A 72,089-nucleotide genomic window follows, 5' to 3' on the forward strand; every position below is an offset into this window, starting at 1 on the left:
TGCAGCCAGGCTCTCCTTTGACAATTGCCAGACCGGGAGATGATTCCAAAGTACTACTGTTGTATCCAAGAAAAAACACTAGGGAGAAAGTAGCGCAAATAGTGTCTTACCCAACAAACATTTAAGAGTATTTGTATCAGATTGTGCTAACCTGATCTGTATTCTTTTCTTTGGCGTTTTAAGTTTGATGTTCAGCGGCTACGGATCCATGGGTTTGTCAAAACCGATTAAGATCAGGATCTGGAGAAATTTGTGGATAATTCCCATGCTGCTGGTTTATTGAAGACGTCAATTCAGAAAGGTTTATTAAATATAATAATTGAATATGGAAAGTGCAGATCTCTCACATGTTTTTTGATATTTTGGACCCATTGATTGTTACATCTGGGTGATCCCTTGGCTGTTGCAGGATAATATATCTGTCCCGGTAGTGTAAAACTTTAGCCAGCACTGGTCTTTGTGGAAGTCCAGGAGGAAGATGAGCACCCTATGAGCTCGTTCTACAGCTTATAGGAAGGTTAAGGTTTTAAGCCTGATAATTAATTTCAAGCCAGTTTTCAAAGAATTCAGTAGGAAAGGAGCCTTCTATTATTTCAGGCACACCAATAAGTGGTATATCATTGAGCGTTGACCTATTTTCAAGATCATCTGTTTCTGCCAGCAGTGCTGATATTTGCTGTTCTGCAAGCCAGTTCTCATTGCTTGTATCGGCTATCTGGTCCTCAACGGCGCTGACTCTGCCTTCCACTGCTCTATTTTCTGCAGTTTGTGTCGTATACCTGCTATCTCATCTTTAAGACCACAAAAATGTACATTGAAAGCAGATGGAGAGAATTTACAATGTACCACTGCAATGAAAACATCTTTTAAAGTAGGTTCCCCAGGTACTTGTATGTCCCATTGGTACAGATTAGGCTGTGGGGCAGTGAGTATTGTGCCACATGCCATTTTGTGGTCTTTTCATCCCCTTCAACGCGGCTGCCTCTCCCATCTCCTGCACACCCAACTCCTCCACTTGGAGCCCGTGCACAGGTGTGGAGTAGCTGCTATAAGAAGGCCACTGGCACCTGCTGAGACCTGTGTTTCTGTGCAGGCAAATTGCTACAGCCTGGCCACCACTTCCCTCCTCCTCGTCTCCCCTGCTCAATCTGTCTCCAGCATGACGACCGTGGTGTCATCCTGGAGCTGACAGCTTGCTTCTCCCGCAGTCTTCATGTGGCTTTTCCTAGTCATTTTTTCCCCCTGGAGCAAAGTACCTACACACTCAGAAGGTTAACTGGTAGATGTATGACGATTTTCAGGATGGTCGTCAGGTCCTATATTGGATAAATAGCTAGATGCTCGGCAGGAGCTCCTACATCTGCTTGTTCACATATGTTGTCAGGGTTGTTGCACAAAAGTACTGCTGTTGTCTGTGTGAGTGGGATAGTCGTGCAAGAGAATATTGCTACAAAAAAAAGGGACTGGCCTCTCCAACATTCACTTCAGCAAGGGAGTAAACTGTCCTGCATCCAGAAGTTGAGGACCCACCTAGGCAATGGTGGTAACAAAATCTTATCAAGTTGGGCCTCATGAAGAACTTTGTAAATGCTATGGATAAAAATGTAAAAGCATTCATGCATCTGATTGATAACTTTCCAAGGTTAAGTGAAAAAAATATAATAGAGGGAGTCTTTATTGGAATACAGATTCGTAAGCTTCTTCAAGATGAGGAGTTTCTTCATTTGTTGCAGGGCAAGGAAAAGGCTGTATGATTTATATTTGCATTTGTGGTAACTAACTTTTTGGGAAACTTGAGCAGATACAGTAACTATGAAGAGTTGGTGTTATTTCTCCTCAAAACATATAAGGATCTTGGCTGTAACATGTCCTTAATGATTAATTTCTTACATTCTAGACTTTTCTTACACCAAACTGTGGCATTGTGAGAGATGAGGATGGTGACAGATGTAACCAAGATATTGCAGCTATGGAGAAAAGATATCAAGGAAAATGAAATCCATCAATGCTTGCAGATTACTGTTGTATAATTTTAAGAGATGATCCGATACAGGAGTACAAGAAACAAGCAAAAAACAGTCGTCACTGAATGAGGACTAACTTCGTAATGCAATTTCTGTAGCTGTTTAAAATTCGCAATAGGGTTTAGACAGGTTTTAGTTATTCGAATTGTTGCTAAGTTTTCTCTAAATAAATATCAGAAAATTGGCATAACAATATTCTGCATCTGTATATTTACAAAAATAATAATGTTTCAAAGTACTGAAACTTTTATTATTAATTATACAATTATATGAAAAAGTTTGGGCACCCCTATTAATCTTAAGCTGAATGTTTTATAAAAATTGGTGTTTTAGCAACAGCTATTTCAGTTTGATATATGTAATAACTGTTGGACACAGTAATGTTTCTGCCTTGAAATGAGGTTTATTATACTAACAGAAAATGTGCAATCTGCATTCAAACAAAATTTGACAGGTGCATAAGTATGGGCACCTCACCAGAAAAGTGACATTAATATTTAGTAGATACTCATTTTGCAAAAATAACAGCCTCTAGTTGCTTCCTGTAGCTTTTAAGGAGATCCTGGATGAAGGTATTTTTGACCATTCCTCTTTACAAAACAATTCCAGTTCAGTAAAGTTTGATGGTCGCCGAGCATGGACAGCCCTCTTCAAATGATCCCACAGATATTCAATGATATTCAGGTCTGGGGACTGGGATGGCCATTCCAGAACATAGTAATTGTTCCTCTGCATGAATGCCTGAGTAGATTTGGAACGGTGTTTTGGATCATTGGCTTGCTGAAAGATCCATCCCCTGCGTAACTTCAACTTTATCACTGATTCTTGAACATTATTGTCAAGAATCTGCTGATACTGAGTGGAATCCATGCGTCCCTCAACTTCAACAAGATTCCCAGTGCCGGCATTGGTCACACAGCCCCAAAGCATGACGAAACCTCCACCAAATTTTACTGTGGGTAGCAAGTGTTTTTTCTTGGACTGCTGTGTTTTTTTTGCCGCCATGCATAACGCCTTTTTGTATGACCAAACAACTCAATCTTGGTTTCATCAGTCCACAGGACCTTCTTCCAAAAAGAAATTGGCCTCTCCAAATGTGCTTTTGCATACCTCAGCAGACTCTGTTTGTGGCGTGCTTGCAGAAACGTCTTCTTTCGCATCACTCTCCCATACGGCTTCTCCTTGTGCAAAGTGCGTTGTATAGTTGACCGATGCACAGTGACACCATCTGCAGCAAGTTGATGCTGCAGCTCTCTGGAGGTGGTCTGAGGATTGTCCTTGACTGATCTCACCATTCTTCTCTGCCTTTCTGATATTTTTCTTGGCCTGCCACTTCTGGCCTTAACAAGAACTGTCCCTGTGTTCTTCCATTTCCTTACTATGTTCCTCACAGTGGAAACTGACAGGTTAAATCTCTGAGACAGCTTTTTGTATCCTTCCCCTGAACAACTATGTTGAATAATCTTTGTTTTCAGATCATTTGACAGTTGTTTTGAGGAGCCTATGATGCCACTCTTCAGAGGAGATTCAAACAGGAGAACAACTTGCAAGTGGCCACTTTAAGTAGCTTTTCTCATGATTGCATATACCTGGCTATGAAGTTCAAAGCTCAATGAGGTTACAAAACCAAACAAAGTGCTTTAGTACGTCAGTAAAAAGTAGGTAGGAGTATTTAAAACAAGAAAATGATAAGGGTGCCCATACTTATGCACCTGTCAAATTTTGTTTGAATGCAGATTGCACATTTTCTGTTAGTACAATAAACCTCATTTCAAGGCAGAAACATTACTCTGTCCAACAGTTATTACATATATCAAACTGAAATAGCTGTTGCAAAAACACCAATTTTTATAAAACATTAAGCTTAAGATTAATAGGGGTGCCCAAACTTTTTCATATAACTATATGTAGCAGTAAAAGGAAAACTCATTGTCCAATTTGAATTCAGGAGGTCAAACTCATTAAGAAATTACTCAGTTCATAACGGAACCTGACTTTTAAAAATATGTAAAACAGTGTTATATGATCTGAAAGGTCCATGAGCTAGGTTCTTCAGCTACTCAGTCAGTATGTGCAGCCTCTGTACAGGTCCCGGTACATTCCTCTCCTCCCCTGCACCAGTTAGATAAGTGTGGGGCTTGAGGAGATAGCAGTTCTTTCACTGATCAGAAAGGACACTGTGTCATTGTTCTCGGTCATAGGAAGTTACCTCCAGTCTATGGGACGCACTCATTTTTTAGCAAGATTTTTTCTTGCTAAAAGTGTGTCTTTTCAAATAAAACATTTTCCACATTGATGATATAAAAAAGGCGTCTCCCCTCTGTGACTTCTCTGATGTCTATCAAGATGCGCTTTCCAGTTAAAAAATTTCCACATTCTGAACATGATTAAGGCTTCTCCCCTGTGTGAGTTCGCTGGTGACTACGAAGATTTGATTTCTGGTTAAAACATTTCCAACATTCTGTACATGAAGAAGGCTTTTCCCCTGTGTGAGTTATCTGATGTCTAGCAAGAGCTGATTTGTTGTTAAAATATTTCCCACATTCTGAACATGAAAAAGGCTTCTCCCCTGTGTGAGTTCTCTGATGTTTGATAAGACTTGATTTATCGGAAAAATATTTCCCACATTCAGAACATGAAAAAGGCTTCTCCCCTGTGTGAGTTCTCGTGTGTCTAACAAGATCTGATTTCTGGTTAAAACATTTCCAACATTCTGAACATGAAAAAGGCATCTTCCCTGTGTGAGTTCTCTGATGTTTGATAAGACTTGATTTATCGGAAAAATATTTCCCACATTCAGAACATGAAAAAGGCTTCTCCCCTGTGTGAGTTCTCTTGTGTCTAACAAGATCTGATTTCTGGTTAAAACATTTCCCACATTCAGAACATGAAAAACGCTTCTCCCCTGTATGAGTTCTCTGATGTGCGACAAGATCTGATTTCTGGATAAAACATTTCCCACATTCTGAACATGAAAAAGGCTTCTCCCCTGTGTGAGTTCTCTGATGTGTAGCAAGATGCGATTTCCGGAAAAAACATTTCCCACATTCTGAACATGAAAAAGGCTTCTCCCCTGTGTGAGTTCTGTGATGTGTAACAAGATCTGATTTCCGGTTAAAACATTTCCCACATTCTGAACAGAAAAAAGGCTTCTCCCCTGTGTGAATTCTCTGATGTGTAACAAGATGAGCTTTCCGGAAAAAACATTTCCCACATTCTGAACATGAAAAAGGCTTCTCCCCAGTGTGAGTTCTCTGATGTGTAACAAGATCGGATTTCTGGTTAAAGCACTTCCCACATTCTGAACAGGAAAAAGGCTTCTCCCCTGTGTGAGTTCTTTGGTGTCTAAGAAGATTTGCTTTCTCGCTAAAACATTTCATACACTTGAAACAAGAAAATCTATTCTTTGCTGTGTGAATTTTTTGATGTTTAAGAAAAAACTTTTTGAGGGGAAAACTATTTCCATATTCTGACTGTGCAATTGGCTTCTTAGCTCTAGGAGCAGTTCGTTTTCTAATGCTTATTTTGTGACTTTGATTTTCCTTAGTAGCCGGTAATGAATCAGAAGATAGGACCTGTTTCAAAGGATCAGATGACCCATCTTTGCTGTGAAGGGATGATGGTATATCTGGAGTAATGGCATTATCTTCAATTGTATCCTGTGAGATCTCAAGATCATCTGATTTGAAAATTGAAGATGTAAGCTGTCCCTCTGATCTCCTAGTACAGTCATCTAAGTAAAAAAAGATATTACCTTTGAATAAAATATTCTTGAAATTTATATTTTTGAACATTTCTACTTAAACTGTTGGTACAAATGGCAAGTTATGTAAAAATATTGAATCATTCACCAAGACAATGACAGTCTAATAGAAAACCTCATAACATGAACCAGTAGAGCGAGGTGTTCAACTGTTTGTTCATTCTGCTTCCCAAATATGAAATATGCGAAAATAATACCAATAAAAATTTCTACTTATCTCACAAAAAACAAGCCCCCACTCAGGTCCATCATCTATCAATGGAAAAACAGAGATTTTCACATCATTAGTGGCTCAAAAACTCTTGAAAAGCAACATGGCTTCCATAAACCAATCCAGCAAAATCCGCTCTTCCAAAGTCAAATCTGCTCCCTACTTAACTCAAATGGAAAACACTACACCTTACTAAAGCTGGAAGCATATTGCCGGAAGCTGCCTGATACAGCCTTGTTCTCTGCTGGTTCAGTCCACTGTGTTCAGCTCCCGTGTTGTGCATTTTTTTTTTAGTTTCTTCTTGTGATCCCAGCCCGTTTACTGACTACTGTCTTCTGATTTTGTATTTTCTCTGCCCTCCTGGTTCTGATCAGGCTACCTGACTATTCTTCTTGTCATCTCACACCACAGAACAGCAGGCAACACCAAGTGCAAGCCTAGGGGTCTTTGTGTAAGTACAGATCCATGTACAGGGGTTAAAGGATGATGGGCAAAACTTTGACTATAAACAATAACACATCTAATGAAAAGATTGAAAAAAAAAGAATAACTAATGGTGAAACCTCTCTGGGATAATTAGAGTATGCTTCTTGGTAGCTCCTGGCAATTTAAACTATAGTAAGGGCCAATATTTTCTGTCAGATGAGTATCAAGAAGAAATATACATTTAATGAGAACTTTTTATAATAGTGCAGAGCTGAGGTGTCTTAAATTTAGAACTCGGGCATTTGGAAGAGACAATGGAGACCTTTTTTGAAAGACTACCAGGGAGTTACAGACTCACATAAGTGAGGCAGGCCGATCCCACAATCCCACCACAATCAAACTATCATTCAGAATGAACCTGTAAAAAAAAAAAGACAATAAAAAAACACGTTACATCCCCAACAAGAATGTATGTTTGGGGGGGGAAAGCCAACACTAAACCAGAGTTGCACTTATTTATGGTAGACTGTTGGAGCTACTATAAGTCCTGACCAGAAGAGTAGAGAAAGTATTAGTGCCCCCCATTTCAGGATAAATTGCATCTAAATTCTTTAGGATCGATGATATAATTTATGACGTGGAGTGAATTCATGAAACCAGGGCTCGAGTCATGCCAACATATCTCCTGCAGGCATGAATAAAAATTTTTACAGCCATTAGCCACTCACAGATCAGAGATATATCATGGCACAGGTGTAATGTTTTTTGTATACTTTATCTATTTTAAGAAATTTGGTTTAAAAAGAAATTGGAAAGTAAGGGTAAAGGGAAACTCTGTTATTATACAGCAATCTATACTTGGCCCTCACTGCACGTTTAATGTTGCCGATCATAAAAGTGAGGTTTGGTCATAAAGACTGGACCTGGTCTTGTAGGGACCATATCAGCACATTCAGCGACACAGAAGGGAGAGAAGGTAGATTCATCTAATAAAATATCAGGGTTCTAGGAAGCCAACAGCATCATTACCCTCCACTTTCTCTCACAGGCACATCATAATATTTTTCTTCAAGTGATTTTCTAACTTGTCAGCACTTTCTACATATGCTGTCCTTTGGATTGGTAGTTTACAGATCTGGGCAGGTAAGAGTCAGGATCTTCTAATTTCAGTTGGTAGTTGGATCTTCCAGGTTGTAAGTTCGATAGAAAAGGAGTTTCAATGTCCAAAGTCATTTGAACAGTTTTTGGTGGAGGAGATTGTTTAGTATAGATGCAAAATAGTGATCACACTATTGTGATACAGCTGGACTACATGACCGGTAAACCAGCCACAGCCTGTGAGTGAGAAGAATCAGTGACTTCTCTGCATTTAGTGGTCAGTACTCACCTGGGTAGTCATATGTAGGAATCTCCTCTTTACACCGCTCATCACCCCTCACATATGTCTCTGTAGTATTAATATGGGTCAGATCTTCACCCTGAAAGAAATATTGTATAAATCCCAGACAGATGGAGAAGTCACATCTATGATCAGTAGTGATGAGCGAGCACCGGAATTTTCGTAATCGCTATACTCGTAACGAGTACTTTGTGATAATCGCGTATTCGTTCCGAAGAGCGAGTACAATGTAAGTCAATGGGAAATGCGAGTAATTTTCTGCTAGACCCTACACAAAGGGGACTGGGGGCCTGAGGAAAAGGCTGAAATGGATGGGAAAGTGAAGAAACAGAATTAGAAGAGCCTGGAGAATGTGCCTGCATGCATTTCTGACTCACATATGGTTTCTGGGAATAAGTTTGTCGCAGTTTTAACCCACTTTTACAGACACACAAGAACAACTACCAAACCTAACCTAAATTGCATTTAACAGGCCAAAAAGGTTAAGAAACAGTTTTTCCTGCACAATCACTTGTATATAAGGCTAAATAAACTAGAGAAGCCAAAAAAAATATTCCTTTTAGCCTTTGTTCACACATACTGCTGTCGCTTTTTTTCGCTTTTTAAAATTGGGAGGGCCCTGACTTATACATTTTGTAGGTCCCTCTGTCATACATCATTTTTCAGTTCGCTATTCCCCAGCATTTCACAAGCACAGCTAGAACGCATCAGTAAGGGTATGTACACACGATGCAGAAATGCTCAGGATTTTTTCCTGAGCGTTTCTGCATCTCTCTGGCAGGAAAAAACGCATGCGGATTGTACATGCGGTTTCCTGCCAGGGACATGCGGAAATGAAGCGGTCTTCACTTTCATTTCCGCATGCGGGTTGACAAGCGCTTCCCAAGCGATTTTAGCATCACTTGGAAAGTGCTTGTCAACTTTACACTATATAAATCCATGCAAACAGCATGGATTTATATAGTGTGTGAATGTCAAAAAATAAAAAATAAATATATACTTTACCCTCTGATGGCCCCCGGTGTCCGGCTTCATCGGTCCCGGCTGCCGGCAGTGAAGACTTTAGGACCTTCCGACGTCAGCGTCACGTGACCCGTCACATGACTCTGACGTCAGCGAAGGTCCTTCATTCAACCGCGAAGTGCGCGGGAAGCCGGCAGGACGCAGCGCGGGCCGTCAGAAGGTGAGTATATATTTTTTATTTTATTCTTTTTTTTTTAATGGTACCTGGGTCTGGATGAGAGTCCTCTCATCCACACCCGGGTACCATCCGCACATTAGACCGCATGAAAAGCGCATCAACATATACAGTGATGCGGATTCCATGCGGTCTAATGCAAGTCAATGGCGGCAAAAGAGCAGCGTTTCCGCAAAATTAATTGATATGCTGCGGATTTTTGACCGCAGCGTTTACGCTGCGGAAAAATCCGCATCATGGGCACAGCACATGCGGATTTCCATTGGGGAACATTGCTGCCCTTCTACCATGCGTTTTTCATGCGTTTCCGCGGCGTTTACGCAACTGCAAAAACGCCGCGGAAACGCATGAAAAACGCATCGTGTGAACTCAGCCTAAGTATGTAGATCTTTGATCTGAGGGGCCTCAGGTGGCTCTGTAACATGCGATTTGGAGGGACAGCTGTTACTTAGACATTTGGGCGGTCCCTCCATCATTGACACTCAGATAGTGGAATACATATTCCATAGTAGTTTACAATGTGCCCATTGTAGCGTTGGGTTTGACCCTCCTCCTCCTCCACCATGTGATACTGCGGCCCTAAATTCAAATGTTCAGAGGCATTGCAGTAGGCAGGAAAGCTGAGTTTTGTGAGAGCCGTCGTGTGGCCATGTAACATACATTTGAAGTGCACTCCTCTAGAGATTTTGGAGGTCCCTCTTGTGTACATTTGAGAGTGTCCTCACTTATTCATATTGTAGGGCCCGCACTCTATTATTTAACTCATTTAAGGGCAGAGACTACAAAGAAAAAGGCCTAGAGACATGGAGAACTAGAAGGTATCAGTGAGTGCGGCCTGCGATCCTCAGGTATGGCTGAACTCAGTGAACCGGAAAAATAAAGCTGCACTAGTCAACTGGATGACGAGCTCAAATATAACACTTGTGCAAGTCAATGGACAAAGGATATATCCCTCCAGGATGGGTTGGAGAAGCTTCTCCAAATGGCTCAGAGATTTTGATTATCAATATTCCCCAGATTATATAGGAAGAGAAGACTTCTTGATACTGTACTACTTGGTCCAGTGCAGTATATGCATCGTATTTCCAAAAATTACTCCTGGGGGCTGTGTCATAGGAGCAGGGAGATTCCTTGACAAGGGCCTACCTTGTCAAACATTATCTACGATGGAGTACTGTAGTAGTTGTGGCTCTCAATTCAAGTTTTCTGAGGGCCATCAGTCAGTCATCAACAGTCAGTGTAAATTTCTATTGAATATGTATCCACTCTCTCTGTCACAATGTGGCACAACCTGTGACAAGGGCCTTCAATGACAAATATTAGTTTGGTAGGACCACTGTACATTTCAGATTTGTCCATTGCACAATGTGCATAGGGTTTGTAAAAATTAGCCCTATGGGCTGAGTCATGGTTGATGCAGGAAGCCATCATCACAAGGGCCTCCAATCACAAATAGTAATTAGGCTGGAGTAGGAATACTGTCCTGGTTTGTCCACTGCACAATCTGCATAGGGTTTGTAAAAATTAGCCCTATGGGCTGAGTCATGGTTGACGGAGGAAGGAATCTGGTTTTTATGGGAAGGGGGTGACGTTAACAGCAGTTGCATTAATCTGCATTTTTGGTGAATTTAGGTTGTCTTGCTGTCATCTGTAGGGATTACAAACTGTGGAGATATCCAGTCCTTGTTGAATTTAATCAGAGTAAGTCTGTCTGCATTTTCCGTGAAGAGGCGTGTGCGCCTGTCAGTGATGATTTCCCCAGCGGAACTGAAAACACGCTCAGACACCACACTAGCAGCTGGGCAGGCCAGCACCTCAAAAGCAAATAAGGAGTGTTCGGGCCAAGTGTTCAGTTTAGACACCCAATTATTAAAGGGAACTGAAGAGTCAGAAAGGACACACGTTAGGTCACTTAAGTAACCCTTGACCATGTTCTGCAACTTATCCCTCCTTGGCATTGTTACAGGCACATATACCCTTGCTGTTGTGTTGGTTTATTGAAAATTGCCAAATTTGTGCACATTTTCCCCCCACCTCCGTTTGAGCTGGTGTTCGTGTATCTCCCCATTATCCCTTGGTGTTGAAATGAGCTGGTACCTCTGCCACCAGCATTGTCTGAGGGTGATGTTTTCAGCAACTGATCTACAATGGCCCTCTTAAACAATTCCATTGTAAAACTCTTTGGTGACTCCAAAAGGAGAGAAGGAAATTTCTCCTTGTACCGTGTATCGAGAAAGGTGGCCAAGCAGTATAGGTTGTTGGATAAAAAGTGTATCACGCGAGGGTCTTGCCACAGACACTTACACATGAACTGTGCCATCTGGGCCAAGCTGCAAAAAGGCAAATGTTCTGTGTCCTCAACAGTAGAAAAAGTACCCATCCTCTCCTCACGCTGACTCAACTCCTCCTCCAGCAGATCCAGCCTGGACAGACATGAAGCTTGGGTTGGGTGTCCCCTCTGTAGCATTACGAGTCCCCTCGGTAGCACAGAAAAACAAGTCCTCTCCCTCCTCATCTTCCTCTTCATCACCCATTCTTGCCTCAGAATATTGGCTGGGCAGGGTAGTAACACCCATTGGGAAATCTGGCTCCATACCAACATGCTGGGCACTCAAAGCTTCCTCTTTGAGATTATGCAGTGATTGTTCCAAGAGACACAGTAGTGGGATGGCTATGCTGATAACAGCCTGATCACCACTCACGAGGTTGGTGCAGTACTCAAAGCTGAAGAGGAAGTGAGACTGTTGATCGATGGGCTTAGACCCAAAAAGTCGCCAGGTCCGGATGGCTTAACATCCGAGTTCTGTAGGACCTTTAGGGACTATTTAGTCCCTCTCTTGACTCAGGTGTTTAATGAGTCTGTCCTTGGGCACTCTGCCGAGATCATTAAGGAGGTCAGCTTTGATCATTTTGTCGAAGGCTAAGGATCCGTCACGCATTGAGAATTGGCATCTTATAGCACTTCTCAATGTGGACATGAAGATTTTGGCTAAGATACTTTTCAACAGGCTGGTGAAGTTTGCACCTCGGCTCCTTTCAGAGGCTCAGCACTGTTGCGTTCCTGGCCGTGGCTCTTTTAGTGCTGTTCCTGTTGTCCGAGAGGCCGTGGAGCAAGGCAGGGCAGGCCTTTAGAAGGAGTTCTTGCTGACCCTGGATCAGGCAAAAGCCTTTGATTGGGTTAACCATGAGTAGCTCTGGTCCACTCTTTTGAGGTATGGTCTGCCTGGAGGGTTTATGGACTGGCTTAAGACCTTGTATGCAGGGGTTGAGACTTTCCCTCTGGTAAATGGGTGGATTGGACAACCTCTCAGGGTAGAATCTGGTGTCCATCAGGGCTGTCCTCTTAGCCCTTTCCTTTATGCTTTTGCAATTGATCCCTTCCTCAGAAGGATCAATTGTGGATTGTTGGCAGGGGTGCGGATGGGCAGGGTGGTGCCGGAGGCTATCCTGAGGGTAGTGGCCTGCCTACGTGGATGATGTCACCGTCTTTATTTATTCGCAAGAGGAGGCAATGGTGGTGATGTCAGAAGTGGAGCACTACTCGGAGGCATCCGAGTCCAAGGTCAACCAGGATAAGTGTGAAAGTCTCTTGCTGGGAGGCGGAGATCCCGGGTTTGATCTTCCGGACACCCTCCCCGAACCCCAAGAACACTCCAAAGTCCTGGGCACTGTTTTCGGCCAGGGTGCTTACCCCATGAAAAACTGGGAAGGCAGAATCAAAGATGTCGCCCAAAGAGTGGACCAATGGAAGGGTTGGTCTTTGACTCTGAGGAAGAGGGTTGGCCTGTGCAAAGCTTTCCTACTCCCCTTGCTAATCTACCTGGGCAGCATTTGTTTCTTGCCAGAGCCTAGTCAAACGGGAGGAGACTAAGGTAGTTGTATATGGTGAACCTCGTGGTGTTCCTAGTGAACACCTTCTTGAAAGTTAACATGGCAAACCTCTGGAAGTAGAGGGCTCCCCTGTGGGTATTATCTTACAAGGGATGGTTTCAGCCTTTCTTCCAGGAATGGGAGACAGGAAGGATCTTTGCACACCGCATGGGCATCTCCCGGCTTGTGTTACCCCGGGGTCTGGGAATGTGGGAGGTGAGGTCCCTCCCGAGGAAACTCTTTGATAGGAGGGTCTTGCTTTCTCATTTTCAGAGTCCATTGGTCCTCAAGGACTGCCCAAGTCGGGAGGATGGGTTGAGTTTGTTAAATTCTAGCAGGATCCCAAGGAAGTACTGGGACTTGACTTGGAGCTGCTTCCAAGGTAAGCTGTGTGTAAGGGAAAATTTGAAGTACAGGAGCTCCGAGGACAGGAATTGCCCCCGTGAGGCTTGAGCTAACATGCTGGAAAGCATGGAGCACTTCCTGCTTCATTGTCCCTTTAATACAGAGGTGTATAACAGGGTCAGAGCTTCCATTGGTTGGCTACTCTGTCTTATGCCGGGTGGGCCTATGGAGCGTTCGGAGAACTTGGGAGAAGGGACCGAACCACTTTATTCATAGTAAATGTAGTGGTCAGGTATTTCACGTGGAATGCACGAGTTTTAATTTCGACGCAGTGTAAAATCCTCCCTGTAGATGAAGCTTGTAGGAACATCCTAGGTGACCTGGTGAAGGTACCTGGCACTCCAAGATATGGTGAAAAGATTTTTTAGGAATTTATTTACATGATTCTTCAAAATTAATATAACGTTTCAGCCTCATACGGCCTTCATCAGAACTGTAAATTAATCAGCAAAATATAATGTGAATATATAATGCATTCTCAAAATATACAACATAATCAATAGGGGACGAACGGGGAAAAGAATACCTTTTATACATACATTTCACAGATTTAGGTACAAGATACACAAGAGCATATGTAAGTTCTGGCACATACTACAGGATAGTTACCCTACAATTGAAGAATTTAAATCACCCTTTCTACCATGTTTTCGGCGACCTAATAACCTTCGAGATAGACTGGTACAGGCAGACATTGGCACTAGAAAGATACTCTCTAGACAAACATTTCTGAATACCCTCAATAAGGGAAGGTTCCCTTGCTTGCATTGTCCGAAGTGTAGCAATGTTCAGAAGGGTGACAAATTCTTTCACCCCCATACGGGGGAAGCTATCAACTTGAAAGGCTTCTTCACGTGCGACTCATCCTTTGTTGTCTATGCTATAAAGTGTCCGTGCGGTCTAATCTATGTTGGAGAAACCACCCAGCATTTACGAGACCCCATATCAGAGCACAAATCGAGTATTCAATGCGTTAAAACTTATTTGCTTATTCCACGTCACTTTGAGCAGAAGAAACACAATATAGCTCAATTAAAATTTCAGGTCCTTGAGCATATACCAGCTCCAAGGGAGGCGGAAACAGAATTAAAATCCTTCTGGATACACAAATTAGATACTCTGGAACCTAGGGGATTGAATAGGGATTATTAAATTCAGCGTTTTATCTAATGACCTTTTTTTTTCTTTAATTTTTCTAACAGAGCCGCTTAAACTGAGTTCCATCCTCCACGTCAAATTGACTGGTATGATAATATTCTGGTAACAATAAAAATGTTTCCATTTTTCTTTTTTGTTATTTTTAGTCTTATTTTTTTATATTTTATTTTTATTTTCATTTTTATTTATTTTGTTATATTTTTTCTATTATAATTTATTTTTTCATTTTTACTATTTTTTTTCTCATTTTTCTCATTATTATTTTTCTTATTTCATCTTTTTTACTTTCCTTTTGTTTTATCTTTTATTTTTTCTTATTTTTTCCTACAAACTTCCTTTTTGCTAAATTCTGTTTATATCTGAATTCCTTCCCTTATTCTATTATTTCTTTATTCAAGCAGTGTTTGTTTTGGTAGTTTAATTATATTCCAGTTCCTGATTAGCGTATGAAAGATACCCCTTATCATGCTGTCAAGCACATCACTCTGAACTTCCCATCCACCAATAAGGCGCCTTATAGTGATAATTCTTATCTGGTGCGTCATTTCCGGTGACATGTCACATTATACACCAATTGACCCTACCGTTAGCCCACCAACATGGCGCCTAGTGGCGACATACCTCGCTCAGGGTCCTAGTCCCACAGCGCATCTCTCACAGCACTATCGTGCTCCTCTCCATTTAGCGCCACTACATTTATGCCCTTTTCTTCAGTGACTTTGGTGAGTAATATTCAGCTGTTGAGGTCCTGCACATACGTTCTAGTGTGGTAGTGTGCATAGTTATAGGGATTTGCGCTATTCCCCTCTCTCTTACAGAAGTTGATTGATCCTCTATACATCCACTGGGCAGCATCCTTATAACGATGACATGTATTCCAATTTCTTGTTGATACCTCCAATGTATAGTTATATGTCTGTAAATCACTCTAAATGTATTTACCCATTGTCCTCCATATCATGAATTGCTCTCATCTATTATATATTTCTTTTTGTATAGGTAATATGCACTTACTATAGAAACTGGATACAAATTGATTGTTATGTTGTATATTTTGAGAATGTGTTTTATATTCACATTGCTGATTAATTTACAGTTCTGAGGAAGGCTGTATGAGACCAAAACGTCAAATTAATTTTGAAGAATCATGTAAATAAATTCCTAAAAAAATCTTTTTACCATATCTTGGAGTGCCAGGCTCATTTTTTTTTCTTACGTACGGAGTGGAATCCTATCTGGGCACCCAAAACAAGAAAGGAGTGCCACATAGCCTTTTTGCCACTGGTGAAGGTATGTTCTCTGGAAAATGAAAGACTGGGTGCCCAGAGGGCGGCCCGTCTCTGGAGGGGCTTTTCCTTCAGGGTGCCTTAGTCCGGTAGCACTCCTATATCCTGGGGGTGGGCTGATGTCTTTCCACCCTAGATTTTTGTTTTGTATTTATGTCTCCTGAATAGAAGGTTTGCAAGCATCGAACTTGAGCCTTGGATGGTGAGCATGTAGAGTCATGGCCAAAAGTATTGAGAATGAGACAAATAGTAATTTTTCCAAAGTTTACTGCTTCATTTTTTGTAATGGCAATTTGCATATACTTCTGAATGTCAAAGAGTGATCAGCTTAACAGCAATTACTGTACTTGCAAAGTCAATATTTGCCCAGAAAATGAACTTTAACCCCCAAAACACATTTCAACATCATTGCAGTCCTGCCTTAAAAGGAGCAGCTAACATCGTTTTAGTGATTGATCCATTAACACAGGTGTGGGTGTTGATGAGGACAGGGCTGGCGATCAATCAGTCATGATTAAGTAAGAATGACATCACTGGACACTTTAAAAGGAGGCTGGTTCTTGGTATCATTGTTTCTCTTCAGTTAACCATGGTTATCTCTAAAGAAACATGTGCAGCCATCATTGCACTGCACAAAAATGGCCTAACAGGGAAGAGTATCGCAGCTACAAAGATTGCACCTCAGTCAACAATCTATTGCATCATCAAGAACGTCAAGGAGAGAGCTTCCATTGTTGTCAAAAAGGCTCCAGGGCGCCAAAGAAAGACCAGCAAGCGCCAGGACCGTATCTTAAAACTGTTTCAGCTGCGGGATCGGACTACCAGCAGTGCCGAACTTGCTCAGGAATGGCAGCAGGCTGGTGTGAGTGCTTCTGCACGCACTGTGAGGCGGAGACTCTTTGAGCAAGGGCTGGTTTCAAGGAAGGAAGCAAAGAAGCCACTTCTCCAGAAAAAACATCAGGGACCGACTGATATTCTGCAAAAGGTACAGGGAGTGGACTGCTGAGGACTGGGGCAAAGTCATTTTCTCTGATGAATCCCCTTTTCGATTGTTTGGGACATCTGGAAAACAGCTTATTCGGAGAAGAAGAGGTGAGCGCTACCACCAGTCTTGTCTCATGCCAACTGTAAAGCATCCTGAAACCATTCATGTGTGGGGTTGCTTCTCAGCCAAGAGAATCGGCTCACTCACAGTCTTGCCTAAAAACACAGCCATGAATAAAGAATGGTACCAGAATGTCCTCCAAGAGCAACTTCCCCCAACCGTCCAAGAGCAGTTTGGCGCCCAACAATGCCTTTTCCAGCATGATGGAGCACCTTGCCATAAAGCAAAGGTGATAACTAAATGGCTCATGGAACAAAACAGAGATTTTGGGTCCATGGCCTGGAAACTCCCCAGATCTTAATCCCATTGAGAACTTGTGGTCAATCATCAAGAGACGGGTGGACAAACAAAAACCAACAAATTCTGGCAAAATGCAAGCATTGATTATGCAAGAATGGACTGCTATCAGTCAGGTTTTGGTCCAAAAGTTGATTGAGAGCATGCCAGGGAGAATTACAGAGGTCTTGAAGAAGAAGGGGCAACACTGCAAATATTGACTTGCTGCATTAACTCATTCTAACTGTCCACATAACCTATTGGTACTCATAATACGATTGCAATTATATTTCTGTATGTGATATAAACATCAGACAAACACTAGTGTTGAGCCACCCCCGTAGTGTTCGAGTTCGGTTCGGTTCGTCGAACACCCGTGTGTTCGCCAAACTGTTCGTCGAACACCTTCGAACACCGTTAAAACCAATGGCAGGCAAACAAAAACACATAGAAACACATAGAAAACACCTTCAAAGGTGTCCAAAAGCTGACAAACTGCTCAGAAGACACAACTAACACATGGAAAAGTGACAAGTACATATAGTCATGCGAAAAGAAAAGAGGTGGAGGAGTAAAAGGAGGGGGAGACACAGATATAGGCATGTCATGCCCTTCTAAAATCCAAAAAGTGAGAAGCCGACACGTTCAGTCCGCTCCTGCCCGTGCCACCTCCGTGTCGCCGGGTTTGTGCCAGAGCCGCGGTGAACCCTGACGGCCAGCCCCCCTCTCCCAATACTGGTGCCTGTCCGCTGGTGGGTCGAGCGAGCCCCCCTGTGGTGGAGGCAGCTCTAAGCTTTTTAATTTAAATTGTCTCTCTAATTTGAATGAATACACTTTAAATCCATTTACAAGGATCTATTGGAGGGCAAGTCTCATGCCAGCAGCCGCGTAATTCCAGCTCCAGTAGCGTCCACTAAAGCTGCTGCAGTTAAAAAGCTTTTATAAGGATCGAGCTCGGCTGTCCACCGCAAGGCATCCTACTGCCAGTCCCAGCCCCTATGCCTTGGGGTGCCTCCTGATGCTCTTCACTGAGTATCCCGTGGTCCCGAAGCATTTCCTTTGAAAAAATGAAGTGTCCAAACTACAGGTGGTGTAGCTTGCTTAACAGCCGGGAAAATCCGCTGACTAGCAGACACTGCTACTAGGCACAAAGTATTTCCTGGGCTAGATGCAGTTAAAAATTTGTAATTAGATACTCTCGTTGGATGCTGAGAAAGCATTCCATAGAGTCTCCTGGCACGCCATATATGATTCTCTTAAAAAGCTTGGGGTAGGGGTCTAGGGGACCCTTTTATAGCCAAAATCACGGCCCTGTATCACAATACGTCACCTAGGCTGAAGATAAATGGAACTGTAGCACCCTGAGGGCTCGGTTGCTACAGAGGTATTGCACCTCACCCAGAGGTGTGATATCTCACTCTCAGGTAAGGATGGAGTGTGGATCAGGACCCGACACCTGCATGCATTACAGCACATTGCCGTGGGGCAGGGCGACCAATATGCCTCTGAGATGGGCACGACAGTCCCTGTCCCTGGCTGGAGTGGGGGGAGGGAACACTGAGGAAGGGGAACCCTGTAGTGCAGGAGCAGGGAGGAAGCAGTTCCTGGGTGCATTGAGAAGGGAGTATAAAAGGTGGGCACCATCTTAGTTCAGTGCAGAGAAGTCTGAGCAGAAGTGGCAGGGAGCAGGGGCTCTGCAAGAGCTCTGCTCCGGAGGCGGGCCTAGTAACAGAGGCCCAGGCCTGGAAGAGGGAGAAGGAAGGAAGAGGAGCGGAGAAGGCTCCAGGAACGAGGAATGAAGGGATCCCAGGGGTGCGGACGGGCGAGTCGCCACCGCACGCCCGAATCCACCTGCGTGGAGGGGTCAGGCCAAAGGGGGAGACCGGTCCCCGAAACTAGTGGAGGCAGGAAACGACCCTCAGCTAGAAACCGGAGGCTCTGACATTTTATGTGGCGCAGCCCCTCGCTACACCCGCTAGGAAGGCACCACATAGGGTCAGGGAAACTGGCGCCAAGTTTACCAAGAGGAGGCCCGAGGCAGCCGGACAGAAGGGTTGGTAAGAAAGGCCAGACAAAGGACACACAAAGGGGGTCCTGTGAAGCGCTCCAAAGTTATCTGGGAGTTGTCTGAGCCCCTCACCTGGTGAGCACAGTACGACGTGGGCAGCTGTTACCTGCAGACGTGGTCTGGATAATAAGAACTGTGAGTAAAGGCCCTGGACTGCATCACTGACTCCGTGTCGTTACTGCTGCTGCCCTGCACCATCACCCCCATCCTCCGCATACACTGCCCTGAGGCTATACTCCTCCCGTGGGAAGTTATGCTACGCTCTGCTGCACCCACAACACCAGCCTCAGCGGTCTGCCCTGCAGCGGCGGTTCACTCTGACCGCAATCCACGGGTGGCGTAGTCGGACATTTAAACATCAAAACCACATAAATAGTTCCGCCACTGGTTTGACCACCCTGAGCCACGGAACAGGGTCGCCGCCACGAAGACTACAACCACCAGCATCCACCAAAAAGGGTCCGGCTCCGGGTGTCCCAAGGCCCAGGGGGTGCATCAGAACATTTTCATCACCTTTCACAATCACCAATGGGACAAGGCAGGGATGTCCTCTGTCCCCTCTCTTATACATCCTAGTGACGGAGCACCTGCTCTCATCAATTCGCCATAACCCCAATATTAGGTGGATTGAGGTGGGAGGCACCAAGTACAAGTGCTCTCTATTTGCTGATGATGTCCTAGTATATATCACTCAATCACATATATCCATCCATGCTGTTATGGCTGAAATAGATCACTTTGTTACATGGTCAAATTTTAAAATCAATGCAGCGAAGTCTGAGGCCCTCGATGTCTCCCTCCCCAAATCCATATAGGATTCCATCCAGTCCAACTTTCCCTTTGCATGGCCCTCACAGGGTATCAAATACTTAGGAATTCCTATTCATAGAGACCTCTCCCATCTATGTTATCTTAATTTTGGGCCCTTTATTGAACAACTCCATACAGACCACGGTTGGCAAGTTAGAACTGTAAGATTCACTACGTGAACCACTGGTGTTTTGTGGAAAAGCACATGTACACTGTGTTCCAAATTATTATGCAAAAAGTGTTTAGGAGTGATAAGGGAAGAATTTGTTTGTTTGTCAGTTAAACTCATTGATGGTGATGTGTGTCAGGGCTCTTTATATCACTGTAAGCAATGGCAGACACCTGTGCTAATTAGTTTGGCAGGTGTGTCCAATGAAAGGCAAGACTACTTAAGAAGGCTGTCTCACATTATTAAGCAGCCTACATTTTCTGCCAAAATGGGAAAGAAAAAGGATGTGTCGGCTGCTGAGAAGCAACAAATTGTGGAGTGTTTAGGTCAAGGCATGACTACAATCAACATTGTGCGATGATCAGGATGAAGTGTCTTGGCAATCAAGAAGTATGTAGCTGATTCACAGTACACACGTGTGCGTGCTGATAAGGGCAAATTGAGGACTCTTTCCTACAGGCAATTACGTCAGGTTGAAAGAGCAGCGGCAAAAAAGCCTTGTCATAGCAGCAGACAAGTTTTTGAAGCTGCTGGTGCCTCCAACGTCCCCCGAACAACAAGATGCAGGGTCCTTCAGAGGTTTGCAGCTGTGCATACGCCATCCTGTCGACCTCCTCTATCCACTTCACACAAGCAGAAACGGCTCCAGTGGGCTAAACATTACATGAAGACTGATTTCAAAACTGTTTTGTTCACGGATGAGTGCCGTGCAGCGCTCGATGGTCCAGATGGATGGAGTGGAGGATGGCTGGTTGATGGACACCCCACGCAAACACGGCTACAGCGCCAACAAGGAGGAGGTGGAGTAATGTTTTGGGCTGGAATCATGGGGAGAGAGATTGTCGGCCCCTTTAGGATCCCTGAAGGCGCTAAAGATGAACTCCATAATGTATGTGGATTTTCTCAAACAGCACTTCCTGCCATGGTTCAAGAAGAAGAACCGTGTATTTCACAGCAAGATCATTTTTTTGCATGATAATGCACCATCTCATGCTGCACATAAAACATCTGCATCTCTGGCTGATATGGGCATAAAAGGGGACAAACTTATGGTGTGACCCCCATGCTCCCCTGACCTCTACCCCATTCAGAACCTCTGGAGCATCATCAAAAGGAGTGTCTATGATGGCGGGAGGCAGTTCACATCTAAGCAACACCTCTGGGAGGGTATTCTGTCCTCATGCAAAACAATTGAAGCAGAAACCATCCAAAACCTGACAAATTCAATGGACGAGAGAGTTCAGAAGCTCCTTTCGAACAAGGGGTCCTATGTGAAAATGTAACATCACCTAGAATAAAGTTCTGAGTTGAAAACGGTTTGATTTCAGTTTCTAATAACCTGCTAATGCTTATAATTTCAAAAATGACCATTTTTTTGGTCTTTATTAAAATGAAAAGGTTGATCGAAAAGTTTGGGGGATCTAAGAGTGTGGCAACCCAGTAGTCATGATTACTTCGAATTCTGACAATATGAGGGTCATGTTGCAGGTAGTGCAGCAAGAAGGCACTTATGAGGTCTTGCGCATCTCGGAGCCCCAAAATTATTTTCCGGGCTAGATGCAGCTAAAAATTATTATTAATTTTAAATCTGGTGGAGCTTAGTATAGATGGCCTAATAGGATCAGTGCTGCACACTGCTACAAAGCCCAAATTATTTTCCAGCACAGATACAGATAAACATGATTAGTAATTTTAAATCTGGTGGAGCTTATTATAGATGGCCTAATAGAATCAGTGCTGCACACTGCTACAAAGCCCAAATTATTTTCCAGCCAAGATTCAGATAAACATGATTAGTAATTTGAAAGCTTAAAACGGTTGGTAGGGTGATTTTAACCAATCATCAAGCTTTTACTCTCCCCAGGATGACACAGGGGTAGAAAAGTCGTTTCGGATCCATGATTTGTTCATCTTTATGATTGTGAGTCTGTCTACATTATCAGTGGACAGCCGCGTGCGCTTATCTGTCAGCACACCACCAGCAGCGCTGAACACACGTTCAGACAGAACGCTGGCTGCGGGGCATGACAAGATCTCCAAGGCGTAAGTGGCTAGCTCCGGCCATTTATCCAGATTGGAAGCCCAAAAAGAGCAAGGGTCCAGTGACACAGTCGTGGCTTCAATGTTTACTTGGAGATACTCCTGTACCATCATCTCTAGGCGTTGACTATGTGTCAGACTTCTTGTCTCCTGTGGCCTTGCAAAGGATGGGCTAAAAAAGTGGTGAAATGATTCCGCAAAATTGATGTTACCAGCAGATACTGTGGTTCTGTTACGGTTTGAGTGCTGAACACTTGACGGTCCCACGGTTCGCAAGTTGGAACTGTGAGATTCACTACGTGCACCACTGGTGTTTTGTGGAAAAGCACATGTAAGATTCTGCAACAGTCTCTGCTGATACTCCTGCATGCGTGCATCCCTTTCTATGGCAGGAATAATTTCGGCAAATTTACTTTTGTACCGGGGATCTAACAGTGTGGCAACCCAGTAGTCAGGATTATTTCTAATTCTCACAATTCGAGGGTCATGTTGCAGGTAGTGCAGCAAGAAGGCACTCATGTGTGTTGCGCATCCAGGAGCACCAAGTCCCTGTTGTGTTGGTGGCGAGGTAACAATCATGCTTCCTTCCTCTGTCCTCTCCCCCCAACCTCGCACAACAGAAATGTGATCAAGGTCTCCCTCATCTGATGAGTCTTCCATCAGTTCGTCCTCCACTTCTTCCTGGGCTCCTGCACCTTCCTCACTAGTTTGGCTGCTACTATGTGCCCTGGTAAAACCATCTCCCCCACCCTCACATGCCTGCCGCCTTGGTGCTGCCGACCGTCTGGACCTTGCAGATGTTAGCCCTTCCGCATACAACTCCTCCTCCTCTACTTCCTCCACCTCCTCTTGTGCCACCACCTGACTCCGAATTCTGTTTAACATGTGCTCCAGCATGTAAATCACCGGAATAGTCATGCTGATAATGGCATCATCAGCACTAAACATCTTCGTCGCCATTTCAAAACTGTGCAGAAGGGTGCATAGGTCCCTGATCGGAGACCACTCCTCCAGCGTGATTTTCCCCACCTCTGGATCTCGTTGGCCCAGGCTATACGTCAGAACGTATTGCACCAGGGCTTGTCGGTGCTGCCACAGTCGCTGCAACATGTGCAGAGTTGAATTCCACCGGGTAGGCACATCGCATTTTAGCCGGTGAAGTGGCAGGCCCAACGACTTCTGTAGAGATGTAAGTCGCTGAGCTGCGGGATGCGAACGGCGGAAGTGAGCACACAGCGACCGTGCCCTCTGCAGAAGGCCATCTAGTCTGGGATAGTGGGCTAAAAATTGCTGGACAACCAGGTTCAACACGTGAGCCATACAAGGCACGTGTGTGACATTGCCCCGGCGAAGGGCCGCACCCAGGTTTGCAGCATTGTCGCACACGGCCTTCCCTGGTTTCAGGTCCAGTGGAGACAACCATTCATGAAATTGGTTCTCCAGAGCTGACCACAACTCCTCAGCTGTGTGACTCACATTTCCCAGACATTTCAAAGTAAAAACCGCCTGATGACGTTGAGCCCTACTGCCAGCATAGTAAGGAGGTGTGCAGGATCCCTTCTGCGCAGTTAGAAAGCTTGTGGCATGACCAGACAGGCTTTGGGTGCAGGTGGAAGACCGAGAGGAGGTTGAGGAGGCAGAAGCAGTGGAGGAACTTTGACATAAAGAGGATTGACGCACAACTCGTGGGGACGACAAGACTTGGACAGCAGCCCCTTGTCCTGCTGTCACCATAGTTACCCAGTGCCCAGTCAGCGACATGTAACGCCCCTGTCCATGCCTACTCGTCCAAGTGTCTGTGGTGAAATGCACCCTGTCACACACAGAGTTTCTCAAAGAAGCGGTGATGTTGTGTGCGACATGCTGGTGGAGCGCAGGCACACCTTTCTTTGAGAAGTAGTGCCGACTGGGCATCTGGTACTGGGGCACTGCGACGGACATAAGGTCTCGAAAATCCTCTGTGTCCACCAGGCGGAAAGGCAGCATTTCTGTAGCCAAGAGCTTGCAGATGGTGAAATTCAACCTCTTAGCTTTCTCATGGCTAGGAGGAAATGGTCTTTTACTTGTCCACATCTGAGGGACCGAGGGCTGGCTATTGTGCTTAGACGGGGTTGATAAGGGTGTCCCCGGCAAACTGCCGGTCTGTGAGGAAGATGCAGGCGGACAGGTTGCCTTGATCCAAAGGTGGTGCTATCGATGTCGGACAGCGCTCAACACCAGCTGGTGTTACCACCTCCAAAGAAAATGATGACCTGCCAATCACGCTGGCTGTTGCGGGTAAAGAGGTGGCAGGTCTGCGCCCCAAAACAGGCGTGACTGCTGTCCCCCCAGTCACAGAGGATGAAGAGGCCGCGGATGAACAAGATATGGCAGACGGTGGTTGGCCCGGCCGGCTAGCACACTGAGCTTCCCACTGCAACTTATGCTTCATGTCCATGTGCCGGTTCATGCATGAAGTACTCAAACTATGTATTTTTTGGCCTCTACTTAGCTTTTGCTGACAAATGTTACAGATAACACGAGTTGGGTCATCTTTATCGATCTGAAAAAATGCCCAGGCTATGCAAGGCTTAGCACCCATGCGACCTGAAGAGCCACCACGACTTGTGGTGAGAGGCAGAGTTGTGTTTGAGGATGCAGTTGTTGACGTGCTTCCAGTACTACGTCTCTGTCCAGGAAGGCGCAACCTGACCTCGTCGTCACTAGCATCTTCCTCCACCTCCTCTGCTGACGTCATCTCTTGGCTGACTGTGGGTTGACATTAAGTGGGATCTCCAACCTCATCATCATCACCCTGTGCATTATCACACCCGTCGTCCTCAGAGCCAACCTGTTCCTGCCCTGACAAAAAACTAAAGTTGTCGCTCCAATCAGGTATTTGAGTCTCATCATCGTCTTCCTCATTGTCTCCACCAACAGGAGTTACAGTTTGGGAATGAGGGTCTACATTATGGTCAGAACCTTCTGCGTCTGGTCCTGGATCCGACTCATAAAGATTCTGGGCATCAGTGCAGATCATTTCCTCGTCTGGATTCACAGAAGCGCTGGAGTCGACCTCTGATTCCCAGGCTATAGTATGAGTAAACAGCTCTGCAGACTCAACCATCTGTTCTACCTCATACTCAGACGGGCAGCTGGAGATTTGGGAGCTGTGAGGAAGCAAGTGCGATTGGGGTGACACCTTTGAGGACTGGAGTATTTGTGATGTTGAAGTTGATGTGGAGGAGAACCCACTTAAAGGAGCACTTGATATCCGTTGAAGCACCTGCTGTTTTTGTGCCTCATCTGGAATTTGTAGCGATTGGCGTGGCCGTAAGAAAGGGATCTTATCACATTGTCCGCTAAAAGAAGTAGACATTTTAGTTTGGCTGGAAGATGGTCTTTCTTCTGCAGATGTTACTGTTGCTTTAACACCTACCCCACGGACACAACCTTTTTTCCCCTTCCCAACACGCCTATTCCCCTTTCCACCAGCAGCAGGCCTTTTTCCACTCATTTTGGTGGTTAACTAATTCACAACTCTGGAGTTGTTTGCACAAAAAAACAATGGATGGGAACCGAGCAGAGCTGAGTGGCCAAACTGTGGTATTAGGCCAAAACTATTGGCTGGGTTAGATGGAGAAAAAAATTATATTCGATTTGCAACCTGATGGACGTCAGTATAGATGGACTAATAGAACAAGTCCCACACACAGCTAGAAGCCCAAATATTTTTTCAGAGGTAGATGCAGAAAAAAATTATATTCAGTTTGCAACCTGATGGAGGTCAGTATAGATGGACTAATAGAGAAAGTCCCACACACTGCTAGAAGGCCAAATATTTTTTCAGAGGTAGATGCAGATAAAAATTATTTTTAATTTGCAACCTGATGGAGGTCAGTATAGATGGACTAATAGAGAAAGTCCCACACACTGCTAGAAGGCCAAATATTTTTTCAGAGCTAGATGCAGATAAAAATTATTTTTAATTTGCAACCTGATGGAGGTCAGTATAGATGGACTAATAGAGAAAGTCCCACACACTACTAGAAGGCCAAATATTTTTTCAGAGCTAGATGCAGAAAAAAATTATATTCAGTTTGCAACCTGATGGAGGTCAGTATAGATGGACTAATAGAACAAGTCCCACACACAGCTAGAAGCCCAAATATTTTTTCAGAGGTAGATGCAGATAAAAATTATTTTTAATTTGCAACCTGATGGAGGTCAGTATAGATGGACTAATAGAGAAAGTCCCACACACTGCTAGAAGGCCAAATATTTTTTCAGAGCTAGATGCAGAAAAAAATTATATTCAGTTTGCAACCTGATGGAGGTCAGTATAGATGGACTAATAGAACAAGTCACACACACTGCTAGAAGCCCAAATATTTTTTCAGAGCTAGATGCAGAAAAAAATTATATTCAATTTGCAACCTGATGGAGGTCAGTATAGATGGACTAATAGAATGATGCTATGCCCAAAAGATCTTACTTCACTAGGTGCAGTAAAAAAATTGGTATTCTATACACAGGTGGTATATCTTGCAACACAGATAGGCTACTCCACTGACTAACACACTCTGCAATAGGCCAAAAAGGATTAGCTTTGCTAGATTCAGCCAAATGCTGTGAAAAAAACTTGCACAGCACTGGCACAGACCTGCCTGGCAAAAACTGATAGGAACTGATGTAACCTAGTCCTGAAAAGGACTGCAATCACAACTATTCCCTACTTCCAAGCTATCTGTAGATTTGTGCGAAAATTGGCTTGAAATTAACAAGGTATAGTGCACACAGCAACAGCGGTGCCGTCTAACACGCAGCTGCAGCAGTGAGAAAATGGTGGCGACGGGGAAAATGGCTTGGTCTTATAGGGCAAGGACATGTGACATACACTGCCAATGACACATGCCCTTGCTTGTGTGAAAAACAGCAGTTCGCTCCGTGTGTGCGCTGCTGATAGGCTGACAGACTGCACCTCCCCACTGCAAATGCGGGAAAGAGAAAAAAAAATGGAGATCTTCATTATTCCTGCAGAGATCCATCCCCTGCCCCTCCCAGTTATGATTTTGGTGCACGAACAGTTATCGAACATAACCTCGAACAGCCGAATTTTTCTCAAATCGTTCGTGTTCGCCGAACGGCTCGAACACCGCCCAAAACAGCTCGAATTTGAGATTGGCGAACAGTTCGAGTAGAACAACGCTCATCTCTAACAAACACTAATAAAAACCAGAGGCCAGCAGATCTTGTGAAAATATAATTTTGGTGTCATTCTCAAAACTTTTGGCCATGACTGTAGGTTGCCTTTGCCCTGGCTTCTGCTCAACTTGGTATGGCAGATGCTACAGACTACAATGTTTTTCTCTGAATGACTTTCAGAAAAAAATTTCCACACAGCAGCTGAAAGCCCCCTTGCCCTGACTTGGCGCACAGCGGGGGTGCTCTTGGGAATAGTTGACCCAGTTCTCACTCTGGGAAAACTACAACTCCTTGGTGCCTGTGTTGGTGCTACATATCCATCTTCCTCTGTGTTGCTGTCATGGCTATGCATGGCAACAGTCCAGGTCGGATCAGTAGACTCATCATCGCCTACCTCATCTTCCATCTCATCTTCCTTCCCAGGTGAGATTGTAGGCTGACCTGATAGCATGAATAAGTGCCCTCACTTATTCATACTGTAGGGCCCTCACTATTATTTAACTAATTTAAGGGCAGAGACTACAAAGAAAATGGGCAAGAGACATGGAGTACTAGAAGGTAGCAGCGCGGACTACGACCCTCAGGTCAGCCTGCTGTTGCTGTCAGTTGCTGTCATGGCTATGCGTGCCAACAGTCCAGGTCGGATCAGTGGTCTCATTATCGACCGCCTCGTTCTCTATCTCATCCTCCTTCCCAGTTGATATTGTAGGCTGACCTGATAGCAACTGTGTCTCATCATCATCAGCCTCCACCTCTGGAGACAGTAAATGACGTTCCTCCAAGTGGCTTTCTTCTGGCCATAGGTCCTCAAATACTTGAGAATCAACGCATGCCACCTCCTCTTGTCCCTCTTCAATGCTGCACGGTGATAGTCCAGAGCCAACCAAAGGATACGTACTAAACAGATCCTCGGAGTGGCCAAGCTTGGGATCATATGTCTTCTGTGACTGATAATGGCGGGAGGAAGGAGAACCAGCTTCAGGATTGGATGGGCCAGCCTTCTGTGTATCCACAGTAAACTGTGTGGTCGTGGAAGATTTGTTGCTGCTTGACAAATGTGTAGAGGCCTTGTCTGCTATCCAAGACAGAATCTGCTCTCGCTCTTCTGGCTTCCACACACGTTTACGTTCCAGACCGAGAAATTTTTCCAGGAACATAGTGGATGCATCAAGCTTCTTCTGACCTGACACAGACTGAGTGCCTTCTCGCGCACCACTGAAAACACCACATCCACGTCCCTTAACAACAGGCTTTTTTGGCATTTTGTGTTTTGTTGAAAGATTTTCAGATGTTGATGGCTCAAGCCAAGCTAGCTGTCACAGCCAAAATAGTGGTTAAAATGGCCTGGTGCATGCTTTGTAGCAGGCAGTAGGAAATGTTTGGACTACTGCTTTGTGTAGGGCACAAAATGCTTTATTTAAGTGGACTAATATGGACAGAAGGCAGGCACTGTCCCCTAAAACAGCAGGGAAAATAGACCGATGCAAAAAAAAAAAGGCAGCACAAAATGCTACTTCTGTGTGTGCTGGAAAAATATTGCTTTGCCTCTGACAAGAGCTGTTTTAATATGGACACTGGAAGAACACACAAGCTCTCCCTCCTTGTACTCTGACTTTGTTGTGTGTATTCAGCTCTGAAAAAAGCTATTTTTTGGTGGTATTATGGAGCTAGTGAGCGGCTCCTTTAAACACAGAACTAGTATACACTGCAGGTAGCCCTTAAAAGGGCTTTTGTTTTCTCAAGAGACCTAAACACTCTCCCTAGCAGCTCAGCGATCTCTCCCTAGGCTATTACAATGCAGGCTCCAGATCCAATGTGCACAAAATGGCGGTGGCAGGGCTTAAATAGACCCTATGACGCTGGGCGGCCAGCCAATCACAGTAATGCCACAACCAAGATATCTGCGGCACTACTGTGATTGGTTATGAAGCCCAGTATGTTTAGTGGCTGCAAAGGAGGCGCCAAAACTGTAGGGCGGGACATCCGAATATAGCGAGGCGAGTACACAAATACTCGCAATATAACTAGTAACCCGAATACCGTACTATCCGTGCGAATAGCGAATTGTAACAAATACACTCGCTCATCACTAACGATCAGCTCTAATCCTGCCATCTCCACCGTTCTCATTATACAAGTATAAACCATATAATTCTGGTGGATAAATAAAGACCGAACACAAGACCTTCACAGCCGTCTACACATCATAGGGGAGATCTCATGACCCTTTCTCTCCATCTACCTGATGATCCTGAGGAACATTGGGATCTTCTTGTTTACAGTCCTGTGGAAGAAGAGGATGGGGACATCTCTCTGGTGTTGTCCTCTTACTGGATAGATCTGGAGGAAACACATACAGGGACTGAATTAATTCTTTACATACAGATAATTATAGGTCGTGTGTATTTAGTCCTGTCTATTACCTGGTGATGTGAGGGGCTGGGGAACCTCCATCATGACGTCCTTGTACAGATCTTTGTGTCCTTCTAAATACTCCCACTCCTCCATGGAGAAATAGACAGCGACATCCTGACATCTTATAGGAACCTGACACATACAATGATACAGTCATCTCAAGATCCTTTCATAGTGTTACTATATAATGTCCCAGCATTCCCAGCAGTGTCACCTCTCCAGTCAGCAGCTCAATCATCTTGTAGGTGAGTTCTAGGATCTTCTGGTCATTGATGTCCTTATGTATCAGGGGGTGAGATGGAGGTCCTGTGATTGGGCTCAGGGGTCTTCCCCATCCCTCAGACACAGGGTCCTGACATCGCTCACTAGAGGTCTTCTTCACTACTGTGTAATCCTGGTTATGGAGAGACACATTAATAAATCTCACTACAGACATTTCCAGAGTCCTCACCTCTCCAGTTCTGTCCATCTGTTATTTCCATAGATAAGAATGATGTAATGTGAAGTCATCAGAATCTCTCACCTCTCCAGTAATGCGGAAAATGATCTCTAGGGTGAGGTGTAATATCCTCTCTGCCATCTTGTCTGTGTCTATATTCATCTTTGATGGGTAAATCAGGAAAATTCTCTTATATAGAAGATATTCACTGAGAGGATCCGAAATTGTCGAGACCTGAATGAGAAATTAAGCAGATGTAACGGCATGAAAACCCTGTGTAATAATACAATTACTGGAGATAATAAGGGAAACATTTGAGGAGATTTAGGTTTTACAGTATCTAGTTTTCTTCTTTACATCTACTAATAAAACCGACAGATCTTAGGCCACAGACAACAAGCAGTTTCTTCCTCGGAGTCTGCAGCTGAATACGTTTGTCATAGACTCATCTTCCTTATTGCTAATTCTCATCTCATTTACCAACACTGGAATCAGCATTAGCAATACTGCAGGAGATATTCATTACACGTCACATGAGAAATAACTACTTCATGAGGAGGACGAAATCTTCATCTTCTACTACAGCTCTATAAACGTATTTGGCCAGAGTCCGTCACTGACTACATCTCCACCGGCCGTCTATATGTTTCCCGTCTTCACCAGACTGTCATCTTCTATCACGTTAGATCGCAGGTCTGATTCACACTCAGAAGTTTGAGGCATTTATAAAAGCTTGTTTGTAAGAACACCAAGACATGAGTTATTTGATACCAAAGTCTCCATGTACAGTGTTTTATGGGGTTTATTTCTGGCCTTTTTCTTGTAATATAGGAAAGCCTAATGCCATAAAAAAGCAGATATTAAAATCAGAAAATAGGAAGAATGAGCCAGCATATCAGGATGTAAACTTGAATAAAACACAGCTTTTATTGAGCCATTAAAAAATGCTGCTACCACCATAATAAGTCTTAGTGCACACAAGGATCACAGCTGTCTCGACCTATGCGGTTCGACGTGCAGTCTTAATCATGGTCTGTCTGAACTGTGGACTAGTGAGCATATAAAGGTAGGCTGTAATTAAAGATAATAGTTATGTGCTCACTAGTCTCTGAGGTCGGTATGATTAGCATAGACAAAAGTGAAATAAAAACGTTAGTGACACATATATTATTATCCTCTAAAATTAATATCATTAACATGTAGAAAAAATGCAAATATTTGTGATTCAAATAGAGAATAAATATAAAAACTAGCGATATACCATGTCCAAGGTGTAAACAAAACGGTCATTAATATTGTAGCATTAGATCCTGCCTGAGATTCAATCCAAAGGGTACTCGGGTTTCTAACATAAAAATCCAATATGGTTCCCTATTTAGCAGTTTGCGTCTATGGTCTCCCCCCGGATAGGTCTATACACTCTTTCTATGCCTTGAAATTTCAGTGCTGAAACTTCCCATTTATGGAACGTTCGGAAATGTGTTGACGCTGCTGAAATATTTGTGGCCAAAGGATTAACCGCATCAGATATGTGTCCTCTAATCCGTAGTATTAAAGGGCCGGTAGTACAACCAATGTATGGGATCTTACATGTAATACATTCAACAAAGTATATAAGCCAGAGTGTGCTGCAATTAATAAAGTCATGTATTTTGTATATACGATTATTATGCAGTGAGGTAAAAGTATCCTTTATCACTGTGTGTGAACATGCTTTACAGCGGCTCGCTCCGCATTTGAAAAAAACACTAAGGTTCAACCAGGTAGTAGATTGAGAATGCCTATGCTCCTCACTCAGGAAAAGACTGGGGGACAGGGTGGTACCACAGCCACAAACCGAATATCCTTGGTAAGAATTTTATTAAGCACCGGATCCTGGTGTAACATTGTATGTATTTCTTTATAATGGACACCACTTTGTTATACTGCGGACTATAAGTTGTAGAGAATGTTACACTAGAAGTTTCACATCCCAAATCATTTTTCCGCTCCTTATTTTTGAGAAGATCCTTACGTTTTAGGCTCGATACCATTTTGTATGATTTTATAACATTCCAATTAGGATAACCTTTTTTTGCCAATCTGTCATAAACTTCTCTGGCTTCCATATCAAACGCAGTATTATCCGTACAATTTTGTTTCGCCCTCATTAATTCCCCATATGGAATATTGTGCTTGATATGCAGCGGGTGGTAAGAACTGGCCTGCAGAATACTGTTACTGGCAATCTCCTTTCTATAGTGTGATATTTTTACAGTATTGAGATTTGGTCAATTTAAGATCCAAAAAAATGTATTTCTCTAGAATAAAAACAATGTGTGAATCTCAAATTGAAATCAATGTTTTTGAGATTTTCTGCAACTTTCAACACCTCCTCCTGTGTGCCTTCCCACATCAGGAGGAGGTCGTCGATAAATCGACCGTACCATATGATTTTTGGGCTGTAAATATTGCTCTGATTGGAAATGTGTTGCTCCTCCCATTTGAACATTAACCCCTTCACCCCCGAAGGTGGTTTGCACGTTAATGACCAGGCCAATTTTTACAATTCTGACCACTGTCACTTTATGAGGTAATTACTCTGGAACGCTTCAATGAATCCCCTGATTCTGAGATTGTTTTTTCGTGACATATTGTACTTCATGATTGTGGTAAAATTTCTTCGATATCACTTGCGTTTATTTGTGAAAAAAACAGAAATTTGGCGAAAATTTTGAAAATTTTGCAATTTTCAAAATTTAAATTTTTATGCCCTTAAAGCAGAGAGATATGTCACACAAAAGAGTTAATAAATAACATTTACCACATGTCTACATCAGCACAATTTTGGAACCAAAATTTTTTTTTGCTAGGGAGCTATAAGGGTTAAAAGTTGACCAGCGATTTCTCATTTTTCCAACAAAATTTACAAAACCATTTTTTTTAGGGACCACATCACATTTGAAGTCACTTTGAGAGGTCTTTATGACAGAAAATACCCAAAAGTGATGCCATTCTAAAAACTGCACCCATCAAGGTACTCAAAACCACATTCAAGAACTTTATTAACCCTTCAGGTGCTTCACAGGAATTTTTGGAATGTGGAAGAAAAAAAATTAACATTTAACTTTTTTTCACAAAAATGTTACTTTAGACCCAATTTTTTTTATTTTCGCAGGGGTAACAAGAAAAAATGGACCCCAAAATTTGTTGTGCAATTTCCCCTGGTCACGCAGATACCCCATATGTGGGGAAAAACCACTGTTTGGGTGCACGGCTGGGCTCGGAAGGGAAGGAGCGCCATTTGACTTTTTGATTGTAAAATTTGCTTGAATAATTAGCGGACGCCATGTTGAGTTTGGAGAGCCCTGTGTGCCTAAACATTGGAGTTCCCCCACAAGTGACCCCATTTTGGAAACTAGACCCCCCAAGGCACCTATCTAGATGCATAGTGAGCACTTGGAACCCCCAGGTGCTTCACAGATTGATTCGTAAAAATGAAAAAGTGGAGAAAAAAACACTTATTTTTACGGATTAATTTGTGAAGCACCTGGGGGTTCCAAGTGCTCAATATGCATCTAGATAGGTGCCTTGGGGGGGTCTAGTTTCCAAAATGGGGTCACTTGTGGGGGAGCTCCAATGTTTAGGCACACAGGGGCTCTCCAAACGCGAAATGGTGTCTGCTAACAAATTGAATTGGAAAATCGGCTCAAATTGTTAGCGAACACCATGTCGCGTTTGGAGAGCCCCTGTGTGCCAAAACAGTGGAAACCCCCCACAAGTGACCCCATTTTGGAAACTAGACCCCTCAAGGATTTTATTAAGGTGTATAGTGAACATTTTGAACCCAGAGGTACGACACAGAATTTGATAACATTAGGTCATCATATTGAATAAGTTGTCATTAGTCTTGAGCTCAAGTGCTCGCTACTTGAGTTTGCATCAGGTACTCGGGTATGCACCATGTACTGCGTGTGCTCGAGTGACATGCTCGAGTCCCTGCCCCGCATGTTTCACGGTTATTAGACACCCAAAAAAAAACATGCGGAGATCGCTCGTGCATGGCAGGCAATCCCCGCAAAAAATTTTTGGCCGCGAAGCATATGGGGCGGAGACTCGAGCATGTCACTCGAGCACCAGCGATACTCAATGCATACCAGAGCACCTGATGCAAACTCAAGTAGCGAGCACTTGCGCTCAACACTAGTCCCGATATCGTCATCTTTGTTTCTTACTTTTGAAAAAAATCCCAACCCCATCACAACCCTAACCCTAGCACAACCCTAACCCGAGAGTTTATTTTTTTACACCGTTGCTCGTGCGGTATAAGTGATTAGACGACTTTATTCTTCGGGTCGGTGCGATTACAGCGATACCAGAATGATATCGGGTTTTTATGATTGACAGCTGTCACACACTAAAAGATGCATTTTTTGTAAAATCTAGTTTTTGCATCGCCATATTTTGAGAGCTATAATTTTTCCAGATTTTGGCAGACAGAGTCATGTGATGGCTTGTTTTTTGTGAGATGAGTTGACGTTTTTATTGGTGCCATTTTCAGGCACGTGACATTTTTTGATCGCTTTCTATTCCGATTTTTGGGAGGCAGAATAAACAAAAAACAACAATTCAGGAATTTTTTTTTTTTAATTAATTCTGTTCCGCATGTGGTAAAATTGATAAGGTAGCTTTATTCTTTGGGTCAGTACGTTTACAGCGGTACCACATTTATATAGTTTTTCTATGTTTTGCACTTTTACATAATAAAAGCAATTTTATAGAAAAAATTATTTTTTAGCATCGCTTTATTCTGAGAGCTGTAACTTTTATTTTTCGGCTGATGGAGCTGTATGGCGGCTTGTTTTTTGCGGGACGAGATGACGTTTTCAGCGGTACCATTTTTATTTATATTCGTCTTTTTGATTGCGTGTGATTCCATTTTTTGTTTGGCATTATGGTGATAAAGCATTGTTTTTTGCTTATTTTTTTTTTTTTTTACCGTGTTCACTGAAGGGGTTAACTAGTGGGACAGTTTTATAGGTCAGGTCGTTCCGGACGCGGCGATACCAAATATGTGTACTTTTATTGGGGTTTTTTTGGTTTGTTTTTTCATAATATTTATTGATGGGTACATTATATTTTTATTTTTGGTGGATTACTTTTTTTATTTATTTTTTTAAATATTTTTACAATTTTTTTTTTTCACTTTGACAGTTTTTTTTTACTTTGTCCTACTATGGGACTTTCACTTTTTTAACTCTGATCGCCTGCACAGCACAGGGATGGAGCACCATCCCTGTGCCAAGCAGGCTGTCAGCGCTGGACAGGGAGAAGATAGTTTGGAAATGCTCTGTGCATGTCCAAAAACTCTTCCTGCTGTCTGGTGACCCGGATGTTGTTATGACGACATCAGGTCGTCAAGGCAACATCCTGGAAGCCGCGGCAGACAGCGCTGGAGGCCGGAAGAGGAGGCGAGTATACCGATCACCTCCCCTTAGCCACGGCAATGTTGCGATTGACTTCGATCGCAGCATTGCGGGGCTTAATGTGCCGGGAGCGGTGTGGGACCGCTCCCTGCACATAGTACTGGGTGTCAGCAGTGACAATCAGCTGACAACCGGCGGCGATCGCGCCCGCACCACTTGTGTGCGGGCGAAATCGCCAGGGCGTATTCATACGTATTTGGTCCATAAGTCCCAGGGCACAGATACGTACTAATACGCCCTATGTCGTAAAGGGGTTAATCCAATGATGACAAAAATTTGCTACCCATACTTACTCCCCTCCTTTGTAAAAAAAATTGATTGTCAAAGCAGAAATAATTATGATCCAGAAGAAATTTGACATGATAATGAAATCTTTTATTTCTACTGTATACGTGCTATAGGTATCCAAGTGATAGCTCAGGCTAGTTAATGCTCCACTGTGTGGTATGGATGGACATAGAGCTACACAAGTGGTCAAAATCATTGGTGCCCCTCGTTTAATGAAAGAAAAACCCACAATGGTCACAGAAATACCTTGAATCTGACAAAAGTAATAATAAATTAAAAATCTTAGAAAATGAACAAATGAAAGTCAGACATTGCATCTTAACCCTGCTTCCACAGAACTTAAAAAAAATGTAACTCATGAAATAGGCCTTGACAAAAATGATGATACTCTTAACTTACTATTTTGTTGAACAACCTTTTGAGGCAATCACTGCAATCAAATGATCCCTGTAACTGTCAATGAGACTTCTGCACCTCTCGACAGGTATTTTGACCCACTCCTCATGAGCAAACTTCTCCAGTTGTCTCATGGTTGAAGGTTGCCTTTTCCAGACGGCATGTTTCAGCTCTTTCCAAACAAGCTCAATAGGATTTAGGTCAGGGCTCATACAAGGCCACTTCAGAACAGTCCAATATTTTCCTCTTAGCCATTCTTGGGTGTTTTTAGCTGTCTGTTTTGGGTCATTATCCTGTTGCAAGACCCATGGCCTGCGACTGAGACCAAGCTTTCTGACACTGGGCAGCACATTGCTCTCTAGAATCCCTTGATAGTCTTGAGATATCATTGTACCCTGCACAGATCCAAGACACCCTGTGCTAGATGCAGCAAAGCAGCCCCAGAACACAACAGAGCCTCCACCATGTTTCACAGTAGGGACAGTGTTCTTTTCTTGATATGCTTCATTTTTCTGTCTGTGAACATAGAGCTGATGTGCCTTGGCAAAAACTTCCATTTTTGTCTCATCTGTCCATAGGACATTCTCCCAGAAGCTTTGTCGTTTATCAACATGTAGATTGGCAAATTCCAGTCTGGCTTTTTTATGATTTTTTTTTTTCCAACAATGGTGTTCTCCTTGGTCCTCTCCCATGAAGTCCACTTTGGATCAAACAATGACGGATGGTGCGATCTAACACTGATGTTCCTGTAGCATCGGCGTCTCTGCCCCCTGCCAGGCAGAGACGCCGTCCCACTCACCTCCGTGCTCCCCGCGCTTCCCGCTCTGCCTTCTCCAGCGCTCCTCTTCCTGCTGCCGGTGAGCGCAGCTCCCCGGGCATTGTGCTTAGGGCGTGCACGCGAGCTCCCTCCCTCTTAAAGGGGCCGCGCGCGCTGTCCTAAGGCGTCCCCGGCCAATTGCCGTGGGTCCTCCCATATATTAGGCACCTCCTCCAAAATGGAGGTGCCCTAGCAAAGTTGTCGAACAGTGTTTCTGACCTCTGCTTCAGCCCTCAGGTCCCGCTGCTAGCCTGACTTCCTGTCCTGCCTGCCTGTTACCTGCCAGTTATCTGCCTGTTACCTGCCGTGCCTGCCAGCCCGCTCACCTGGGAGCACTGGCCTGTTACCTGCCTGTTACCTGCCGTGCCAGCCAGCCCGCTCACCCGGGAGCATTCGCCTGTTACCTGCCGTGCCTGCTAGCCAGCTCACCTGGGAGCACTGGCCTGTTACCTGCCGTGCCAGCCAGCCCACTCACCTGGGAGCACTCACCTGTTACCCGACAGCCTACCTAGAGGCTCCTGCCTGTCTCTTGCCGTGACCACCTGACAGCCTACCTAGAGGCTCCTGCCTGTCACTTGCCGTGACCACCTGACAGCCTACCTGGAGGCTCCCGCCTGTCACCTGCCGTGTCTGCCAGTCCATCCACCAGGACCACTCATCAGCCTGCGCGCTGTGCCCATCTGCTATATCGGTCAGTCCCAGCCATCTGACCCGTGGGAGTCACCTGCTCTCTTACAAGGTCGTCCCCAGAGTAGCACCTGGTCCCTCTGCTCGGTCCCTCCCTGGTCACGGAGTCGTTAGCCGCCGTACAACCTAGGTCGGTCCGAGCTGATACTTAGTCACGCCCCTCTGGGTCCCTCCTTGAACCGCAGCACAGAGGTTCCACCACCCGGACCCGTAACAGTTCCTTGAGCTTGAAGTTCACCTTTAATCTCTTTAGAAGTTATCCTGGGCTCTTTTGTTACCATTCGTATTATCCGTCTCTTTGATTTGTCATCAATTTTCCTCCTACGGCCATGTCCAGGGAGGTTGGCTACAGTCCCATGGATCTTAAATTTCTGAATAATATGTGCAACTGTAGTCACAGAAACATCAAGCTGCTTGGAGATGGTCTTATAACCTTTACCTTTAAAATGCTTTTCTATCATTTTCTTTCTAATCTCCTGAGACTACTTTTTCTTTTGCTTCCTCCAGTCCATGTTGAGTGTGTTAGAACCCTCCTGTTAGTTTTGCGGTCACGTGACCATCTGCCTATATATTCCAGCTCCGCCCTTCTGGCTTTGCTGGACTTCAGTGTTGTCTTGACTGTCTTTCTAGCCAGGTGCTTCGGTGCCTATCTCTGTCAGTTCGCTTGGTCCTCTGGGACCTCTAGTACTTTTTGTCAGTTTGTCTTTTTGCTCTGCAACAACTTCTGTTAGGAGGTGTCCCATTTTTGTCCCAGTCCTTAGTTCTTTTAGGGACCCCTCCCTTAATTCTATAGGTCTCCGTTCAGACTAGCCGAGGACGAAGGTGGGTCTGTTGCTACATCGTAGGGATTCAGCTTAGTCTTACTGTAGGGACAGCTTTCCCTTATCTTTCCTTAGTTTATGTTGCAGATCATAACAGAGTGTGGTACACACCATGTCACCAAACAGCACAGTGAGTATCTGTAGCCCCATATACAGGTCCACTGACTGATTACAAGATTGTAGACACCTGTGATGCTAATTAGTGGACACAACTTGATTTAACATGTCCCTTTTGTCACATTATTTTCAGGGGTACCATATTTTCTGTCCAGGCCTATTTGAGGAGTTTATTTTTTTTCAAAATTCTGTGGAAGCAGGGTTGACTTTCATTTGTTCATTTTCATAGTTTTTAATTTATCATTACTTTTTTCAAATTCAAGTTATTTCTGTGACCATTGTGGGTTTTTCTTTCATTAAACGAGGGGTACCAACAATTTTGACCACGTGTGTATAACATCGCATGATAGCCAGTGATAATTTTCTTGCTATAGAAAAATCTGCAAATACAGTAGCCACAAATTTAGTTGAAGATAGAAATCTATCCACCCAGTCTCTCTCCCATAGAACCTAAGCCCGCTACTATTGGTCTGAGTGGTGGTGAAAATAAGTTTTTGTGGATCTTAGGAAATTAATGATATATAGGTATAATATCCCCATCAATGATCCCCTCTCCCAATCTGCCTCTTATCTACTTTCTCTAACCTCCTCATTTGGCCTCTCACAATTTACTAATTCTCCTACCCATGAAGACGGGAATACTCTGGACCTGTCCTGCACACCTCTTATCCCTGTCCTGGTGTGCATGGCACCCCTCATCCTTATCCTAGTATGCATGGCACCCCTAATCCCCGTCCTGGTATGCATGGCACCTGTAATCCCTATCCTGGTATGCATGGCACCCCTAATCCTTATCCTGGTATGCATGGACCCCTCATCCTTATCCTAGTATACATGGTCCCCCTATTCCCCATCATGCTGCACATAAAAAAAATTAATAAACACTCTTACTCACCTCTCTTCTCTCCTCCAGCGCTGCGTCCTGTCTGCCCGCACTGATCTCTCCTTGTGAGCCACGCATGGCGTCAATACCATGCGCGGCTCACAAGGAGAGATCAGCTGACGGAAGTCACTGCTCCCCGCGCGGGGAGCAGTGACTTCACTCTCCTTCATAGCCGGCACACAGCATAGCAGCGCTGCGGCTCCTGCTGCTGCTGGGCTATCGCGTGTGCCCGCTTATTAAAGGGCATGAATATTCACCCTGTTCCCATGGACGTGGAGAGAGGTTGAATATTCATGCCCTTTAACAGCGGGCACAGGCGATTCCGCCCCTCCTCCCCAAGTGCTCAATAGTATGGGGCTGCCTAGTTACTACAATATTTAAATGCCTAATAATGGTGTCTGGGCCTGGAATGTACGAAAGTCTATTAAGCAATGTCCAATAAGTTACTTTTTAACGTCTCCATACACATTGGACTAAAACACATGCTCCCAGGAAGAAGCAGGTGCAAAACGCGCGTTGGGGCTTCCGCCTACCCAGTGGCTGCGACTATGCTAGGTACTATTCCTATACATATATCTATGCTCTTATAGATTTATATGGTAGTTTTTTTAACCACTTCAGCTTTTTAGCTGGTATGTCTATTGCACGCAAGGCACTTTATGTATTTATTTATATGCCTACCTCTTCCGACAAGCCTACAACCTGCAGTAACCACCGCTCCACCACATTACTGCATGACCTCCTCTACCCCAACCTACTGTATTCTCACCCATCCTCGCTCCTCCTGTACCAGTCGCTGACTCGTTTTGTTAAGATTATGTAAATGTTTTTGCTATGTATATCCCTATCACATGTAAAGCGCCATGGAATAAATGGTGCTATAATAATAATAATAATATGCTGTATTATAAGCATTTACTTATTAATATATACATATTCCTTATAGATTTAATTCTGTTTTTTTTGTTAAACTACTCTAGTAGTGCATGATCTATTGAATTGGTACCATTGTTGGTCTGATTAATTTTTAGATATTTCATTGCACTAGGAATATGTTGTAAGAGAACCACATGTTATATACTATCCACTTGGTGGCTACACTATAATTATTTATTAATTTTATATCACATGAATTTTTGTAATTGTGACATACTCAGGGGTACCATTTCTAATTTATACTGGGTGAGGAGTGACTCTCTCTTGTATCTCCTCTTGAATTTTAATATATTTTTGTCTTTGTAAAGTTCGATTCATAAACATTTACGTTTTACTCTATTGGATTTATATCATCTCTGTCTTTTTGGATTTCTGTAATTTGCAGTACCAATTTAATGTACCGGTATGTGGTCAAATATAAGCACATTAGACTAAAGTTGCATGAAAGCACTGATTTCGGGGGGTTTGGTTGACTATATAAAGTATTTGGGAGCCTCCTGACAGATGATGTCAGGGCAGAGAAGGATCGGGGATCCCGAATTTCAGAGGCTAATGCGTTTGTTCTTCCTGTAGATAATCCTCCGCTAGAGTAGTCTGGAGGCGACCCTCTTACAGATCACAGGAAAGCTGGAATATTTGTGTGTATGGAGGAGTCGGGAAAGATAGCCGTCTGCCAAATGACCGTTCAGCCAACACTTATCTCATGTGTATGGGGCCGTTAGTATTACATGACAAGCAGTGATAATACACGGCACTACAGTAGTACAGTGCATTATCTGAGCAATCAGAGGCTTGTATGTTGTATGATCGCACAAAGGAGAGTGGTTTAACTCCTTAGTGACGGAGCCAATTTTGATCTTAATGACCAAGCCAAATTTTACAATTCTGACCAGTTCTGGAACACTTCAACGGATCCTACTAATTCAAAGATTGTTTTAGCGACATATTGTACTTCACGATAGTGGTAAAATTTATTCAATATGACTTAAATTTATTTGTGAAAAAAAATGGAAATTTGGTGAAAATTTTGCAATTTTCAAACTTTGAATTCTTATGCCCTTAAACCAGAGTTATGTCACATGCTTCACAAGAACTGAAGCAATGTGGAAGGAAAAAATAAACATTTAACTTTTTTCACATAAATTAAACTTCAGACCCAAATTTTTTTATTTTCACAAGGGTAATAATAGAAAATGGACCACAAAATTAGTGGTGCAATTTCTTCTGAGGATTCCGATATCCCATATGTGGGGGAAAACCACTGTCTAGGCACACGGCAGGGCTTGGAAGGGAAGGAACATTAGGTCGTCATACGGAAAATTTTAATTTTTTTTTCACGAAAATATTGTTTTAGCCCCAAATTTGTAATTTTCACAATGGATAATAGGTAAAATGGACACCATAATTTGTTACGCAATTTCTCCCGAACGCGATGATACTGCATATGTGGTAAAAAATTTCTGTCTGGGCACATGACAGGGTTAGGAAAGGAAAGAGAACTATTTGTCTGGAATATATTGTGAATGTGGCATTTGGAAAGCACCTGACATGCGAAAACAGCAGAAACACCCCCCCAGGTGACCCCATATTTGAAGCTTCACTGCCTAAGGAATTCATCTAGGGGAGTAGTGAGTATTTTGAACTCATAGGTGCCTCACAGAATTTTATAACACTGAAACATGGAAATATGACGTTTTAGTGGTAAAAATATAATTATTGTATTTGCAATAAAAATTTTCAGGTACACAAGGGTTAATAGGTGAAACTGAACCCCAGAATTTATTGCACACTTTCTTCCGAACGCGGTGATGCCCTATATGTCGTCAGAAATTACTTTTAGGCCACACGTCAGGGCTGACAAGGAAGGAGCGCTATTTGGCTTTTGGAGCACAGATTTTGCTAGAATAGTTTACGGGCAACATTTTTGGAGCTCTGAAGGTGTTAGAACAGCAGAAAAACCCCAAAAGTAACCCGACTGTAGAAATTGCACCTCTCAACGAATTCATCTACGGCTGCAGTGACTATTTTGTAACATCCATGCCAGGCTTTTTTTCTGGAGAATTGCAAAACTGCCAGATTAGTGCCCACACATTGTGCCCACATACAGTGTAGTGCCCCCATATATTGTAGCGCCCCCATACATTGTTCCCAGCTTGTGCTTCTGGCGATACGCAGCCCGTAAACTGTCAAGTGCTCTCTTCCCACTATAACAATGCCAAACATATGGCTGCTTATAGTGGTTTAGGCACAGTGGGGTTCAGAAGGAGGGACATTTGGATTTGGGAGAGCAGAATTCACTGGATTTAATTCGAGGGGGAAGAGAGACATGTCACTTTTCATTTGGTCTACCAGTAACGTGGGAACCCCATATAGTTTCAGTGACAGATGACGGACCCGAGTCTGATTTTGTTGGGGATAAATTAGGGGGTTTTATTGGTAACATTTTGGGACGCATAATATCTTTTGATCGCTTCCAGAATAAGGCTGGGATCACATTCTTGTGTTCAACGCTGAGCACTTACCGCAGGGTTTCCGTGTAAATTCCACAAAAATGCGATACAGGCGAAACCCCCAATAGACCCACCCACCATGACGACGCAGATGGAGACACTTTGGGCTCCATTTGGCATCTGCTCCGGTGGTCTCCATGTTTTTAGGCGTGCAAAGACCTGGGGTTGCCCACACTTGTGCGCTAAAAAGACGTCCTAAATAATGGGACACCCTGGATCAGAGACCAGTCCAAAGTGACTCCATCAGCCTCATAAGTAAGTGGGTCCGTCTGGGGTTTTGTCTGAATCACGGTATTGGGGAATTAACACGGAAACCTAGACGTAAGCTCTCAGTGGAGAGCGCAGGATAAATGTGAGTTAAGCTTTATTCCGATTTTTGTAAGGTAGAATGAACAAAGACAGCAGTACAAGAATAGTCCTTATTTTTATTTTTTCGCCGTTTTCCGTGTGGTAAAAGTGATAAGCCAGATTATTCTTCGGGTCGGTGCGATTACAGCGATACCAGATTTATATATACTGTATATTGTTTAAGCTTTTGCTGCCATCACACAGTAAAAATGTTTTTTTTTTTTATAAAATACTAGGTTGTTTTGTCGCTATGTTATGCGTGATCCCACTGTACCATGAACCGAGGAGTGCCTGGAGGGCCGTAACTAAGTATCAACCCGATCCGACCAAGGTCGCACGGTGGCTAACGACTCCGTGAACCAAGGAGGAACCGAGCAGAGGGACCAGGTGCGACTCTAGGTCAGACCCCGATCACAGCTGTTGACCCACACCGGGGAATGCAGGAATGGGCAGGTTAGGCTGGCAGGCAGACAGGTGGGCACTGGCAGGCACGGCTGGAGGGCAGACGGGAAGATACTGGCAAGCACGGCTGGTATGCAGACAGGGGGGTACTGGCGAGCACGGCTGGAGTGCAGACAGGGAGGCACTAGCAGGTTGGAGCCCAGGCTGGATAGAGGCCAGTACAGACTGGGAGACTGGAGCAGAGCCGCAGTTGCGGTAGACAGGTAGAGCAGAGAGGAACCGCCGGAGCGGTGAGCTAGGCAGAGCAGAGGAGATCCGCCGGAGCGGTGAGCAAAGCAGAGCAGAGCGAAACCGCAGGTGCGGTGAACAAGGCAGAGCAGAGAGGGACCGCCGGAGCGCTGGGTAAGTCAGAGCAGAGAGAAGCCGCCGGAGCGGTGGGCAAGTCAGAGCAGAGAGAAGCCGCCGGAGCGGTGGGCAAGTCAGAGCAGAGAGAAGCCGCCGGAGCGGTGGGCAAGTCAGAGCAGAGAGAAACCGCCGGAGCGGTGGGCAAGTCAGAGCAGAGAGAAACCGCCGGAGCGGTGGGCAAGTCAGAGCAGAGAGAAACCGCCGGAGCGGTGGGCAAGTCAGAGCAGAGGGAAACCGCCGGAGCGGTGGGCAAGTCAGAGCAGAGGGAAACCGCCGGAGCGGTGGGCAAGTCAGAGCAGAGGAGAACCGCCAGAGCGGTGAGCAAAGCAGAGCAGAGCGAAACCGCAGGTGCGGTGAACAAGGCAGAGCAGAGAGGGACCGCCGGAGCGGTGGGGAAGTCAGAGCAGAGAGAAGCCGCCGGAGCGGTGGGTAAGTCAGAGCCGAGAGAAGCCGCCGGAGCGGCGGGCAAGTCAGAGCAGAGAGAAGCCGCCGGAGCGGCGGGCAAGTCAGAGCAGAGAGAAGCCGCCGGAGCGGCGAGCAAGTCAGAGCAGAGAGAAGCCGCCGGAGCGGTGGGCAAGTCAGAGCATAGAGAAGCCGCCGGAGCGGTGGGCAAGTCAGAGCAGAGAGAAACCGGCAGAGCGGTGGGCAAGTCAGAGCAGAGAGAAACCACCGGAGCGGTGGGCAAGTCAGAGCAGAGAGAAACCGCCGGAGCGGTGGGCAAGTCAGAGCAGAGAGAAACCGCTGGAGCGGTGGGCAAGTCAGAGCAGAGAGAAACCGCCGGAGCGGTGGGCAAGTCAGAGCAGAGAGAAACCGCCGGAGCGGTGGGCAAGTCAGAGCGGCGCGAAACCGCAAGTGCGGTGGACAAGGCAGAGAGGACAGGGCTCTGTTCACATGGAACAGACTGGAAAATACAGGAAGATACGGAGGAAGGGAAAAGGGACAAGCAGAACCAGATACACACAAGGTACTTGCTATGAAGTAGCGAGTGGACACAAAACTCACAAACAGAAGTACAGAGACAACGAGTAGGAGTTAGGTGCAGGGTCAGACAATGCAGGAAGAGGGAAGGTACGGACATAGAGAAAAACAGATAACAGGTTAAGGTACAGTTCAGACAGGAACTGCTACTGCAAGAGATACAAGAGCAAGTCTGGGTATACGGCCCCCAGAATTGCGGACAAACAGGCTAGGGTACAGTTCAGACAGGAACTGCTACTGCAAGAGATACAAGAGCAAGTCTGGGTATACGGCCCCCAGAATGGCGGACAAACAGGCTAGGGTACAGTTCAGACAGGAACTGCTACTGCAAGAGATACAAGAGCAAGTCTGGGTATACGGCCCCCAGAATGGAAGACAAACAGGCTAGGGTACAGTTCAGACAGGAACTGCTACTGCAAGAGATACAGGAGAAAGTCTGGGTATACGGCCCCCAGAATGGCGGACAAACAGGCTAGGGTACAGTTCAGACAGGAACTGCTACTGCAAGAGATACAGGAGTGAGTCTGGGAATACAGCTCCCAGAGTAGCGAAAACAGACTAGAAGACAGAGGTGACAGGACAGGACAGGACCTGGCAATACAGTATGCAAAGACAAACTGAGTGAAGGTGTTGCTCAGGCACCTCCTTCTGGGTAGAGGGGGTTTAAATATCCAGTGACTGACAGCAATAGGCTGGAGACCCATTAGGGGTGTGCCCACAGCAGCTATAAGAATCAGGAAGTAACCAGGGGGCCGCTGCCCTAAGCAGACAGTCAAGAGGAAACCAGCATGATCTGGAATACTGTTTGCAGGCTGGACTGAAGGGTAAGATTGCGGTCTTGCATGGTGGGAGGTGGTGCACCATGCAACCATGCCGCCCGGGATGTTACAGCTATATTCTGAGAGCTGTAAATTTTATTTTTTTGCCGAATTAGCTATTTTAGGGCTAGTTTTTTGCAGTTTGGCGTTTTCACTTTTACCATTTTTTTACATCACTTTTTGATTGCTTTTAATTCACTTTTTTGTGAGTCAGTATGATGAAAAAGCAACGTTTTTGGCTTTTTTTTTATGGTGTTTGCCAAACGGAATAAATAATGTGCCAGTTTTATAGAGCAGGCCGTTCCGGACGCGGCGATACCAATTTTATGTGTACTTTTTTGTTTATTTTTGTTTTGTTTTATCAAAAAAGCTGTGTTTTGAATGGCGAAACAGCTTTTTGTGACTTGTGCGTTTTTTTCTTTTTTCACTGTGGGACATGTATAATTTTTATTTTTATCACTGGTCTCATACACTGCAGTACTCATGTAGTGTAGTCAGCTTATAGCTGGATCTCAAAGGCCACCGTACCCTGGGGTCATCACATGACCTCAGGGTACCATTGTAACCATCGTGTTCGGCAATTTTCATCACGGGGGTCTCATGGTTACAAAGGGGGTCTTATGACCCCATTGTAACAACTTAAATACTGCTGTCGCAATTGACAGCTGTATTTAAGGGTTTAATCGGCCCTGATCGGTTGCAAAACCGTCCGGGGCCGATACTGCAGGGTGCCAGCTGTCACATACAGCTGACACCCACGCGAATTGCCACTGCCGGGTGGCAATATTCCTTTATTTCCAATTGCAGTTTTAAAACGGCAATGAGGGGATAAAGCCCCTTAACGACAGCCGTTTTAATGTGTATTGGCGTTCATTAAGGGGTTAAAACAAAAGTTCTAAAAGAGGTGCCTAAACAGTGGAAACATACCACAAGTGACACCATCTTGGAAACAAGACCGCTCAAGGAATATTTAGATGTGTGGTGAACACCTTGAACCCCAAGGTGCTTCACAGAAGTTTATAACGTAGAGCTGTGAAAATGAAATGTCTATTTTTTTCTACAAAAATTATCTTTTAGTCCCAAATTTTTTATTATCACAAGGGTAACACGAAAAAATGGACCTCAAAAGTTGTTGTGCAATTTCTCCTGAGTTCACCAATATACAATGCGTGGTCGAAAACTACCTTTGAGGCACAGTGCAAAACTCAGAAGGGAAGAAGCGCCATTTTGGAGTTCAAATTTTGCTGGAATGGTTTGAGTATGCCATGTCACATTGGCAGAGCCCCTGAGGTGCCAAAACAGCAGAATCCCCCATAAGTGACCCCATTTTACAAACTACACCTCTCAATTAATTCATCTAAGGGTGCAGTTATCATATTGACACCACAGGTATATCACAGAATTTTATACCATTGGGCAGTGAAGGAAAAAATAATTACATTTTTACCACAAATATTTTGTTTTAGCCCCAGATTTTACATTTTCGCATGGGGAAATTGGTAAAAAAAAAAAATGGCACCAAAATGTGTCACACAATTTCTGCTGAACGTGGCAATACCTCATATGTGGCTGTACAGTACTGCTTAGCCACACAGTGAGACTCGGGAGGGACAGAGAGCTATTTGCCTGCTGGAGGGCAGATTGTCCTAAAATAGTTTGCGGACTCCATATACAGAGCCCCTAAGTGCTAGAAGGGCAGAATCCCCCCTCAAGTGACCCCATTTTGGAAATCATACCCCTGCCAAACATGTGGACGCTAAATGAGGTTAAGACACACTGTGGTGCTCAGAAGGGAGGTGGGATTTGGGAGCGCAGAATTTGCTGAATTTCTTTTGGCGAGGGGAGAGGGGCGAGAAGCCATTTCGCTTCTCCAGAGCCTTTGTACTACCAGTAACGTGGAAGCTCCCTATAATTCCATTAACACATGACGTACCTGAGTGGGTGCTTTTTATGTGAAGCTTTAATTGGGAATATTTTACATAACATTTTGGATCACATTTATCCAGCGCTCTACGCTGAGCACTTACTTTGGGGTTTCCATCTAAATCTCAGAATGATGTGATTCAGATGAAATCCCCGAGAGATCCATTCACTATAATGAGATGAGGCAGCAGAGTTACTCTGGACTCCGTCTGGGGAATTACTGTATTTTTTTTCTATTCAGCATTGTCCTTCTTTTCAGAGGTGCACAAAACTGTGGCTGACCGTGCTTTTATCTACGGCTAAAAAGAAGGACACCACCGAATCATAGGTCAGATGCCGTCCACAGTGCCGCCATCTGCCTCATTATAGGGAATCTTCCACTGGGGGTTCTGTCTTAATTAGTGTTGAGCGAGTATGTTCTGGTCCAAGTATGCTCGGGCCGAGCTCCGAGTATTTACAGCTGCTCGGTGATAAGGTTAAATCGCTCCCGTGTGCCTGATTTGCAACTGTTTGACAGCTTTATTACATGTGAGGAATGTGTAAGAAATAGACATTCCTTACATGTACTAAAACTGTCAAACAGTTGCAAATCATGCACACGGGAGCGATTCAACCATATCACCGAGCAGCTGTAAATACTCGGAGCTCGGCCCGAGCATACTCGGAGAAAGGGTTAATAGAACATACTCGCTCAACGCTAGTCTTAATCATTTATTTCAGAGATTTACACGGAAACCCCGGTGTAAGCGCTCAGCGCAGAGCGCAGGATAAATGTGTGACTGAGCCTTACTGCGATCTTTGGGAGGCAGAATGAACAAATCAACAGCAGGTGAATAATTGGTTTTATTTATTTTTTACGCTGTTCCTTGTGCACTGCAAGTAGGCGACTTTATTCTTTGGTTGGTGCGATTACAGTGATACCAGACTTATATTGGGTTTTATGATTGGCTGCTGTCACTCACTAGAAAAATGTTTTTTTTTTTGCAAAATCTAGTCTTTGCATTGCCATATTTTGAGAGCTATAATTTTTCCATATTTCTGCCGACAGAGTCGTGTTGGGGCTTGCTTTTTGAGGGACAAGTTGACGTTTTTATTGGTACAATTTTCGGGAAAATTACATTTTTTGATTGCTTTCTATTCTGATTTTTGGGGAGGCAGAATGAACTAAAACCAGCAATTCAGGAATTGTTTTTTTTTTGTCGTTACTTGTATGGTAAAATTGATAAGGCAGCTTTATTCTTCGGGTAAGTACAATTATAGCGATACCTCATTTATGTAATTTTTTTTATGTTTTTGCGCTTTTACATAATTATTTTTTCTATAAAAGTTTTTATCTTGACACCGCTGTGTGCTGAGAGCTGTAACTTTTTAATTTTTCGGCTGATGGAGCTGTATGGCAGCTTGATTTTTACGGGACAAGATGACGTTTTCAGCAATACCATTTTTATTTACATCTGTCTTTTTGATTGCGTTTTATTCCACTTTTTTCCAGCCGTAGGATGAAAAGGCTTTTACGCCATTCACTGAAGGGGTTAACTAGTGTGACACGGGTCATTCTGGACACGGCGATACCAAATATGTTTACTTTTTTTAACATAAAAATGTGTATTTATTAGTGTAATATATTTTACTATTATTTAACATTTTTTTTACTTAGTCCTGATATGGTACTTTCACTTTTTTCACAGGTATAATGTATTGCAATGCACTAGCATTGCAGTACATTATACCTTTGTAGAATACTTCTGAGACCATGATGTGAGGGGATAACCCATCCTCGTGCGCGAACTAGCACCTGGCCATGATGGGCTATCCCCGTCATTGAACGTAATGGTGTTAATCTCCTTTAATTAGATCTCTGGCCACTCAGGGCAAAGTTCTGTACCATCTAAGCAAGCCTCCTGGCCTGAGCTAAGGACCTCGCCCTGCTCTTTGTCTCTACTATGCTTCCTGTCTTAAATCCAGATTCACACTGCCATTATATCTTTGCTTTCCTTCAGAATGTACTATTTGATGTCTCCCTCCTACACACAACACCATATCAATTCAAGTCTGCAACCAGATGGTCTGAATGTCTGTATTTCTCACTTACTTATCCCTCTCTGACTCATCACCAGGAAATTGTTCTCCTGTGTGCCCATATAGCTCAGAATGAGGGCTCCTAGACAGTATGATTTCCCCCACAATTACTGATCTAAAAAAAAAAAAAAACACACACATTACTCAACCAACTCCGTTCCTGAGATGCGCTGCTCCGGTCTGTGCCGTGTGAGTACTGAGGCTCCATACTACAGGTGTGATGTAGTGACGCCATTGTGCCTGCAGTGCACGGAGCCTCAGACTCACAGGTGAAGGCTGAATGGGGGATCAGTGAGCTTTCGACTCAGATTCACTATTCTATTCACTGGTATCACCGTCATAGGAACGTGGATATCACTGAAATTGTGATGATGGGTAAGGAGAGTGTGCTCGGTGCTGAGTCATGGGCACCATAGCGGCCGCATGGGCTTCCGTTATGAATGATACGGCCCTGCTACCTATTGTGTGGTAAATATCTCATAGGTCCTGGGTTCATTAGTATCTGCACCAAGAATGGGGCTCAGTGAATATTCATTCATTAGCTGTGGGGTAGTCGGTGGGGTGGATGGTACCATGTTGTGTGTGTAAGGGGCAATACTGTGGGAACCCCCCCTAAAATAAAATATTAAACCCTTTTTAAATATACTAGATGGTGGCCCGATTCTAAAGCATCGGGTATTCTAGCATATGTCTCCCGACCCTCCTTTATAATGCCCCATGCAGGATGTCACATCCCCCGTATATAATACCCCATGCAGGATGTCACATCCCCCCTATATAATGCCCCATGCAGGAAGTCACATCGCACTATAGTGCCCCATGCAGGATGTCACATCCCCCCCTATATAATATCCCATGCAGGATGTCACCTCTCCCCCATATAATGCCCCATGTAGGATGTCACCTCTCCCCCCATATAATGGCCCATGCAGGATGTCACCTCTCCCCCCATATAATGCCCCATGTAGGCTGTCACATCCCCCCTATAGGATGTCACCTCTCCCCCCATATAATGCCCCATGCAGGATGTCACCTCTCCCCCCATATAATGGCTCATGCAGGATGTCACCTCTCCCCCATATAATGCCCCATGTAGGATGTCACCTCTCCCCCATATAATGCCCCATGTAGGATGTCACCTCTCCCCCATATAATGCCCCATGTAGGATGTCACCTCTCCCCCCATATAATGCCCCATGTAGGATGTCACCTCGTCCCCATATAATGCCCCACGTAGGATGTCACCTCTTCCCCATATAATGCCCCATGTAGGATGTCACCTCTCCCCCCATATAATGGCCCATGCAGCATGTCAACTCTCCCCAATATAATGCCCCATGTAGGATGTTACCTCTCCCCCCATATAATGGGGGATATTACCTCTCCCCCCATATAATGCCCCATGTAGGATGTCACCTCGTCCCCATATAATGCCCCATGTAGGATGTCACCTCTTCCCCATATAATGCCCCATGTAGGATGTCACCTCTCCCCCCATATAATGGCCCATGCAGCATGTCACCTCTCCCCAATATAATGCCCCATGTAGGATGTTACCTCTCCCCCCATATAATGCCCCATGTAGGATGTCACCTCTCCCTCCATATAATGCCCCATGTAGGATGTTACCTCTCCCCCCATATAATGCCCCATGTAGGATGTCACCTCTCCCCCCATATAATGCCCCATGTAGGATGTCACCTCTCCCCCATATAATGCCCCATGTAGGATGTTACCTCTCCCTCCATATAATGCCCCATGTAGGATGTTACCTCTCCCCCCATATAATGCCCCATGTAGGATGTCACCTCTCCCCCCATATAATGGCCCATGCAGGATGTCACCTCTCCCCCCATATAATGCCCCATGTAGGCTGTCACATCCCCCCTATAGGATGTCACCTCTCCCCCATATAATGCCCCATGCAGGATGTCACCTCTCCCCCCATATAATGGCCCATGCAGGATGTCACCTCTCCCCCATATAATGCCCCATGTAGGATGTCACCTCTCCCCCATATAATGCCCCATGTAGGATGTCACCTCTCCCCCATATAATGCCCCATGTAGGATGTCACCTCTCCCCCCATATAATGCCCCATGTAGGATGTCACCTCGTCCCCATATAATGCCCCACGTAGGATGTCACCTCTTCCCCATATAATGCCCCATGTAGGATGTCACCTCTCCCCCCATATAATGGCCCATGCAGCATGTCAACTCTCCCCAATATAATGCCCCATGTAGGATGTTACCTCTCCCCCCATATAATGGGGGATATTACCTCTCCCCCCATATAATGCCCCATGTAGGATGTCACCTCGTCCCCATATAATGCCCCATGTAGGATGTCACCTCTTCCCCATATAATGCCCCATGTAGGATGTCACCTCTCCCCCCATATAATGGCCCATGCAGCATGTCACCTCTCCCCAATATAATGCCCCATGTAGGATGTTACCTCTCCCCCCATATAATGCCCCATGTAGGATGTCACCTCTCCCCCATATAATGGCCCATGCAGGATGTTACCTCTCCCTCCATATAATGCCCCATGTAGGATGTTACCTCTCCCTCCATATAATGCCCCATGTAGGATGTTACCTCTCCCCCCATATAATGCCCCATGTAGGATGTCACCTCTCCCCCCATATAATGCCCCATGTAGGATGTCACCTCTCCCCCCATATAATGGCCCATGCAGGATGTCACCTCTCCCCCATATAATGCCCCATGTAGGATGTCACCTCTCCCCCCATATAATGCCCCATGTAGGATGTCACCTCTCCCCCATATAATGCCCCATGTAGGATGTCACCTCTCCCCCATATAATGCCCCATGTAGGATGTTACCTCTCCCCCCATATAATGCCCCATGTAGGATGTTACCTCTCCCTCCATATAATGCCCCATGTAGGATGTTACCTCTCCCTCCATATAATGCCCCATGTAGGATGTTACCTTTCACCCCATATAATGCCCCATGTAGGATGTTACCTATCCCCAATAAAATGCCCCATGCAGGATGTCACCTCTCCCCCATATAATGCCCCATGTAGGATGTCACCTCTCCCCCCATATAATGCCCCATGTAGGATGTCACCTTTCCCCCATATAATGCCCCATGTAGGATGTCACCTCTCCCCCCATATAATGGCCCATGCAGGATGTCACCTCTCCCCCCATATAATGGCCCATGCAGGATGTCACCTCTCCCCCATATAATGGCCCATGCAGGATGTCACCTCTCCCCCATATAATGCCCCATGTAGGATGTTACCTCTCCCCCCATATAATGGCCCATGCAGGATGTCACCTCTCCCCCCATATAATGGCCCATGCAGGATGTCACCTCTCCCCCCATATAATGGCCCATGCAGGATGTCACCTCTCCCCCCATATAATGGCCCATGCAGGATGTCACCTCTCCCCCCATATAATGGCCCATGCAGGATGTCACCTCCCCCATATAATGCCCCATGTAGGATGTTACCTCTCCCCCCATATAATGCCCCATGTAGGATGTCACCTCTCCCCCATATAATGCCCCATGTAGGATGTCACCTCTCCCCCATATAATGCCCCATGTAGGATGTTACCTCTCCCCCCATATAATGCCCCATGTAGGATGTTACATCTCCCCCCATATAATGCCCCATGCAGGATGTCACCTATCCCCCATATAATGCCCCTATGGCCCCATACAAAAAAAAAAAAAAAATCCAATACTCACCTCACTGCTTCTCTGGACTCCAGCGTAGGCCGCATCTTCACGCTGTGCGCTGTGATCAGTCAGGAGAGAGCGCGGTGTAAAGACGTCACCGCGTCCTCTGACCTGAGACGTCACAGGGCATCAGCAGAAGACACGGGAGCTGCTGCGCAGGCACGGGGAGGGGTAAGTATGACGCCGGGTGCCGGGGTCCTGATCGAGCGGGGGGAGGGACGGGAAGAGAGGAGAGGAGAGGGGAGGGGAGAGGAAAGGAGGGGAGGGGAGAGGAGGGGCGTCACACTTGTCCTCGGGAGATAAGCGGCTGTAGCCGCTAATCTTCTGATGATAGCCGCTTGTAGGTCAGCGGCGCATACGGTCGGGGGACTTATGCTGCGAGCAGCCGGCTGCATCTCCCGGCTGCATCGCCGCTGACCTCCGTGCCTCACATGAGCCGCTAATGGCCGCCATGTTTTTCTGAAATGCCGCGTCGCTGATTGGCCGGGGCTGGACCAATCAGCGACCCGGGATTTCCAGGACAGACAGACAGACGGGTTAAGACAATTATATAGATAGATGCATTGAAAACTGGACTAACAATATATATATACTTAAAGCTAGAAAAATTACAAGCTCAATGACTTTCTGTGGATGTATACAAACAGATGTAAGCAATGATGCTGCTGAATAATTGATACAGTCACTACCTTACCCTATCCTGTACCTAAACAAAGCGGATACTGCCTAGCTGCGGAGGTTAGCACCCTCAACAATGGTGCCCCCGCTCACTGGTGGCTGTACCTCAGAAGCTCTAGTTAATGCTGATATATATCAAAAAATACACTGATACATTAAATAGGACCAGATATGTCTCCAGGTATATATAAAGGAAAGGGTATGATAGTCATCAGATAACGGTTCAATATTCTGCCTCGATGCGTTTTCCCAACAGCTTCATCAGGAGGCTTGATACAGCGATGATAATTCATGATGTTCAGCATAGTGTGCCTAATAGCCAGGTGTCCATGTATAAATATCCCACTTCATCCAAAACCCCTCCCAGACTAGGAGACCCATTCCCATTCCTTGAGGTGAATTGTCAAAGGACATATAGAATGGAGTCTGTCTATAATAATGTACTGCGCCTGCGCTACTTCTCATGAGCTAGAGGTCCGATAATGTCCATCCCCTAGTGTGCATGTCCGGAAGTGACGTGCTTTACACTGAAAAGCAAGATAAACTGATTTCCGCCGCGCCACTCGTACCTGTGACTGCGCATGCCCGTAGATATGTGTTCCACGCCGGAGAGCATAATGGCCTATATGTGTCCGGACCATCATCCTTGTCAGTAAAGTAACATATGATTAAAGGGTTTCTGTTTACCTGTGTGTTGTATCCTGTCACCTGATTACAGGGGCATAATTGGGGCATTACACTGTGTGGGGGCATCATACTGCATAAGGGGCATTACACTGTGTGGGGGCATCATACATACTGCATAAGGGGCATTACACTGTGTGGGGGCATCATACATACTGCATAAGGGGCATTACACTGTGTGGGGGCATCATACATACTGCATAAGAGCCATAATGGGGGCATTACACTGTGTGAGGGAATCATACATACTGCATAAGGGGCATTACACTGTGTGGGGGGGCATCATACATACTGCATAAGAGCCATAATGGGGGCATTACACTGTGTGGGGGCATCATACATACTGCATAAGGGGCATAATGGGGGCATAACACTGTGTGGGGGCATCATACATACTACATAAGGTGCATAATGGGGGCATAACACTGTGTGGGGGCATCATACATACTATATAAGGGGCATTATGGGGGCATTACACTGTGGGGGCATCATACATCCTGCATAAGGGGCATAATGGGGGCATTACACTGTGTGGGGGCATCATACATCCTGCATAAGGGGCATAATGGGGGCATTACACTGTGTGGGGGCATCATACATACTGTATAAGGGGCATAATGGGGGCATTACACTGTGGGGGGCATCATACATCCTGCATAAGGGGCATAATGGGGGCATTACACTGTGTGGGGGCATCATACATACTGCATAAGGTGCATAATGGGGGCATAACACTGTGTGGGGGCATCATACATACTACATAAGGTGCATAATGGGGGCATAACACTGTGTGGGGGCATCATACATACTATATAAGGGGCATTATGGGGGCATTACACTGTGGGGGCATCATACATCCTGCATAAGGGGCATAATGGGGGCATTACACTGTGTGGGGGCATCATACATCCTGCATAAGGGGCATAATGGGGGCATTACACTGTGTGGGGGCATCATACATACTGTATAAGGGGCATAATGGGGGCATTACACTGTGGGGGGCATCATACATCCTGCATAAGGGGCATAATGGGGGCATTACACTGTGTGGGGGCATCATACATACTGCATAAGGGGCATAATGGGGGCATTACACTGTGTGGGGGCATCATACATCCTGCATAAGGGGCATAATGGGGGCATTACACTGTGTGGGGGCATCATACATCCTGCATAAGGGGCATATTGGGGGCATAACACTGTGTGGGGGCATCATACATCCTGCATAAGGGGCATAATGGGGGCATTACACTGTGGGGGGCATCATACATCCTGCATAAGGGGCATAATGGGGGTATTACACTGTGGGGCATCATACATACTGCATAAGGGGCATAATGGGGGCATTACACTGTGTGGGGGCATCATACATACTGTTTAAGGGGCATAATGGGGGCATTACACTGTGGGGGGACATCATACATCCTGCATAAGGGGCATAATGGGGGCATTACACTGTGGGGCATCATACATACTGCATAAGGGGCATAATGGGGGCATTACACTGTGTGGGGGCATCATACATACTGTTTAAGGGGCATAATGGGGGCATTACACTGTGGGGGGGCATCATACATCCTGTATAAGGGGCATAATGGGGGCATTACACTGTGTGGGGCATCATACATACTGCATAAGGGGCATAATGGGGGCATTACACTGTGTGGGGGCATCATACATCCTGCATAAGGGGCATAATGGGGGCATTACACTGTGGGGCCAGTAAAGGGGTCCTGTACTATGAGAACATTACGTTTCCTCCCTTCCTGTCTCCATAGTTGGGTCGTATGTATCTATTACAGGAAACAGAACAAAAACCTTATGATTCTTATAAAAGGGCAACACAAGACCCCAAAAGAGTCTCCGTGCTGAAGGGGTTAATGCCCCCTGCGCCCAGTAATGGGGTCTCCACATACCTCCACCTGCAGAGCCGCCTCCACATATATGGCTGCTCTGTGTGCACAGGAGCTGTGATGAGGTCACAGGAGGGGAGGAGTCAGGGGTCACATGATCAGGGGCCTCAGTGGATGCAGGACTCTGCTGTGCTGGTTGTCATGGTGCTGGATGAGCTGAAGTTTATGTGTGGGGTCAGGAGGGGTTTACAGTGTGGATGTAGCAGAGCCGCGTTTGTACGAGGTGTACGGAGCGGAGCCGCGTGTGTACGAGGTGTACGGAGCGGAGCCGCGTGTGTACGAGGTGTACGGAGCGGAGCCGCGTGTGTACGAGGTGTACGGAGCAGAGCCGCGCGTGTACGAGGTGTACGGAGCGGAGCCGCGTGTGTACGAGGCGTACGGAGCGGAGCCGCGTGTGTACGAGGCGTACGGAGCGGAGCCGCGCGTGTACGAGGCGTACGGAGCGGAGCCGCGCGTGTACGAGGGGTACGGAGCGGAGCCGCGCGTGTACGAGGGGTACGGAGCGGAGCCGCGCGTGTACGAGGGGTACGGAGCGGAGCCGCGCGTGTACGAGGCGTACGGGGCGGAGCCGCGCGTGTACGAGGCGTACGGGGCGGAGCCGCGCGTGTACGAGGCGTACGGGGCGGAGCCGCGCGTGTACGAGGCGTACGGGGCGGAGCCGCGCGTGTACGAGGCGTACGGGGCGGAGCCGCGCGTGTACGAGGCGTACGGGGCGGAGCCGCGCGTGTGCGAGGCGTACGGGGCGGAGCCGCGCGTGTACGAGGCGTACGGAGCGGAGCCGCGCTTGTACGAGGCGTACGGAGCGGAGCCGCGCGTGTACGAGGCGTACGGAGCGGAGCCTTGTGTACGAGGCGTACGGAGCGGAGCCTTGTGTACGAGGCGTACGGAGCGGAGCCTTGTGTACGAGGCGTACGGAGCGGAGCCGGGCGTGTACGAGGCGTGCGGAGCCAGGCGTGTACGAGGCGTGCGGAGCCAGGCGTGTACGAGGTGTAAGGAGTGGAGCCGCGCGTGTACGAGGCGTACGGAGCGGAGACGTGTGTACGAGGCGTGCGGAGCGGAGCCGGGCATGTACGAGGCGTACGGAGCGCAGTCGGGCGTGTACGAGGCGTACGGAGCGGAGCCGGGCGTGTACGAGGCGTACGGAGCGGAGCCGGGCGTGTACGAGGCGTACGGAGCGGAGCCGGGCGTGTACGAGGCGTACGGAGCGGAGCCGGGTGTGTACGAGGCGTGCGGAGCCGGGCGTGTACGAGGCGTGCGGAGCGGAGCAGGCCTGTACAAGGCGTATGGAGCGGATGCTGCCCCTCTCCAGGAGCGATCACAGCAGCTCGGCATGAGACTTTCTTGTACTACACTGACTGTCCTGACAGAACACAGCTCGTCAGGACATAGCCCCGACCTCCAGCGACAGCCGGACAGTCCAATTGGATCGGGGACGGTTGGGGGGTTTCTGTATATAAGTTGTGTGTGAGAATTGTAGAATTATTAATGTCTTACATAAAAGGATGTACCTGAGTGTTTGTGCCGGGGTCCACATGCATGGAGGGGTTGAGGCGTTGCTGGCTGTATTATGCAGACGGTATCTGCCTGTAACAGTAGTAACCAGAAACTACTAGAAACTCTGCACCAAAATGAAGCAAATCCTTATTCTGGGAGCTTCGCCTTGTACGTAACTCCCCCGGATCCGGTACAAGCCGGGCAGATGTTCTCATTCATGTCATTTTCTGCTTAAGGTTCTGCGGTTTTCTGGCCAACTATAAAAAAGGTAAAGCGTAAAACAATATTTGTTTCTGCTGCATTGACATAAGTACAATCTTTCATTATATATAAATCTATTACACGTCGGGTCAATGCTGTAAAGAACATTAAAGTGCCATGGTTGTGGTTGTGGTTTTTGGGTCTCTCTACTTCCCTCCCAAAAATGCAATCAGAAACTTGTAACTACTGATCTCTCCACAAGAAGAAGCCGACAACTCCATCAATGGGATCATTTTATAAAATTAGGTCTTCGCAAGATGAAAATGGTCTCACAAACCACATTTTTTTTAAATGTTCATAAAAAAAATTAAAAAAAATAATAATAACCTTACTTTGATTTTTTCCCCATTTTTAAATACTTTATGAGCTAAATTGAATGTTCTCATTCCAAACAACAACTAGTCCCACAAAACACAAGCCCTCCGTCTATGTTAATGAAAAAACAAAGTTATATTTTTTGGGAAAAAGGGGAGGAAAAAAACCAAAAATTGGTCTTGTCAGAATAATGTAATTGCTATATATATTTTTTTAAAATTGAAAAATTTTACCTAAAAATTGTGATCTGTTATAATATTATCATTCTTCATGCGAGATTAATCATTAGTCTGTAGATAAATCCAAACATCTGGAAGATGTAGAACAATATATCTGTGATTCTCTTCTGCCAGGATAAGCGCCTCCTTTCTGTCCTTTCTGTGATGGAGAAAACGCTTGAAAGATTCAGAAAGTCCGATGAGTTTTTGGAGCTTATTGTAAAGGGCCTTAATGACGACCTGGGAAAGAAACCACCAGAAACAAAGGATCCAACCAGGTAAGTTCTAATGATCCCATCTGATAAAATGATCAGCTTTATTTCCATGGGATTGTTCTGTAGAAGAGATGGGACCTGCAGCATTTTGATCCTGAACTTCACTATGTATAGATGTAGCAAAGCTTCATGTGACAATTCACACACCGCAGTGATAAATTGTCTCAGAAGGTTAGCTCTCATAACAGAATTAACATCACTTATAGTGGAACTAAACTTACAATTTTTTTTCAGATTTGTGAAAATTCTGGCACTTTGCAAAGCTCTTCATTAGTTTCTTTGGTGTCATATCCATAAAATGATCATATTAAAGTGGCCTCCAGACCCTGCTTTTCCCCAGTGCAGGAGCGTTGCTGGGGTCCTAAGAGATCAGGGACCCCAGCCCCAAAGTACATGTTTCCCCATATAACCTCCCTGCCACTTAATAAGAGGATTTATACATATAGAATTACAGTATACCACTGTTACTAATCTAAAATACACTATACAAAGACCAATATTCCCAAAATTACTACTATCCAAGGCCAAAATGCTACTGCTACACAATGTCCTCTACCATCACCACCACACAGTGAGTCCATATATGAAAGAAAACCCCGCAGGGTAAAAGACCATCAAAGGAGTCCAGGGAGTATAAAATCTATCATATTTATTCAGCAATAGAAAAATAGGATGATGGTGGAAGGGACACAACACATATGTGATTGTTAGACATGTAAGCCAAAAAAAGCAAGGCACGCATGGAAGGGGCCATTCCAGGTATAATGGCTGTCTATAGTATCATCATGGGTATACTAAAATATCCCAAAATAGACACCGCATATATTCCACTGGGGGCAACAGTCATCATATACAGGTGCATCTCACTAAATTACAATATCATCAAAAAGTTAATTTGAGTTCTTCAATACAAAAAGTTAAACTCATATATTATATAGAGTCATTACAGACAGAGAGATCTATTTCAAGCGTCTATTTCTGTTAGGCTATGTGCCCACGTTGCATTTATGAAGCAGAAAATTTCTGCTGCATAAATGCAAGTCCTCTCCCGGAAAAACGCATGCGGAATTCCGCACGCGTTTATCGCGCATTTTTCGCGCGTTTATCACGCGTTTTCCACATGCGGAATTGCCTTGCGTTTTTTATGCATTGGACAAAGGCAATTCCGCTTGCGGAAACGCAAAATTAAATGACATGCTGCGGATTTTTGAACGCGGCATAAACGCTGCGGAAAAATCCGCAGCATGTGCATAGAACTTGCGGAATCCCATTGGGGAACATGGGGTGCGGATATACATGCGTTTTTCAAGCGTTTACGCTGCGGAAATTCCGCAGCATATACGCTTGAAAAATGCTACGTGGGCACACAGCCTTAATGTTGACGATTATGGCTTACAGCCAATGAAAACACTAAGGCTGCGTGCACACGATGCGTTTTTCATGCGTTTCCGCTGCTGAATTTCCGCAGCGGAAACGCATGGTAATCCGCACCCCATGGTCCCCAATGGCATTCCGCAATGCTAATGCACATGCTGCGGATTTTTCCGCAGCGTTTCTGCAGCGCTCATAAATCCGCAGCATGTTCATTAATTTTGTGGAAGCGCCGCCATTGACTTGCATTGAGACGCATAGAATCCGTGTCTGTACATTTGTACACGCGGATTATATGCGTTTCAATGTGCGGATGGTACCCAGGTCTGGAGGAGAGAAGACTCTCATCCAGACCTGGGTACCATTGTACCTGTAAAAAAAAGAATAAAATAAAGTTTATATTCACCTGTCCGGCGGCCCCTGCAGCGCTTCTCCTTCCAGGACCTGAGATGACGTCGCGGTCATGTGACCGCAGCCTGTCTCACGAGATGCCGGCAAGCCAGGAAGGAGCGCGACAGCACACGCGGCGGGGCATCGGAGGTAAGTATAGCTTTATTTTTTTTATTTTTACGGTCACACTGTATAAATCATATGGCTGCTCTGTGCGCACAGGAGCTGTGATGAGGTCACAGGAGGGGAGGAGTCAGGGGTCACATGATCAGGGGCCTCAGTGGATGCAGGACTCTGCTGTGCTGGTTGTCATGGTGCTGGATGAGCTGAAGTTTATGTGTGGGGTCAGGAGGGGTTTACAGTGTGGATGTAGCAGAGCCGCGTGTGTACGAGGTGTACGGAGCAGAGCCGTGTGTGTACGAGGTGTACGGAGCGGAGCCGCGTGTGTACGAGGTGTACGGAGCAGAGCCGCGTGTGTACGAGGTGTACGGAGCGGAGCCGCGTGTGTACGAGGTGTACGGAGCGGAGCCGCGTGTGTACGAGGCGTACGGAGCAGAGCCGCGTGTGTACGAGGCGTACGGAGCGGAGCCGCGTGTGTACGAGGCGTACGGAGCGGAGCCGCGTGTGTACGAGGCGTACGGAGCGGAGCCGCGCGTGTACGAGGCGTACGGAGCGGAGCCGCGCGTGTACGAGGCGTACGGAGCGGAGCCGCGCGTGTACGAGGCGTACGGAGCGGAGCCGCGCGTGTACGAGGCGTACGGAGCGGAGCCGCGCGTGTACGAGGCGTACGGAGCGGAGCCGCGCGTGTACGAGGCGTACGGAGCGGAGCCGCGCGTGTACGAGGCGTACGGAGCGGAGCCGCGCGTGTACGAGGCGTACGGAGCGGAGCCGCGCGTGTACGAGGCGTACGGAGCGGAGCCGCGCGTGTACGAGGCGTACGGAGCGGAGCCGCGCGTGTACGAGGCGTACGGAGCGGAGCCGCGCGTGTACGAGGCGTACGGAGCGGAGCCGCGCGTGTACGAGGCGTACGGAGCGGAGCCGCGCGTGTACGAGGCGTACGGAGCGGAGCCGCGCGTGTACGAGGCGTACGGAGCGGAGACGTGTGTACGAGGCGTGCGGAGCGGAGCCGGGCGTGTACGAGGCGTACGGAGCGCAGTCGGGCGTGTACGAGGCGTACGGAGCGGAGCCGGGCGTGTACGAGGCGTACGGAGCGGAGCCGGGCGTGTACGAGGCGTACGGAGCGGAGCCTGGCGTGTACGAGGCGTACGGAGCGGAGCCGGGCGTGTACGAGGCGTACGGAGCGGAGCCGGGCGTGTACGAGGCGTACGGAGCGGAGCCGGGCGTGTACGAGGCGTACGGAGCGGAGCCGGGCGTGTACGAGGCGTGCGGAGCCGGGCGTGTACGAGGCGTACGGAGCGGAGCCGCGTGTGTACGAGGCGTACGGAGCGGAGCCGCGCGTGTACGAGGCGTACGGAGCGGAGCCGCGCGTGTACGAGGCGTACGGAGCGGAGCCGCGCGTGTACGAGGCGTACGGAGCGGAGCCGCGCGTGTACGAGGCGTACGGAGCGGAGCCGCGCGTGTACGAGGCGTACGGAGCGGAGCCGCGCGTGTACGAGGCGTACGGAGCGGAGCCGCGCGTGTACGAGGCGTACGGAGCGGAGCCGCGCGTGTACGAGGCGTACGGAGCGGAGCCGCGCGTGTACGAGGCGTACGGAGCGGAGCCGCGCGTGTACGAGGCGTACGGAGCGGAGCCGCGCGTGTACGAGGCGTACGGAGCGGAGCCGCGCGTGTACGAGGCGTACGGAGCGGAGACGTGTGTACGAGGCGTGCGGAGCGGAGCCGGGCGTGTACGAGGCGTACGGAGCGCAGTCGGGCGTGTACGAGGCGTACGGAGCGGAGCCGGGCGTGTACGAGGCGTACGGAGCGGAGCCGGGCGTGTACGAGGCGTACGGAGCGGAGCCGGGCGTGTACGAGGCGTACGGAGCGGAGCCGGGCGTGTACGAGGCGTACGGAGCGGAGCCGGGCGTGTACGAGGCGTACGGAGCGGAGCCGGGCGTGTACGAGGCGTACGGAGCGGAGCCGGGCGTGTACGAGGCGTGCGGAGCGGAGCCGGGCGTGTACGAGGCGTGCGGAGCGGAGCAGGCCTGTACAAGGCGTATGGAGCGGATGCTGCCCCTCTCCAGGAGCGATCACAGCAGCATGCACGGCATGAGACGTTCTTGTACTACACTGACTGTCCTGACAGAACACAGCTCGTCAGGACATAGCCCCGACCTCCAGCGACAGCCGGACAGTCCAATTGGCTCGGGGACGGTTGGGGGGTTTCTGTATATAAGTTGTGTGTGAGAATTGTAGAATTATTAATGTCTTACATAAAAGGATGTACCTGAGTGTTTGTGCCGGGGTCCACATGCATGGAGGGGTTGAGGCGGTGCTGGCTGTATTATGCAGACGGCATCTGCCTGTAACAGTAGTAACCAGAAACTACTAGAAACTCTGCACCAAAATGAAGCAAATCCTTATTCTGGGACCTTCGCCTTGTACGTAACTCCCCCGGATCCGGTACAAGCCGGCCAGATGTTCTCATTCATGTCATTTTCTGCTTAAGGTTCTGCGGTTTTCTGGCCAACTATAAAAAAGAAAAAGCGTAAAACAATATTTGTTTCTGCTGCATTGACATAAGTACAATCTTTCATTATATATAAATCTATTACACGTCGGGTCAATGCTGTAAAGAACATTAAAGTGCCATGGTTGTGGTTGTGGTTGTGGTTTTTGGGTCTCTCTACTTCCCTCCCAAAAATGCAATCAGAAACTTGTAACTACTGATCTCTCCACAAGAAGAAGCCGACAACTCCATCAATGGGATCATTTTATAAAATTAGGTCTTCGCAAGATGAAAATGGTCTCACAAACCACATTTTTTTTTAAATGTTCATAAAAAAAATTAAAAAAAATAATAATAACCTTACTTTGATTTTTTCCCCATTTTTAAATACTTTATGAGCTAAATTGAATGTTCTCATTCCAAACAACAACTAGTCCCACAAAACACAAGCCCTCCGTCTATGTTAATGAAAAAACAAAGTTATATTTTTTGGGAAAAAGGGGAGGAAAAAAACCAAAAATTGGTCTTGTCAGAATAATGTAATTGCTATATATATTTTTTTAAAATTGAAAAATTTTACCTAAAAATTGTGATCTGTTATAATATTATCATTCTTCATGCGAGATTAATCATTAGTCTGTAGATAAATCCAAACATCTGGAAGATGTAGAACAATATATCTGTGATTCTCTTCTGCCAGGATAAGCGCGTCCTTTCTGTCCTTTCTGTGATGGAGAAAACGCTTGAAAGATTCAGAAAGTCCGATGAGTTTTTGGAGCTTATTGTAAAGGGCCTTAATGACGACCTGGGAAAGAAACCACCAGAAACAAAGGATCCAACCAGGTAAGTTCTAATGATCCCATCTGATAAAATGATCAGCTTTATTTCCATGGGATTGTTCTGTAGAAGAGATGGGACCTGCAGCATTTTGATCCTGAACTTCACTATGTATAGATGTAGCAAAGCTTCATGTGACAATTCACACACCGCAGTGATAAATTGTCTCAGAAGGTTAGCTCTCATAACAGAATTAACATCACTTATAGTGGAACTAAACTTACAATTTTTTTTCAGATTTGTGAAAATTCTGGCACTTTGCAAAGCTCTTCATTAGTTTCTTTGGTGTCATATCCATAAAATGATCATATTAAAGTGGCCTCCAGACCCTGCTTTTCCCCAGTGCAGGAGCGTTGCTGGGGTCCTAAGAGATCAGGGACCCCAGCCCCAAAGTACATGTTTCCCCATATAACCTCCCTGCCACTTAATAAGAGGATTTATACATATAGAATTACAGTATACCACTGTTACTAATCTAAAATACACTATACAAAGACCAATATTCCCAAAATTACTACTATCCAAGGCCAAAATGCTACTGCTACACAATGTCCTCTACCATCACCACCACACAGTGAGTCCATATATGAAAGAAAACCCCGCAGGGTAAAAGACCATCAAAGGAGTCCAGGGAGTATAAAATCTATCATATTTATTCAGCAATAGAAGAATAGGATGATGGTGGAAGGGACACAACACATATGTGATTGTTAGACATGTAAGCCAAAAAAAGCAAGGCACGCATGGAAGGGGCCATTCCAGGTATAATGGCTGTCTATAGTATCATCATGGGTATACTAAAATATCCCAAAATAGACACCGCATATATTCCACTGGGGGCAACAGTCATCATATACAGGTGCATCTCACTAAATTACAATATCATCAAAAAGTTAATTTGAGTTCTTCAATACAAAAAGTTAAACTCATATATTATATAGAGTCATTACAGACAGAGAGATCTATTTCAAGCGTCTATTTCTGTTAGGCTATGTGCCCACGTTGCATTTATGAAGCAGAAAATTTCTGCTGCATAAATGCAAGTCCTCTCCCGGAAAAACGCATGCGGAATTCCGCACGCGTTTATCGCGCATTTTTCGCGCGTTTATCACGCGTTTTCCACATGCGGAATTGCCTTGCGTTTTTTATGCATTGGACAAAGGCAATTCCGCTTGCGGAAACGCAAAATTAAATGACATGCTGCGGATTTTTGAACGCGGCATAAACGCTGCGGAAAAATCCGCAGCATGTGCATAGAACTTGCGGAATCCCATTGGGGAACATGGGGTGCGGATATACATGCGTTTTTCAAGCGTTTACGCTGCGGAAATTCCGCAGCATATACGCTTGAAAAATGCTACGTGGGCACACAGCCTTAATGTTGACGATTATGGCTTACAGCCAATGAAAACACTAAGGCTGCGTGCACACGATGCGTTTTTCATGCGTTTCCGCTGCTGAATTTCCGCAGCGGAAACGCATGGTAATCCGCACCCCATGGTCCCCAATGGCATTCCGCAATGTTAATGCACATGCTGCGGATTTTTCCGCAGCGTTTCTGCAGCGCTCATAAATCCGCAGCATGTTCATTAATTTTGTGGAAGCGCCGCCATTGACTTGCATTGAGACGCATAGAATCCGTGTCTGTACATTTGTACACGCGGATTATATGCGTTTCAATGTGCGGATGGTACCCAGGTCTGGAGGAGAGAAGACTCTCATCCAGACCTGGGTACCATTGTACCTGTAAAAAAAAGAATAAAATAAAGTTTATATTCACCTGTCCGGCGGCCCCTGCAGCGCTTCTCCTTCCAGGACCTGAGATGACGTCGCGGTCATGTGACCGCAGCCTGTCTCACGAGATGCCGGCAAGCCAGGAAGGAGCGCGACAGCACACGCGGCGGGGCATCGGAGGTAAGTATAGCTTTATTTTTTTTATTTTTACGGTCACACTGTATAAATCATATGGCTGCTCTGTGCGCACAGGAGCTGTGATGAGGTCACAGGAGGGGAGGAGTCAGGGGTCACATGATCAGGGGCCTCAGTGGATGCAGGACTCTGCTGTGCTGGTTGTCATGGTGCTGGATGAGCTGAAGTTTATGTGTGGGGTCAGGAGGGGTTTACAGTGTGGATGTAGCAGAGCCGCATGTGTACGAGGTGTACGGAGCAGAGCCGCGTGTGTACGAGGTGTACGGAGCGGAGCCGCGTGTGTACGAGGCGTACGGAGCAGAGCCGCGCGTGTACGAGGCGTACGGAGCAGAGCCGCGCGTGTACGAGGCGTACGGAGCGGAGCCGCGCGTGTACGAGGCGTACGGAGCGGAGCCGCGCGTGTACGAGGCGTACGGAGCGGAGCCGCGCGTGTACGAGGCGTACGGAGCGGAGCCGCGCGTGTACGAGGCGTACGGAGCGGAGCCGCGCGTGTACGAGGCGTACGGAGCGGAGCCGCGCGTGTACGAGGCGTACGGAGCGGAGCCGCGCGTGTACGAGGCGTACGGAGCGGAGCCGCAGGTGTACGGAGCCGAGCTGTGTGTACGAGGTTTAAGGAGCGGAGCCGGGTGTGTACGAGGCGTGCGGAGCCGCGTTGGTACGAGGCGTACGGAGCGGAGCCGTAGGTGTACGAGGCGTACGGAGCGGAGCTGTGTGTACGAGGTGTACGGAGCGGAGCCGCCTGTGTACGAGGTGTATGGAGCGGAGCCGGGTGTGTACGAGGCGTACGGAGCGGAGCCACGCGTGTACTTGGGGTACGGAGCGGAGCCGCGCGTGTACGAGGCGTACGGAGCGGAGCCACGCGTGTACGAGGCGTACGGAGCGGAGCCACGCGTGTACGAGGTGTACGGAACCGAGCTGTGTGTACGAGGTTTACGGAGCAGAGCCGTGCGTGTACGAGAGGTGCGGAGCCGGGTGTGTACGAGGCGTACGGAGCAGAGCCGCGTGTTTACGAGGCGTACGGAGCGGAGCTGTGTGTACGAGGTGTACGGAGCGGAGCTGTGTGTACGAGGTGTACGGAGCGGAGCCGCCTGTGTACGAGGTGTACGGAGCGGAGCCGCGTGTGTACGAGGTGTATGGAGCGGAGCCGTGTGTGTACGAGGCGTACGGAGCGGGCCGCGTGTACTAGGTGTACGGAGCGGAGCAGTGTGTGTATGAGGTATACGGAGAGGAGATGTGTGTGTATGAGGTGTACGTAGCGGAGCCGCGTGTGTACGAGGTGTACGTAGCGGAACCGCGTGTACGTAGCGGAGCCGCGTGTGTACGAGGCGTACGGAGCGGAGCCACATGTGTACGAGGCGTACGGAGCGGAGCCGCGTGTGTACGAGGCGTACGGAGCGGAGTCGCGCGTGTACGAGGTGTACGGAGAGGAGATGTGTGTGTATGAGGTATACGGAGCGGAGCTGTGTGTGTATGAGGTATACGGAGAGGAGATGTGTGTGTATGAGGTGTACGGAGCGGAGCCGTGTTAGTACGAGGTGTACGGAGCGGAGCAGTGTGTGTACGAGGCGTACGGAGCGGAGCCATGTTAGTACTAGGTGTAAGGAGCGGAGCCGTGTGTGTACGATGTATACGGAGTGGAGCCGCGCGGGTACGAGGTCTACCGAGCGGATACGTGTGTGTACGAGGTGTACGGAGCCATGTATGTACGGAGCCGTGTGTGTACAGAACCATGTATGTACGGAGCCATGTGTGTACGAGGTGTACAGAGCGGAGCCGTGTGTGTACGGAGTGGAGCTGTATGTATGCAAGGTGTACGGAGCGGAGCCGTGTGTCCCGGATTTCTCCTTTAATTATTATTATTTTCTTATTTTTTTATGGAAATTACAGTAAAATGTCCCCAATCCCTTTTTCTCCTTTCTCCCAATCCATAATGCTGGGGTAAGATTATCTCTACAGAGACCCCTGTACAGGAGTATTAGGGCTCCAGCGACATCACATCTATTATACAGAGAATGGCGCTATCTCCACAGCTCTGTACACAAGGACATAGAGATCAGACAAAGTCCTCATATTCAGGCAGCTTCTATTTTACTCCAACCCTCTTTATAAGAACAAGATCATTATACCGAGCAGAGAAGCTCCAGGGACAAAGACCCCGTCTGGTCCTAATATTAGGGTGAACACTTTGGTATGTTCACTAGTTGCCTGCTCCTGGCCTAATGGATATGATCAAGTGCATGCAAGAAAGAATAACATCAGACACACACAGTCGGATGCAAGCCCTCCTTGATCAGCTATGGCACAGCTCCAAGTGTCCTTTATTCAACTCCAACATAGATTTATATAAACTCTGTATATGGGCTCGGTTAGCCCCAGAATGTAACCAGATGTATTGATTGGTTAGTCCACGGGGAGTGGTCCTTAAGGTCATCAAGGGGCGTGATCCAAGAGGTCATCAGGGGGCATGGTCAATGAGCCCATCGGGGGCATAGTCCATTAGGTCATCAGGGTGGGTTGGTCCATGAGGTCATCAGGGGGTGTGGTCAATGAAGTCATCAGGGGGCGTAGTTCATGAGGTCATCATGGTGGGTTGGTCCATGAGGTCATCAGGGAGCATGATCCATGCGATGTGTCACTCTGTGGTTGGTTAGTCCTTCTATAGAATGCTGCTTCCTCCCAGAACAGAGCATGGTGTGATGAAACAGGAGATGGCAGCCATCTTTTGATCTAAACAAGCTTATGTAAGGTGAAATAATACACTTTGTGGGTCTTTTCTCTCAATCTCCTGTGTCTTGAGGTTAATTAAGTATTTGAGTCTATTGCTCTCCTCAACAGTCCCCCCTAAATACTTTATTAATCTTATGTCCCCACTGTGGTTCCCTCACCCATCAGTGTTAAGTGTCACTATGACATCAGAGGCTTCATGGCAATATGGATGCTATGGACATCAGAGAATGTGTGACCAATTATGAGTATTTCAGTATGTATATAGGAGCTCGCTACCCGCGTCCTTGGGACTTTCCTACCTGCTTCACCTCAGTTCCCTACCTGGATACCCACAATTTTATCACAACACTAATGAACCTTCTTGTCTCTGGTCCATATTATACCACCAGGGATTCTTTGGTAATATTTCCCTTTATAGATGAACCTAATCACCTTGATAATAGCATAATGGTTTGTGCATCGCTGGTCAACATTTCATGCCATACCAGAAGTATATCCAAAGGAAATTAACACAACAAACACAAACTCGCATACACCTACTATAACTGCCTACTTGGGGACTGTAAAAGACTGAAGGGGGCCTAGCTTTTTTATATCTGCAGAGTAACTAACCTCTTGAGCTAGTAAAGTGGGCACTGATGTTTCTACTCCTTTCTCGATCATCTTCCTTACACAAGGAAGAACACAACAAACAATAATAGCTGCAATAATTAAGACGACAAGGATAACAACACCTATCTGAGCTAGCCAGCTCTGCCATCCATTCATCCACGAAAAGTATTGGTCCCAAGGATCTTCTACACCTGAATTCCTTTTTAATTCTTTTTGTAGAGAATTCAGCTTTTTTATGGCTACTGTAACCTTCCCGGTGGGACCTGTATTATCTGGAATATAGGTACAACATGCAGATTTCACCATTTTGCAAAAATCTCCTTTTTCTGCTAATATGTAAAAGGCCATTCTGTTTTGAAACGCCAATATCGATGTAGGGCCTAGTTGGTCTGCTAAACCTTGAAGAGCTTCTCTAGTGTAATTGACAAATCTCTATTGATTATAATAGATGTAATTGATCCAGTCTACATTTTTATTTATGGTCACTAGGGGTAAGATACAGTAAATGATTTGAAACCTGCTTTGACTTGATCTCTGGCTTTAAATTCATCCGGTACCCCCCTTGGAACACCTATGGCATCAATATAAATGTGGGGGTCGAAACTGCCTTTTGGTTCTGAAATGGTTTCCCTTTTTGTTCTGTGGAGATCTTCTGAAGTTAGGGCTTCCCTACCTTCTGCTGCTATGTAGAAGGGCATTATGGCTTTGGCTAGTGTACATTCTCCTATCCATTCTCCTTCTAAATAAGTTCTGATCTTCATGTCTCCACATATCCAGAAAACATCAGAAATAGACTGGATTTGGTTGATCAGGTCTCCTCTGGTTGCATTATTATATCTTCTGCAATATCCCTTTGTGAAATTACCCAAAAATGTGCTCCCTTTGGTGCTGGTATAATAGGTGTATTTTCCCGGGTATATGGTAATGCCAGGTTAGGTGTTTCTGTGACTATGGGGTACTTCTTTTTCCAGTTTTCGCAATTCATTCCGTCAAGGGATTTGTTAGTGAACAGACTCAGAAAACATTTTTCCACATCTGGCGGTAAGTCTAGAGGGACAGATCCCAAGTGGGGTCTCGCTCCCTCACAGACAAAGCAATTGGATATATTATATTGATTGGCTGTATATTTCATCCACTTCAACCATAAGTTGGTCTCAGTGTACCCCGTTTCAACGGCAAGAACATCTTCAAATGTGGGTTTTGCAACGGCTATCATTTTGTTAAATTTTTGAATATGGAACATTATGGAGTTTGAGTGTGTATTTGTAGCGTCGGCGTCCCTGCCTCCTGCTAGGCAGGGACGCCGTTCCCCTCACCTCTCCGCTCCGTGCCCGCGGCTTCCTCCCGCTCTGCTGGCAGCGAGCGCTGCTTCCCGGCTTCTGTGCTTAGGGCGCGCGCGCACGCCCGCTCCCCCTCTCTTAAAGGGGCCGCGCGCGCCGTTCTAAGGAGTCCCCGGCCAATGGCCGGAGGACCTCACCATATATAAGGCACCTCCTCCAAAATGGAGGTGCCCGAGCAATGTTGTTGCAAAGCCTTTCAACTCTGCTTCAGCCCTCAGGTCCCGTTACCAGATACCTGCCAGATTCCTGCTCGATACCTGCCTGATACTTGTCTATCGACTTGCATTCCTGCAGTCCGACAGTCTGCCTACCAGCCCTGCCAGTCTGTCTATAGATCAGTCTGCCCACTCACCTGGGAGCGCTCACCTGCTCCCTGCCTGCTAGCCTACCTGGAGGCTCTGCCGTCACGTGCCGTGACCACCTGCCTGTCCAGAGACTCTTGCCCGCTCACCTGGGAGCGCTCATCTGCTACCTGCCTGCTAGCCTACCTGGAGGCTTAGCCGTCTCTTGCTGTGACCACCGGCCTGTCCCGAGACTCTCCCCCGCTCACCTGGGAGCGTCCACCTGCTGCCTGCCTGCTAGCCTACCTGGAGGC

General features: G+C 46.2%; 1 protein-coding gene and 1 long non-coding RNA gene across 2 annotated transcripts; both read right to left on the reverse strand.

Moving 5' to 3' along the window:
* Positions 1-3,855: 3,855 nt before the first annotated feature.
* On the reverse strand, positions 3,856-57,209 carry LOC141230051 (uncharacterized). Its single transcript, XM_073667544.1, has 7 exons — positions 57,121-57,209; positions 30,331-30,480; positions 30,022-30,201; positions 29,816-29,939; positions 29,635-29,732; positions 7,812-7,902; positions 3,856-5,757 (listed from the first exon to the last, which is right to left on the reverse strand). The coding sequence occupies exons 2-7, from the start codon at positions 30,406-30,408 to the stop codon at positions 4,412-4,414; spliced, it is 1,917 nt and encodes a 638-aa protein (XP_073523645.1). The 5' UTR covers positions 30,409-30,480; positions 57,121-57,209; the 3' UTR covers positions 3,856-4,411.
* A 6,636-nt stretch (positions 57,210-63,845) lies between these two features.
* LOC141230055 (uncharacterized) lies at positions 63,846-66,876 on the reverse strand. The gene is made up of 3 exons (XR_012296641.1): positions 66,667-66,876; positions 64,630-64,774; positions 63,846-64,070 (listed from the first exon to the last, which is right to left on the reverse strand). It is a non-coding gene; the product is annotated as an uncharacterized lncRNA (long non-coding RNA).
* Between the last annotated feature and the right edge of the window lie 5,213 nt (positions 66,877-72,089).

The sequence above is a fragment of the Phyllobates terribilis genome, unplaced genomic scaffold (assembly GCF_046119375.1).
Source record: "Phyllobates terribilis strain yellow unplaced genomic scaffold, ASM4611937v1 Scaffold_489__1_contigs__length_1346288, whole genome shotgun sequence".
NCBI classification, from domain to species: Eukaryota; Metazoa; Chordata; class Amphibia; order Anura; family Dendrobatidae; genus Phyllobates; species Phyllobates terribilis.

What these genes read in the sequence shown, in the direction of transcription:
- LOC141230051 (XM_073667544.1), bottom strand. Translation starts at nt 30,408, where the DNA reads ATGAATATAGACACAGACAAGATGGCAGAGAGGATATTACACCTCACC. An exon ending in TTGAGCTGCTGACTGGAGAG is followed by an intron (nt 29,940 to 30,021) that starts GTGACACTGCTG and finishes TGTATGTGTCAG; the next exon opens with GTTCCTATAAGATGTCAGGA. An exon ending in CCAGCCCCTCACATCACCAG is followed by an intron (nt 29,733 to 29,815) that starts GTAATAGACAGG and finishes TGTTTCCTCCAG; the next exon opens with ATCTATCCAGTAAGAGGACA.